Below are 72,089 nucleotides of genomic sequence, written 5' to 3'. Positions count from 1 at the left end.
CATGAAAGAGAGTGCATCTGAGGCCCTATTGGCTGATAGAATTGAAGGATGAAAAAGGAGTTGGAAGATTCTTCAGATTGGAGGACCAATTAAGTATCTCTAGCAATGAGACTCTTTTGGAATTGCAGGAAATGCTAGATCTCTCAGAAGCTGATGAACTTGAATTCCACAGACAACTCCAGAATCAGATAGAAGAAAACAACAGAAAGTTTGGGAAGAAATCCATACAATCAAGAAAATAAATTTATCTGCTCAGACTAGAGTTGCACCTTGATAACAATTGTGAGCAATTTCTTTGTGTACTTTGCATTGTTCAATTTTTAGCACTTTGTAGCACTTATCAGTTTTATCTACTATTTTTCAATCTGTAATTTTAGGATGTTTTGTTATCATTAAGTTTCTCTTAATTTATGGCTACAATTCCAAAAGACATAAATTGGGGGAGATTGTTAGGAATATGTTGTGTACTTGATGTAGGGTCATCATTTGAGTCATCAATAGGTGGGTCCTCCGGCCCTGGAGTAGGGTCACGCTCTGGGGGCCATAACATCATTAACAGGGTCAACCTCCTCCATAGGCTCCACTGGTCCCTGACACAATAGGCAACGTGTTACTAACTTAGAGTCGGAATTCCCTTGAGGGTAAAACTGTCAAGACTACCCATGTAGCCCAACGGTGAACTCAACTTGAGCTCTAATTGATTATTTATTATTCTTATATCTACGTATTTTATACTCTATCTTTTCCAAGATTTGATAACCTAAGGCTCTGATACTATTTATGTGGCGCCCCAAAATCCGGGGTCAAGGATCTAGGAGGCCACGCCATCTTGAATGCTATATACCACTTATCTCATATCACAATATATAAATACTCACACCTTTACGACCCCACACTTATCACACACACACACTTATAGGTTATTGTCTTGGAAACGAACCATTCGGTACTATATTAAATCAATCCAAAAAGTGATAATTATTACAACCCAAAAGTAATTAAGTCTTACCACAGAAATAACCTTTAAGTAAGGTTAGTTCGTTGGCCAAATATTCATTTCTTATTTATTATCTTACATAAGTCACACTTGTAAATAAACCAGTCCAAATACAACTGAAAACCAATCCAGCTTATTCAATCTACCTGAGGTACAACACCAAACATCCTACAGAATAACTTGTCGTTTCCTACCCGTTTCATGGCTGTGAGTTTTATGATAGGCATCTTGATTCACTGTTGTGTTGTGTTAATTTAAGAAAACAAGTGTGAGCTATAATGCCCAGTATAATAATGTATAGTATGAAATGACTGTATGATAAATTCAAGTATAATACCATATATGATGAATATGTTTTATTCAAAAATAGTTTTCTTTGGTGATACACACCTTGTTAGGAATATGTTGTATAATTGATGATAAGCTAAACAAAACGCCTTAGTAGATTTAAATTAGTGAATTTTGTAGCACCCGACGGATGATCAATTATAGTCACGACGGATGATTTAATATAGTCCCAACGGATGACTAATTGATATCCACCGGGTGAGTAGCTTATGTAACAGTAAGTAATGTAGCACGTTTCTGCAAAAAACTTTGTGTAAATTCTGTAGTAGCATATGAGTCCTGTTGACTACTAGTAGCTATGCAGATTAGGTTGATTAACTGTAAATATTAGATGTCTTGTAATTCTGCATAAATGAAATGGAGCCAAGTGTCAAATAGCTATCCGACGGATGATCAACAAAGCTACTCGATGGATGATCAACAAGGCTACTCGGCGGATAATAAGCATGCACCTGACGGATGATCAATTCAAATATCTGTTGACAGTGACAACACAGTCACATGCGTTGGGTGTTTGCAAAAGGAATGTGGCAGCCAGTTTAGCAGGGTTTTGAGAACAAAGTAGCATTACCATTTCTATGATATTATGAAGATATTCAAAGATACTGAAATAGAGTAGTGAAGCATCATGGAGTTAGACTTGATAGGTTTTGTTTTATTATCCTATCGTATTACCATATAAACTTGGTGATATATAAACTAAGTGTAGCTAGAAGAACAAATAACTAAGCAAACACATTTTAGAAGAGAAATAGAAAAAGCTGCAACTGTTAAGAATTTCTCTGTAGTTTGTTTGTTCACTTGTACAAGCAGTTGTGAGCTATTCAAGCTTCACAGGGTTCTCTTTATATATATATATCTCTGGCGGATACATTCAAATCCACCAAAAAGTTTTAAAGACTTCTATTTTTATTACTTGTGTTTTGATTTATATAATTCTTTCATTCCGCACTTTGTAAATCAAACACTTATATATTATTAAGTTAGAACAGTTTTAAAAATCTCAAAAAGAAGCCAGAATTACATTCAACCCCCCCTTCTGTAATTCTTGTTGTATTGTTAGGGAATAACACACCTTCTTTTAAAAATAATTCTTTAGTGGATTTATTATCCGGCGAATACCTTAATGGTAAACCCAGCACCTAGGCTTGGGTTACGGTATTGCATCACAATTCCAATTGAAAATTTTTGGGCATGCACTGGAGCCACCGCATACGATGATCAGTCGTACTACGGAAATAGTAACCTTTTCTACTAGTAGAAGGACGACACCTTCGTATCCCGGTTATCACCCTTGCCGCATTCGGGCTTCGTGTCCCATTTTGGGTATACACATACTTCACAAGTTCCTGAGTACACAAAGTACCTTCGCCTGCGGTATCTTTGGTAGTCTCCCTAGCACACATAGTACTAGAGTCTACCCTCCAAGTCCTTAAAAGAATCCTATCATATCTCGAGAACTCGAACCACATCAAAGTTCCCTAAGCATTTTTCTTGCTGATAGAAACATCTTATCTTATCAGTGTATATATATATATACTTCCAAGAATTTTCGGAGGAAGTACTAAGGATGTGAGTTGACCATTGTCAACAGATAATTAAATAAGACGGAGTTTCTTTTGAAACTATTTTTAAAATATTTAAAATAAGTCAAGATAATATTCTTCGACGATTTGAAATTATTCGAATGATTTTCTGAAATTCAGAAAGTATTTTAAATCGGGCTTTATGATTTTTAAATCATATTAAATCATTTAATAAATAATTAATAATTAAATAATAATTATTAAATAATTAAACCTCGAATAATTATATTTTAAAAGAATATTTGAAATAATATTCCTCAACTAATTTATGTTTAAGTAATTAAAGTAATCTTTAATAATATATCGAGTTCGAAATAAATAATCGTTGGAGAATAATGGCAAGCATGTCATTTATGCAAAAGATAATGAAACAATCCTTTCACAACACAACAGTATATGGAGTTGGGTTCGTAAACTTGCATGGGTACTTTGAGGTGGAGGATGCTCTAGGGTCCGCTCGAAAATCTATAACCATAAACATAAACCGTTTCATTCGATTTCGTTCTTATTTACGGCGACTCATATACACATGCTACTTATTATTCATCCTCTTAACTCACTATACCCTTATTATCCCTTTAAGTAATTATTCATGTCACGGTCGCTTCCTTTTCGAAGTACCTTATGTCCGTTTACATTTTCATCGTCGGCTCCACTTATAATTTCTAACGGTTTTCTAATCGCGCGGTCTTGGTTCCGATATTTTTATAAAATAGAAAAATCCTTAATTTCACTTGAAATTTTTACAGAAGTTAAGGAACTCTATTTATTACTCTCTATAAAAATTTCATGATTTATTCGATCATTTCTATTCCCAAAGTTCATAATTCGTAGCAATTTTTGTCGCATAAATCACTTTACTAAAACGATCATAACTTTTGATCCGTAAATCGGAATCAAGCGATTCAAGTGCCTAAACGATGATTATAACATTCTATATCATAATTCAAGTTTACTTTTCAAGAAACTACAGTTTACACATTCGGGACTTTCTGCAAAAACTTAATGTTGTGTTTTGTTCGTTTTAGCGATATTACGATTACGATCCGAGTTTTGTTTATGCCTTAAATCTCTATACTATCACCACACTAACTCCTCTCAAGAACATCATGTTCTTGAGACAACAATAATCAACCTTAGAACTAATTAACCAAACATCAAGACTACAACAAATCAACCACCAAAACTAAGTTTACAACTATGCTTCAAAAGATTCTTGAACTTAAACCTTAAATAAAGATGGGTCAAATATTTATACCTTTATTGAAAGCTTGATATGTGTTCTTGATGATGGTGAAGTCTTGGGAATGCTTGGTAGGGTTTTTGCTACCTAGATCAACCATTAAAATCAAGAAACCAAAGAAAAGTTATTATTCATACTATTCATTATCATCTTTCTTGAATTTATTTCACCCATCAAACCTCAATAAAATGAGCTCAAAAATTTATCTTACCTTAGTTTAGGATGTATGAATCTTGGGAATTAATGGGGGATTTTTTCCATGTCTAGAACTTGGGGTTTTGAATTTGATTTTCTTCTCCTTTTTGCTAGGGCCGAATGGAATGGTTTGGGAGGAAGAGAGAGATTTCTTTGATGCTTCTTGTTGCTTCTCTTGAAAGATTGTGTTTGTGTGTATATCGCATCCTAAATATGCATATCTAATACATATTTTTGCTAGCTTGCACAAATTCAAAGCTAGGTTACTAGCTAAGTACTCCCTTGCACTATTCATGGTTACTATTTGTTAGCTTAGGTGATCATCCCTACCTAACTTAGGTTACGATTTGGTAACCTAGCCATGATTACTTCTTTGATTTAGTTCGATACGTTTATTTATTCGTTTACGCGTTTGTTCAGTCGCTTAATCATTTTTGTAATAATTTCTCGTAAGCGGTCCTCGGTGTAAATCCTTTTGTATACATTCTTTATGTTTTGAAATATCGTTCTTGGATAAAAATTCGTAGAATTTTAAATTCGTAATTATCTTGTGATTCCCATAATCCTTGATGGTTCGTAAATATGGTCATTTTTCAAAATTTGTTTTCTTCGAAAACTAATAGCGTTTACATACACTCATTTGGTACGTTTAATCATGTTATCAACTCCGAAACTCAATTTCTCATGCACAACATAGTGTGGGCTAAAAATTTTTTCCCGTCTGTCAGGGTTGCTATTTAATAAGCATTTTACAAAGTCTAAAAAATTCGAGTTATTACATTTTAAGGAAAGAGAAGTTATACGCAAAGTTTTCTAAATGCGAATTTTGGCTAAAGAAAGTTCATTTTCTTGGACATGTAGTCAATAGTGAAGGTATCAAAGTAGATCCCACAAAGATAGAAGCTGTGGTGAACTGGGATAGGCCAAAGACTCCCACGGAAGTAAGCAGTTTTTCTCGGATTAGCGTGATATTATAGAAGATTTGTATAAGATTTATCTAAGATTGTTGTTCCACTGACTAAGTTGACAAGGAAGAATGAGAAGTTTGTTTGGACGGATAAATGTGAGTAAAGTTTTGAAGAACTAAAGAAAAGGTTAGTAACAACACCGGTATTGGTTCTACCTAACGAGAAGGGTGAGTATGTAATCTACAGCGATGCTTCGTATAAAGGGCTAGGTTGTGTTTTAATGCAACACGGAAAGGTAATAGCATATGCGTCAAGGCAGTTAAACGACATGAGCATAAGTATCCTACGCATGATTTGGAATTGGCAGCAATTGTAATTGCTCTTAAGATTTGGATATACTGTTTTTACGGAGAAAAGTGTGAGATTTATACGGATCACAAGAGCTTAAAGTATATCTTTACGCGGAAAGAATTGAACATGATGTAAAGGAGATGGTTGGAGTTAATTAAAGACTATGACTGTACGATAAGTTATCATCCCGGAAAGGCGAACATTGTAGCAGATGCGCTAATCCGGAAGGAAAATCGAATATGTTAATTTCATCCGAAGAATTGATCAAAGAATTTGAGAAGTTGGAAATAGAGGTGCAAGTTCCAGAACTTGTAAATGAAGCAATGTGTGCGATGACATTTCAACCAGAAATTTTGGAAAATATTCGATATTGTCAAGAACAAGTGATTAACCACGAGAAAGATAAGTTGACAGGAGAAGAGATGAGAGCTAAAAAGGATGAAAAAGGAATATACCGCATTGGATCACGTATTTGGATCCCTAATGGTGTGGAATTAAAGCACGAGATTCTTCAGAAAGCGCATAACTTGAGGTTTTCAATTCACCCTAGAAGTACGAAAATGTACAAGGACTTAAAAGAGAGTTGTTGACCAAACATGAAAAGAAAAATCGTAGAATGGATAAGTAAATGCTCTATGTGTCAAAGGGTAAAAGCAGAACATCAGCGACCGAGTGGATTGCTTCAACCACTAGACATACCTGAATGGAAATGGGAGCATATCAAGATGGATTCCATGGTAGGATTTCCAAAGACCAAGTCTAATCATGATACGATTTGGGTAATCGTCGATCGACTGACGAAGTCAGTGCATTTCTTACCTATTAACGAAAGATTCTCATTGGAAAAGCTGGTGAAAATGTACTTGGATGAAATCGTAATGCGTCATGGAGTATCAGTGTCTATTGTATCCGCTAGAGATCCGAGATTTAACTCGATAGTTTGGTGACAATTTCCTGATCATTTGGGAACGAAGTTGAAAATGAGCACTGCGTATCACCCGCAGATAGACGGACAAAGTGAAAGGACTATTCAAACGATCGAGGATATGTTGAGAACCTGTACGTTGTATTTTAAAGGAAATTGGGACGATCATTTGCCATTGATTGAATTTTCCTAAAATAATAGTTATCACGCAAGTATTGGCATGCCGCCTTACGAGGCATTATATGGAAGGACATGTAGATCTCCTACGTATTGGGATGAGGTTGGTGAGCACAAAATAATTGGTCTAGAACTAGTGCAACAAATGCAAGAGAAAGTGGAAACAATTCGTAAGAGGTTGGTAGCTGCTCAAGATCGACAAATAAAGTATGTAGACCAAAATTGAAAGGAGGTGCTATTCGAAATCGGAGACAAAGTGTTGTTAAAGATATCTCCATGGAAAGGTCTATCCAGATTCGAAAAGAAAGGAAAGCTAAGTCCAATATATATTGGGCCATTCGAAGTATTAAAGCAAGTTAGAAAAGTGGCATACGAGTTAGCGTTACTTCCGCAAATGCAAAATCTTCATAACATGTTTCACGTCTCTCTTCTCAAGAGGTATAATGCGGATGCTAGCCATGTGATTGAACTGGAACCAGTGGAAATTCAACAAGATCTATCAAGTGTGGAACAACCAGTATGAATCCTAGATCGAAAAGAGAAAGCGCTGAGAAATAAAGTTGTGCCTTTAGTTAGACTTTTGTGGAGAAATCCTAAGATAGAGGAATTAACTTGGGAATTAGAAAGTGAAATGTGGGAAAAGTATCCCCATATATTTGTTTAGACTAGATTCTGAGGACAAAATCCTTTTAGGGGGTAGATTGTAGTGACTAGAAATTTTGAGATGTAATTAAATGAATAAAGTATAGTTTTGTGCTATAATTATGGTTTATGTGGAATTATGTTAATCAATTGAAGGATAAATGATTTTGTGGTTGATTGTCATTGTTGTATAATAGTAACTGGGAACGTAAAGCAACTCGTTCCAGTTTGATGAGTTAGCTAAGGGATTAAGCTGTGTTGTCGAGCCGTCAAGTTGAACGGAAAACGTATTAAAAGGGGATTAAAGTGTTTAAGAGTGCGAATGTGAATTATATTTGATGATCTTCCGTATCTACCTGATATTTGATGTATGCGTGTTCAAATTTGCGCTCGGTGGTATTTCAAATGATTTTATAAGGATTTTATTGATCTTTAATCATTTTTATAAAATTATACAAATGTGATCAAGGTGCGAGATTTGCTTTATTATTTTTTAAAATAGGCCAAGGGACTTTTTAAAAATAACAGCTAGGTTTATTTTGATGATTTGAGATTTTAAAATGATTTTATGAAGTTTACTTCTATTATTTGGATTTATTTGTAACATCCATCTGCAATAATCTATTTGTGCAATATTTTGTTTAAAATAAAGTTTAATTATTTGTGATTAAGTGTAATATCCGGGAAAATTATATGAATATTTTATGTTGAATGAATAAATATTGTGCGTTTATATAAGTTAAAATGATTATTTCCATAATATCATGTGTTATAACTGTTATTTGTGTTCCCGTATGAACCAGTAAATTTTTTGATTGGTTAATATGTGTTAATACGATAATTATATGAATCGATCTATAATTTGGACTCGTATATAATTATGTCTATATCAAGGTATCTGTTTTATCTCGTTTATGTGCATTTGATTGTATATTACGTGTTTTGAAATTTTCTGTTCATTTAAGTATCGTGTTTGTTTTCAAAAATGAACGGACCGGGACGTTAAAGTCCACAAAATTCGTATTTTTATTTTTATAAAATTATTCATATTTCAAATACCCAATATCTTTGCATTTTCGAATTATTCGCAATTTTTGGGAAATTTTGACATTAAATTTTTATTTTATCGTTTTTCAAATTATTCCACATAATTATTATTTTTGGATCTAATTATTATAATTAGGGGATAAAAACACCCTCAATTTATTTTGGGATATAATTTATGTGAACATATAAATACCATCCAATCATTTATTTTATTCATTCTTTTTTAGAAAATTTCAGAAATTCATGAACAATATTGGGGGTGAAATCTTGTTCTTCAACTTCAATCACGGTTTTTGATCGATCTAGCAAACCAAATCAGATGTTCTAGTATTCAAAATCATCCTTTCGATGAGAGCTTTCTATTGGTACCAATTTCATAACCCGATGTGTAGTATTCTGTAAATTCGATTTTTCTAGTTTATTGTCTAAATTCGTTTTTGATTTTAGAAGTATTGTTTGATGATTTGGTTGATTTATAATTGTTCCTAGGACTGCAAGGAGTAGTTTAGTATTTTATTTCATTAGTTTTGATTACGATTTAGGTAAGTTCAATTTCTTAATTTTTCTTGATTTTTCTATTCGATTTCTGATATTATGGTGATGTTCTTTATAATTTTGAAGATTAGAAGAGGTTGTAATTGATATAAGCTTTAATTTAAGACCGGAATCACTGAGTTTGGTTCAGGATTGTTGAATTCGTGATTTTTCTGTTAAGGTCGCCGGATAAAGCTTGGTTCTTGCTGGAATCGGAGCTCTGTTCGTTGTTTGTGAGTGTTGATATCGGGAATAACCTGATGTGATGATTTGGAACGAAAACGGGTCAAAACCCCTCTGGAATTGTGTTGTTTTGGTGTTGAATTAGGAGTAGCCGGAAGTTTGAACACCGGCTGGGATTCGACCGGATTCTGGGAAATTCCCAGAAAACGGCGGGTGTCCGGCGGCTGTTCTTCATGACCCGCCACCCGACCCGTTGGGTTATTTTAAAACCCAGATTCGATCCTTATAAACCCTAACTCCGTTTCTCTAAACTGTTTCCCAAATTTTCAGATTAAAAATAAATCAAAATTCAATTTTATTTTCTAAAAACTATTTCTTTTAATTTTAAAAATCATTTATTTTATTTTCAAAAATTATTTGCTTATTATTTTAATTACGAAAAAATTATTTTATTAATTATTTTAAATTTCTAAAAATTATTTATTGTATTATTATTTTCAAAACTCAAATTGATTTAATTATTCATAATTTATTTTAGTTACTTATTTATGGGTTTAATTAATTGATTATTTCATTTAATTAATTAATTTTATTCATAAATAGTTAATTTGTAATAACCCCAAAAATTTTGGACTTTTTTTGTAACCCTTATGAATAGTGATTTTCCTGATTATGCTGAATAAGAAAACTTTTCATGCCTCACTTTGTAGAGGTTCTTTTATTATTATTCTGAGATCTTATTAGTACTCTATATGGTATATAAGTGTATGTAAATATCGTCAGAATCCAAATTCGAACACTTTTATTTTTCCCGAAAATCCACCAGATACCGAAAGAATTGAGTATAAGGTAACATGATAAAAAGGATTTAAATTCAAGAATTATAAGAGGGGATCATAAAAAGGAATTTAATGTATTGGGAAAGGTTAAGGGAACCCAAGTAATAAGATCTCGGGTATGATTCCTCAAACGATAAACGAGAACGAAAGTTAAGCGAACCGTATAACAGATCAGCGATCACTAGCCAAGTGATTAGGAGTTAATCAAAGGGGTTAGTGGATGATGATGTCATCACACCAACAAGAGAAGGACAAGTGTAACAAGATGACATAGAAGGATGACATAAGCATGATGAAAAAGGGAAGGAATTGTTGGTTGATTTTAAGCCATTCATTTTTTACCATGGTAAAAGCTTAATTAACAAAACAGAAAGGGAAAACAACCAAGCAAACATCATCTTCTCCCCCCTCATTCTTTGCTCTCGGCTTTTCCATGAAATGCAAAGGAGAATTTTCAAAACTCAAGCTACACACCTTCAAAAATTAAGAGGTTTGTTTTCTTAGCTTCCATAATTCATGACTTAGTTATGTTATGAGTTTGAAGCCAAGATTCCAAGGTTTACTAAGCTAATCAATTTATCAAAGTTCTTGGTGAATAGTGTTTTCAAGAAACTAACTTTGTGTTTTCTTATATTTTCTTCAAGATCCAAGCTTAGTAGAGATAGTTAGGGGTTACTTAAGGCTTCCTAAGTGATTCTCCACTCTCCAAGGAAGGTATAACTTCTCAAACCCTTAATATTAAGTTTTGTTGGTTTGGATTTCATAATGTTTAGATGATGGGTTAAGTGTAATGGGTGTGTACTCATGTTTAGAGCTTGTTATGAGTAGTATGGTTCATGAGAAGCATGGTTATTGAAAATTTAGAGATTGGTTGGTTTTGTAATGTTTTTGGAATGGTAAATCTTGATTATTAGTTAATGGACTTAAGTAAGCTCTTAGTTCATGATTGAGAAGTAGTATAAATTGGAAATCTTGAGTTGTTGGGGCTGTTGAAGTAAAGAATGGATGAAGTTTGGTTGTAGTGGTGATTGTGGGTTGAATTGTGAATTGATTGGAATGGTTTAAATTTGGTAATCACGTAAACATAGTCGTCGTGATGCCCGATTTACCCTAGACTGGTTTTGTTCTTAACATTAGGACCCGTGAACTCACTGTTAGGTTTTGACCATTGCCATGATTAGATAGTTCATGTTACGAGCTTCGTTTTGATATGTGGTTCGCTTGAATCCGATGTACGGTTTAGGAGAAACGACCGTTTTAAGTAACGGCGTTTCGTAAACGAACCATTACCCCTCGCCTTACTTTGAAACCTTGGTTAAGGCCCTTAAATGACTAATTGGAGTATGAAATAATTGTTTAAAGTGGATTAGGCAGTTAGTAGGGTACTCGCGAAAGAATCGCCTTAAAATTCTTAATGGTTAAATTATTAAAAATGGTGGAGCCGAGGGTACTCGAATGACTTATGTGATTCGTTAAGCGTAAGAAGTGACCATAAGCGAACGTTAGGGTTCAAATGGTTAAAGTCTAGTTTCTTAAGCGACCGGGGTTTAATTCCAACTTATGTTGTTGTTCATAGGTTATCAGACCCACTCTAAGCTTAAGTGTATCCGGGAGCACTCAGGCAAGTTTTTTACCCATTATACTGTTGTCGTGATGTATATATATATGCATTATCTTGTGATAAGTGCATTATTGTTATTAGCAAACCTTGCGATATATTGGAGCATGTTGATATGATATATATGTATGCCTGTTTCGTAATCTTGATATCTAATTCTTGATTCAATTGCTTATAAATTGCATAATACCTATGCTAGAGATAAGTAGTAATTGCGTATACCCTTAGTATAGGGGACCCGAAGGTGAACATTTTTCTAAACCGGGAGTCGGTGCTCCCGAGTATAATATATGTATATTTTTACATATATATATAAATAGTTTTCAAAACTATTAATCGAATAAAGTTTATTCGATAACTTTATTTATTTAATGAATATTATTTTGAATACTCATTCGAGGACTTATGACTCCGCTTATTTATATTTAAGATCCTCCTTTCGAAGGGGATTTAAATACTCGCTCAAAACCTATGGGATCCGGCTCTGTAGTGTATTTTATATTCGCAACAAGGTTGCTGTTTTGATAAAAGAGTTTTTGATTACTTACCCAACACTCGGGAAGTAAAATTCTTAGAACAAGTTAATCCATTAACAGGCACCGCCTGGGAAATATCGGTGAGTTTTCCTTTCCAACTAGATACGACTTCTTGGTGGAGCCGTATCAACAAGTTTCTACTTGGGGAAAGGGGGGACGAGCTTTACATTTCAGAGTCATAGATTTCATCTGAACTAGGAGTGGCGTAAGTGGTCGAGTGGCGCCGGCCCAGCCTTATTATATTGGCCCAAATGGCCTGGAAGTTCCGCTAAGACGGTCCATTCCTTAGGAGTCCAGTGTTTGGTTGACAGGTAAATCCGACAGGTTCTCGTCTACATGTAGAAAATGGTGGGGTTGCACTACTACGACTGATCATCGTGAGTGGTCTTCCTGGCACGGCAAAATCCCGTAATGAGTTCATCATCCAATTGGATATTTCTGCAACACTACCCAGAGCACTTCGATAGAAAGGCTAGGGCTGGGCGATTGTTAAGTGTTGGCAGGGTTGAGTTTTCAAAATGATGTTTTCATCAAATGAAGTATTCGTAACTTCATTTCATTTTGATGATATTTCAAAGATAGATTCTATACAAGTTTTGTCGTGTAGCTTCATCTATGGGATGAGCTAATTATAACTTGAATGGTGGTAGTTCAAGTAGTATTCGGAAAAGATATAAGTATATTGGAGTATCTTGTAACTTCATCTTTTCAACTTATATCTAGTTAAGGATTATCTTATGAATAACAAAGGTTTTCAGAAAAACGTTGAGACAAGGTTAGATATATGAGATCACCTTGCAATGATATTTTTATACAATTATAAATTGGAACTCTGTGTATATTATACATGTCAGAGGATTTCAAGGATTGTGAAAAGTATATAGGTATATATATACTGAATATTTTGTGACTTGGTCGCGTTAAGATATCAACTTAGTTCATTTCTTCTTGACCAAGACTTTCATGAGTACTATGAGAATGCTCATATATTGTTAATTATTATACATATTATTTCGGTGGGCTTGTTGCTCACCCTTGCTTTCTTCTTTCATCACACAACATCAGATAGACAAGATGAACAGGACCAAGCTCCCAATTCGCGAGCGGATAGGAAACATTCCGCAGTTTCCTATAGGCGTTGATGTCGCTGTAGCTGAGGTAGGAACTACCAATAGGCTAGGCTTTCAACTTTTGATGTACCAGACTGATGTATATTTATGAATTGTAATAATGGCAAAGAAATGTAAATTTATTCAGAAACCCTTTTGAGGTGTAATGGCTTATAATTGTGGAATAAAATGACTTGTGTTATTTTTGGATGTTCATCTCTGAGACTATAACTTGTGGTGTGTGTGTTTATTGTGGGGTCACAGTACGCAGTAGTTGGTTGTTTATTAAGATTGGGTGTTATTAAGGGAAATGGAACTCGTGACAACCTGGATCCCCGACCCCGGATTTGGGGGTGTTACAGAAATGGTATCAGAGCTAAGCGTTATAAACCTCAGAGATGATGTGACGTGAAAATAATAAGTTCACTAAGATAATAAGAACTCTTGCCAAGTTCATAGTCGGACTACCTAACATAGTACTGACAGTTAAAACCCTTATGGGACCCCTTATAAATATCGTGATAGAAGCGTAGTTCGTTATCGTATATGGTAGCAGGACTCCGAACTCTGAGGTTGAGGAGCAACAGCGCGATGATGTTTTACTACATATTGGGGATCAGATTGTGGATCTGATAGAGCGTCCTAACGAGGGATCGGATGATGTTCATATTGAAGATGTAGCGGTTGAGGATGTTATCCTAGAAGGGATTGTTGCTGAGGAGGATCCCGTGGGGGATCCTGACAAGAATGAATAAAGGACCACTGAGGAATTGATAACCATGGTTAGGAAAACTACCAGAGGTAGGATTGGTCGGTCACTACCGGAGGTTCGTTCAAGTTCGTAAAGGTAGTAGCCCCTTTAACGCGGCTTACTCGTAAGACTGAGAAGTTCGAATGGATAGAGAAATACGAGAACAGCTTTTAAGAACTGAAGCAAAGATTGGTGACGGCCCCTATGATGGCGTTTCCGGATGGAAAAGGAGATTTCGTGATGTGTAGTGACGCTTCACATAAGGAATTAGGGTGCTTCTTATACAACACAGCAAGGTAATCGCGTACGCGTCAAGACAATTAAGGGAATATAAAATTCGATATCCCCACCCATGAGCTTGGGCTCGTGGCAATAGTTTTGCCCTAAAGATTGGAGGCACTACTTGTATGAAGAAAAGTGCGAGATTTACATAAACCATAAGTTCTCTAGTACATTTTCACGCAGAAAGAGCTCAACATGCGCCAGAGGAGGTGGTTATAGCTAATCAAGGATTACGATTATGAGATTCTTTATCATCCAGGGAAAGCCAAAATGGTGGCTAATGCCCTTAGTATAAAAGAGAGACTCAAGATGAAAATGTCTTTGGGAGAGTTGATAAGAGATTTTGATAAAATAGAAATAGAAGTGAAGGTAACCGGAGCCGGTACCGAAAAGCTGTTTGAGATTACAATACAGCCCGAATTATTGGAGAAGATCATATTGTGCCAAGAAAAAAGTGATGAATAGAGGTAGAGAACCAATGACCGGAGAAGAGATTAATACCTAGAAAGATGATGAGGGAATAATGAGGTATCCCTACAGAATTTGGGTTCCAAATGTTCAAGAGCTTAAGGACTGGATCTTAGATGATAGTCATAGTTCGAGGAATAAGATTTAGGGCAAACCCTGAATGTGATAGTCATAGAGGACGCCATCAAGGTAGAAGGAACCCATAACATAATGAAGTGGAAAATGAGGATTTAAAACATGTTGGATGACCCCGATTATGGGGAGGATGAGAAAACATTTCATACTGAGAAAACAGAAGTCGAGCAAGATAGGGAGAACCAGGATGGCACTCCTATGGGGAAATTTATGGACCTGCCTAAACAAAACTTATACTTTTATTCCCAACCACCACCTTGAGGAAACAATGCGGTAGATAATTCTTTCATGACCTTTAAGTCGCTAAGCTCTCAGAGTTCCAAGGAACAGGTTGACCCAGTCGAGGCAAGAGCCTGGCTAAAGGAAATATAGGAATCATTTGAGATTCTAAATGATTGACGAATTACAAAAGACTGTTTTTGTCACTTACCCTCCTAAGAGAGAGGCCACCCGTTGGTGAAAGGCCAAAAAAGGCACGGAACCAGAGGTTATAATAAATTGATTAAAGTTCAGACAATTATTTTCGGGAAAGTACTTCCCAAGGTTATGGAGGTAGTGTAAAAGCTTTAGAGCCAGAACAAAAGCGGACGAGTATGATGAATTATGCACCTAAGTTGTAAAAGTTGTCAAGATTCGTTTTGAGGACACGAATCCAGAATGACGGGATGTTTGAAATCAATGCTTATGTTGTGTTGGTTCATGTAATTGTTGTAATATAAATGAAAATAAAATACTGAAAAAGGAAGGAGTATAAAGGAATATAAAGGCAATAGAGTTTGAGGAATGATAAGGGAGTTGGGTATGAGGAAACCCTAAAGACTCGTAACAATAGAAATAGAAAAATATGTAATCGTCAGGATGAGGGTGATTCACCATGAGTTAAAATTGATGGTTGAAGGCATAAGAGATACATATATTTTATCCCCTGTAAGTTGGGAGGATTCGAGGAAACCTTGAGATAGTTCGAAGGATAAATAATGAGACGCGGATAGACTAAAGAGATAAGGAAGTAAGAAATTAGGAAAATTGGATAAAGGAAGTGACCTTCAAGAATGTGAAGTGTAAGACCGGTGGCTTGATACCCAGAAAGGGAGACGCCATGTATGAAAGATATCCCAACATTGAGATGGCTGTTGAGATAAACAACAAAAGTAAATGAGAAATTATTAAGAAGAAGTTCACGTTGAACACGACCAATATCTTCCGAAACATCCATGTTGTCATTATTGAATCAGGCAAGAAAAACGGATAACTGTTCTTATCTTTTGGAGGCCATATTGATTGACCTCATTTTGAATACAGATGTTATTGTGAAATTAGGCATATACTATCGAGGTGGGAATGATTGAATAAGATACCCTTATCAGGGATATATGACTTGATTTATCCATGGAAGGATGCATTTACTTTTTTTAAAGGTGGAATTAAGGATAGAACATCAGTAACTTAAAATGAATCCTAGGGGAATGCATAAAGGTTGGCATTTCACCCGTAATAGGGATAGTATGAGTTTTGACAGTATGAATTGAAAAGGATTAAGGTAACAACAACCTTTATGGATCAGTGGAGAAATTTTTCAGAAGTATATAGACAATGATTCTGGTATTAGTAAATGGTATCTTGATATGCCCTGTGCCTAGGGTGTACCTGATGAAGGATTTAAGGATAACCTTAGAGGTTTTACAAGGAGAAAAAGGTAATATTCAAAGTTCTCAAAAATATAAATATTGATGAAGGAAATATGACGTAATTATAATAATGCCATGTGGGGCACGTGTTAAACCACGAGAAAGTATGGATCGAACCAGTAATGGTCGAAATTGTTCAAGGAAATTAGGACCTAATATAAAAGATGTCCTAAGTATGATCGAGAGTCAGTCGTGACAATGATTAACCTCTAAAGACTAAGGCAATAACTTATGGAAAAATGGTGATATTTTTTTTACTCATCAGATTTTAAGGAAACAATCTTCACATAAGAAGTGATTAAAATAAGGTAGAAAATTTATTTGGAGGTGGTTAAAATGACATTGATTGTAAGGAAATTTTACTATCAGGAAAGGCCAAAGAGGTGGCCGACACTTTAAAGGTAAGAGAATAATTATAGGCACTCGTGCCAGAGGAATGCAGTGATGATGGTTGAAGCCGTGAAGGTTGTATTATGGTGTGAAAGATTGACATTCCTTCTGATGACTGTGCGGTACTCAACCATAATAGTAGTTTGGTAAAGATTTAATTCATGTAATCGCCGTGAGCGGGCTTTCTATCTTAGAAGGTCCTATCTTGAAATAAGCCAGGAGCATGTTACGAAAGGACTAAATGAACCTTTGAGCTTCATGTCTCCCAGTAAAGAAATATGGTTAATAATGGTATTAGCCTGCTATTGTTGCTTTGATTGAAACTCTTCTGCAATTTTATCTGCTTCATGTCATGTATGTACGTCAGGATCAGTAATGTTCTTCACGAATCATGAATGGTGATTATGTTACCTCCTTCGAAGGATTCAATATGATATGAATGGACTCCGTATGGATAGCTATTCAAACTTCATGGAAAACGAATGACTACAGTAGGTCAACGGTGGGCCATAGTAATGCGGGAATGATTCTGCGAGTAATGAGCCGATTACTTACAACAGTGAGAGTTGTATTGGAATGGATGTTGAGAGTGAGTACCACTAATCGGGTCGTGGTGGTGTATATTTATCATTGATAGGCTAATTAAGTCGATTATTTACCTATGATATATTTATTCCTTCTTATCGATAAAGAGTAGTATTACTATACGAAGAAGGTTACAGAATAACAATGGATTCTAGTAACTATGATGTCTAGAATGAAATCCGAGATTCGATTTTTGCTGTCAAGGGAGTTTCAACGGTGATTGTTTATAAGATCGAGCAAGAGCATGGGTCCATAGAATGATGGACGGAATAGTAAATATTCAGACAGGTGAAATACGATGCTATAATACTTGATGTTGATATATATATATATACGTATATGTTTGGTTCTCCTATGACAAACCTCTATAGTTCAGAGGTAGATTCCAAGCCAGATATTTTGTGGCAGTATTTTTTTACATATATACCATTCTCTTTAATTCGTTCTTTTCTCTTCTTTTCATTACATGTAATCTGAGAAGAACAACCCTTCCAGAAGGGGAGGTATTTTCGAATGACTATCTATCTGTGTGATAGAAGCTTAGTAGGATACCACATGTTATTTAATTGCTTGTCAAGTACTAAAGGCTGGCCACCTTCTGTACTAACTATGCGATATAACAAGTGTTCATGATCATAGTGATCTCTCAATAAATTCTTTTACTTCTATATGAAGGACCAAGCTTTCGAAGATGGAGGCAGCTAGAGATGAAGTGGTACCAAGTATGGTGGTATTCCGATTCTAACGCATTCGTGATACTAAGGTTGACGCGATTATTAAAAGGTTATAGAACGCTAACGAGCAAAAGTGTAATCAGTATAAAATTTGGTACGGAAGATAGTAACGATTACGAATTGGAAAAGAGTGGGTATTGAGAAGAAAAAGTTGTAGATCTAGATGAGATAATGAGAGTCTATACAATAGACTTGAAAGAAATTTGGAATGATCAATTAACGCGGATTGAGTTTTCTTACGATAATCGATCGTATGTCAGTATCGAGGTATCGCCTTATGAGATCCTTGAGGGAAGACAATGTCGATCTCCCTTATGTTAGGATGAAGTTGTAGAGCGCAAGATGCTCGGACCCGCAGTAGTCCAAAGGACCAAGGATATAATAGATCTAATCAGAGGACGGCTGATAGTAGCCCAAGATGAACATAAGAAGTATGTTGAAGTGACACGAAAGGACAAAGAATAGGAAGTAGGGTACCTAGTGCTGTTATAGGTATTCCCTTGGAAAGGATGGATGTGGTTCGGAAAGAAAGTAAAGCTAAGCCCACAAATTGTTGGACCCTTGGATATATTAAGTCGTATTCGGAAGTTGACATAAGAGCTAGCCTTACCCCGAACCTTAGCAAGTTCATAACGTGTTCCATGTATCAATGTTAAGGAAGTGTAATCCGGATGCCAGATAAATAGCGGCATATGAGCGTATAGACATGCAACCAGACGTAACCTATATGCAGCAACCAGGAAGGGTTATAGATCAAAAATGGACAAGTGCTTAGAAGAAGGGTTATCATGCTAGTCAGGGTTTGTGGCAGAACCACAATGTGGGAAAATTGACTTGAGAGTTAGAAAGTGCAATGCTAAGAAAGTATCCCTATTCATTTTCTATCTGATTCCGGGACGAAATCCTTTTAAGGAGGGGAGACTGTAATAACCCCAAAAATTTTGGACTTTTTTGTAACCCTTATGAATAGTGATTTTGCTGATTATGCTGAATAAGAAAACTTTTCATGCCTCATTTTGTAGATGTCCTTTTATTGTTATTATGAGATCTTATTAGTACTCTATATGGTATATAAGTGTATGTAAAGATCGTCAGAATCCAAATTCGAACACTTTGATTTTTCCCGAAAATCCACCAGATACCGAAAGAATTGAGTATAAGGTAACAGGATAAAAAGGATTTAAATTGAAGGATTATAAGAGGGGATCATAAAAAGGAATATAATGTATTGGGAAAGGTTAAGGGAACCCAAGTAATAAGATCCCGGGTATGATCCCTCAAATGATAAACGAGAACGAAAGTTAAGCGAACCGTATAACATATCAGCGATCATTAGCCAAGTGATTAGGAGTTCATCAAAGGGGTTAGTGGATGATGATGTCATCACACCAACAAGAGAAGGACAAGTGTAACAAGATGACATAGAAGGATGACATAAGCATGACCAAAAAGGGAAGGAATTGTTGGTTGATTTTAAGCCATTCATTTTTTTACCATGGTAAAAGGTTAATTAACAAAACAAAAAGGGAAAGCAACCAAGCAAACATCATCTTCTCCCCCCTCATTCTTTGCTCTCGGATTTTCCATAAAAAGCAAAGGAAAATTTTAAAAACTCAAGCTACACAGCTTCAAAAATTAAGAGGTTTATTTCCTTAGCTTCCATAATTCATGACTTAGTTATGTCATGAGTTTGAAGCCAAGATTCCAAGGTTTACTAAGCTAATCAATTCATCAAAGTTCTTGGTGAATAGTGTTTTCAAGAAACTAACTTTGTGTTTTCTTATATTTTCTTCAAGATCCAAGTTTAGTAGAGATAGTTAGGGGTTACTTAAGGCTTCCTAAGTGATTCTCCACTCTCCAAGGAAGGTATAACTTCTCAAACCCTTAATCTTAAGTTTTGTTGGTTTGGATTTCATAATGTTTAGATGATGGGTTAAGTGTAATGGGTGTGTACTCATGTTTAGAGCTTGTTATGAGTAGTATGGTTCATGAGAAGCATGGTTTTTGAAAATTTAGAGATTGGTTGGTTTTGTAATGTTTTTGGAATGGTAAATCTTGATTATTAGTTAATGAACTTAAGTAAGCTCTTAGTTCATGATTGAGAAGTAGTATAAATTAGAAATATTGAGTTGTTGGGGATTTTGAAATAAAGAATGGATGAAGTTTGGTTGTAGTGGTGATTGTGGGTTGAATTGTGAATTGATTGGAATGGTTTAAATTTGGTAATCGCGTAAACATGACCGTCGTAATGCCCGATTTACCCTAGACTGCTTTTGTCCTTAACATTAGGACCGGTGAACTCACTGGTAGGTTTTGACCATTGCCATGATTATATAGTTCATGTTACGAGCTTCGTTTTGATATGTGGTTTGCTTGAATCCGATGTACGGTTTAGGAGAAACGACCATTTTAAGTAACGGCGTTTCACAAACGAACCATTACCCCTCACCTTACTTTGAAACCTTGGTTAAGGCCCTTAAATGACTAATTGGAGTATGAAACAACTGTGTAAAGTGGATTAGGTAGTTATTAGGGTACTCGTGAAAGAATCACCTTAAAATTCTTAATGGTTAAATTATTAAAAATGGTGGAGCCGAGGGTACTCGAACAACTTATGTGATTCGTTAAGCGTAATAAGTGACCAAAAGTGAATGTTAGGGTTCAATTGGTTAAAGTCTAGTTTCTTAAGAGACCGGTGTTTAATTATAACTTATGTTGATGTTCATAGGTTATCGGACCCACTCTAAGCTTAAGTCTATCCGGGAGCACTCAGGCAAGTTTTCTACTCGTTATACTGTTGTCGTGATGTATATATGTATATGCATTATCTTGTGATAAGTGCATTATTGTTATTAGCAAACCTTGCGATATATTGGAGCATGTTGATATGATATATATGCATGCCTGTTTCGTAATCTTGATATCTAATTGTTGATTCAATTGCTTATAAATTGCATAATACCTATGCTAGAGATAAGCAGTAATTGCGTATACCCTTAGTATAAGGGACCCGAAGGTGAACATTTTTCTAAACCGGGAGTCGGTGTTCCCGAGTATAATATATGTATATTTTTATATATATATAAATAGTTTTCAAAACTATTAATCGAATAAGGTTTATTCGATAACTTTATTTATTTAATGAATATTATTTTGAATATTCATTCGAGGACTTATAACTCCGCTTATTTATTTAATGAATATTATCTTGAATATTCATTCGAGGACTTATGACTCCGCTTATTTTATTTAATGAATATTATTTTGAATATTCATTCGAGGACTTATGACTCCGCTTATTTATTAAATAATATTCTTTATTTTGATTAAAGAATAAGGTTTTGATATTTCAAACTTATTTTCGATTATTCAAATAAAGATCGTACTTTCGTATATAAGTATATCTTTGGTTATTTATTATTCAATTCAAGTATGAGTTTTAAAACTTCTACTTCAATTATTTTTATAAAGATTATCCTTTATGGGAATATTATTTAGATAATAATATTCAGATATTTTCTAATATATCGGGACTGATTTATTTCATTAAATCAGCATTACTCCAAACATTCTTAAAAATGTTTTCGAGTCTTCAAAATGATTTTAAAAGTTAGGGCGGATCCCAAAACTCATTTTTATATTTAAGATCCTCCTTTCGAAGGGGATTTAAATACTCGCTCAAAACCTGAGGGATCCGGCTCTGTGGTGTATTTTATATTCGCAACAAGGTTGCTGTTTTGATAAAAGAGTTTTTGATTACTTACCCAACACTCGGGAAGTAAAATTCTTAGAACAAGTTAATCCATTAACAGGAACCACCAGGGAAATATCGGTGAGTTTTCCTTTCCAACTAGATACGACTTCTTGGTGGAGCCGTATCAACAAGTTTCTACTTGGGGAAAGGGGGACGAGATTTACGTTTCAGAGTCATGGATTTCATCTAAACTAGGAGTGGCGTAAGTGGTCGAGTGATCCATTCCTTAGGAGTCCAGTGTTCGGTTGACAAGTAAATCCGACAGGTTCTCCTCTACATGTAGAAAATGGTGGGGTTGCACTACTACGACTGATCATCATGAGTGATCATCCTGGCACGGCAAACTCCCGTAATGAGTTCATCATCCAATTGGATATTTCTGCAACACTACCCAGAGCACTTCGATAGAAAAGCTACGGATGGGCGATTGTTAAGTGTTGGCAGGGTTGAGTTTTCAAAATGATGTTTTCATCAAATGAGGTATGTCGTAACTTCATTTCATTTTGATGATATTTCAAAGATAGATTCTATACAAGTTTTGTCGTGTAGCTTCATCTATGGGATGAGCTAATTATAACTTGAATGATGGTAGTTCAAGTAGTATTCAAAAAAGATATAAGTATATTGGAGTATCTTGTAACTTCATCTTTTCAACTTATATCTAGTTAATGATTATCTTATGAATAACAAAGGTTTTCATAAAAACATTGAGACAAGGTTAGATATATGAGATCACCTTGCAACGATATTTTTATACAATTATAAACCGGAACTCTGTGTATATTATACATGTCAGAGGATTTCAAGGATTGTGAAAAGTATATAGGTATATATATACTGAATATTTTGCGACTTTGTCGCGTTAAGATATCAACTTGGTTCATTTCTTCTTGACGAAGACTTTTATGAGTACTATGAGAATGCTCATATATTGTTAATTATTATACATATTATTTCGGTGGGCTTGTTGCTCACCCTTGCTTTCTTCTTTCATCACACAACATCAGATAGACAAGATGAACAGGACCAAGCTCCCAATTCGCGAGCGGATAGGAAACGTTCCGCAGTTTCCTATAGGCGTTGATGTCGCTGTAGCTGAGGTAGGAACTACCAATAGGCTAGGCTTTCAACTTTTGATGTACCAGACTTATGTATATTTATGAATTGTAATAATGGCAAAGAAATGTAAATTTATTTAGAAACCCTTTTGAGGTGTAATGGCTTATAATTGTGGAATAAAATGACTTGTGTTATTTTTGGATGTTCATCTCTGAGACTATAACTTGTGGTGTGTGTGTTTATTGTGGGGTCACAGTACGCAGTAGTTGGTTGTTTATTAAGATTGGGTGTTATTAAGGGAAATGGAACTTGTGACAACCCGGATCCCCGACCCCGGATTTGGGGGTGTTACATAATTGATATAAGCCTCCCACAAGTTCACCAAGAACCAATCCCTTCTTCTAGTATTGGTCCTGCATATAACATTCATCAACAGTAAAATGAATAAAAGTCTGTAATTCAGAAGAAAACTGACTAATTGAAAGAAGGTTGAAATTGAATAAAGGAATTTGAAGAACATGTGTGAGGGAAATGGATAAAGGGTGAAGATAAACAGAGCCAATGTGAGTTACATTAGCAATATTTCCATTAGGAAAATTTACGGTTAAAGGAGTTAGCAAAATGCTAACATCAAGCGTATCACTAATTTTACAACACATGTGGTTAGTAGCGCCTGAGTCTATTATCCAGAAATCATAGGAAAGCTGAGAAGATAAGGAAAAAATGGTACCTGCAATGTGTGTGGCCAAGCTATACTGTGGTTGTGATGTATTAATAGATGTACCAGAAGAAACATGAGAAGATGCAGAGCTCTTATTGATACATTGCATCAAAGTATTGAGTTGAGTCTGCAATGCTTCCATTCTGATGCTTATTTGTGTATTATCAGAAATGTCTTGAGAGCTAACAGCAACGTGAGCTTGAGGTTTTTAAAACTAGATCTTCTTCGCCTTGGTTGAATTGTGCTAAAACGGCCTTCTTACGTCTTCTTTTCTGGTATGTTTCCTTATAAAAAATGAGCTTATTTATGTATATATAGCAACCCCATACAGAGTAGAAGTCTTCAGGATCAAAATCGGAATATAAACAAAATTATTTTTTCTCGACCTGGTGCGGCCGCGCTGAGCTGCTGGACGCGCTGACCTCCTGATTAAAATTCTGACTTCTTCTTTTTTCCATGCTGATTTGAGCTGGTCTTCCACGAGCTTTTATTCCAACACCTTCCTAACACCAAACTAGCACCAAAACAATGCTAATTCACTTGATAAACTGGAAAATACCTGAAAAACACTAGAAAACACATTAAAACACCAACAACTTGAGTACAAATACACCAATTCAAAGCTTTACAGAGCGTAATAATGTGTCATAAATGCCACTCAACATACCCCAAACTTGAATCGATGCTTGTCCTCAAGCATAAACAGACTCAAAAAAATAAAAATGCATGAATGCAACTAAATGAATGCAACGATCCCCATTGAATAACTAAACCAATCAATAAGCAACATCTCAACAAATGCAGTTACTCTCATAAAGATCAATAAAACCATACAAATCAATCTACAAAGCAGAGATGTGCGTGTGTGCAACTGCTTACAGATATACTATCGCAACTAGATCAATAATCATGACTCACTACTCATCAAAGCAATCACAAGTTTATAAATAAAATAAAAACTAGACTCAAAATAACTTATAACACTTCAATTCTTATATCGGAGTTTTACATGGATTGATGCTTTTATTCACAACAAAATAACAAAAATATGCTTATTTGACCGTGCAATGAGTGAGGTCCACAAAAGACTTATACAATAGTACCCATGTAGCGAGCATTAAGTTAGGGGATCCCAGACTATAAAAGCCTTAGGTCACTAGGCACAAAGTCTCCTAAGAACTTAATAACTCGAGTACTAAAGATCCCACTCGTGATCAATTATACATAACACTTAAATATTTTTCTTTTCTTGTTTTTTCCTTTTTTTTTCAAATTTCTGAACGAGTGCATTTCGCTCCATCTCGCTCAACCCTAGACTACTCATATAAATATGAGCCGGCTACTATGCATTTGACACCTAGCCACAACAACTAGCAATGAAATCCAATTTTCTCCAATTTTTAAATATCCATGTTAATTTATTATTAAGAGAATATCCTAAATTCTAAATATAAACAAGCGACTAAACCTCGATGCATAGGGTATAGAACCCGTAGTACCTCCTCTCAAGAACCTCAAAATACCATGGTAAATAACCATCCCCAACTCCACATAGTCGCCCTGAAGAATACCCCACAATAGATGAGCACGCTCCACAGTAATCTCATGCACATGAGAAGATGACATAATGTTAGCATAGATAAAAGAGATCCATGCACATGCAAACCTGTTCATGCATGATGCACGAAATGTGGAATAATCAGTCGTTCCCCTCTTGAACTTTCAGTGAGTCTTAGGCACACACAAAGTAGCAACAATCAGATCCAAGTTGAAGTCCTCTGGAGTCTTATCATTCCAAGTATCCTGAACGGGCTTCCTCGCGGGCTGCTCAATCACCCTCCGTATCACATCAACACTATACTCCACAGTCATCCCTTTAACCATAGTGAAGCCATTCTTCACCGCCTTCACATTAACATAGAACTCTCCAACAACACTCATGGGCACAGCAGCGGGAGCCTCGCAAAAAGGACCCCAGCCCATCTTCAGAATCATCTCCAACAACTTACCATCTTTCCCTGATGGCAGAAAACTTCGCTCCTTTTCTATAGGCTTCGAGAGAAGCCTCGTATACTCTGCTTCAGCCTTGGGAGTAGAAAACCTTGGCCTTACACCACCCGCACTCGAAGAATCGGTGGTGCTGCTGCTTACTTGAGTTATTTGTCTCTTGGGTGCCATTGGGATCGAATAAAAGAGAATACAAGATAAGTTTTTGAGAGAGAATTATGTTTGAGATTTTTGAAGTGATGGAGAAGTTTGTGTATAAGTGTGTGTATATATAGGTGGTGAGAAGAGAATTAGATATGGAATAAATGTGGGAATTGATTATGGGAATCTTAGGAATAATGGGGTTGATTTGGAGAGGGAAATTTGGGATGTAAAAGAGTAAAATTCGGGTAAAAATTGATTTTATAGTAAAACTCCCGATTTTCTCTTCACAAACTGCTAATATTTTTTTCTGAACGGCCATGCCCTAGACCAGCGCGGGCACGCTCACCTTCTGCCAAATCGGCGCGGCCACGGACTAGATCAGCGCGGGTGCGCTCTAGATCAGCGCGGGCGCGCTCTAGATCAGCGCGGGCGCGCTCTAGATCAGCGCGGGCGCTCTCAGCTTCTTAAGTTAGCCCTGAATTTTTTTCTTTTTCTAATTTTTTTGTGTTTTTCTCCCTTCTTCTTGCTTCCTCTACCTACTAATGTACAACAAACTTGGGTTGCCTCCCAAGAAGTGCTTATTTTATGTCGTTAGCTCGACGTAGAATCTTGAGATCAAACTGACAATAAAACGGCACTAACCACCTCACGGTTTGCCGTATCACCATAGTAATGTTTCAACCTTTGACCATTTACCTTGAATGCTTGGCTCAGATCATGCTCAAAAATTTCCACCGCTCCATGTGGAAACACAGTTTTGATTATGAAGGGCCCTGACCACCTTGACTTCAACTTTTCAGGAAAAAGACGGAGACGAGAGTCAAAAAAGAACTTGTTGTACCTGCATAAATGATTTGAGCACTAGACCCCTATCGTGTCACCTCTTGAATTTTTCCTTATATATTTTGTTATTTTCATTAGATTGAAGTCGAAACTCGTCGAGTTCATTCAATTGAAGCATCATCTTCTTTCCAGCTGCATCCAGGTCAAGATTCAACTTCTTCAAAGCCCAATACGCCTTATGCTCGAGCTCCACAGGCAAATGACACCCCTTACTATACACCAACTAAAACGGTGACATTCCTAATGGAGTCTTGTATGCTGTTCTATACGCCCCTACAGCTTCATCAAGCTACAAAGACCAATCTTTCCTCGACGGACACACAACTTTCTCTAAAATGTGCTTGATCTCTCTGTTAGATACCTCAGCTTGACCATTTGTGTGAGGATGATAAGCCGTAGCAATGTGATGATTCATATTATACATTTGCATCATAGCAGTGAACTTAAAATTGCAAAAATGCGACCCCTCATCACTGATTATGACTCTTGGAGTTCCAAACCTTGTGAATATCAGCTTGTGAAGAAAATTAAGCACCACCTTTGTATCGTTCATTGGCAACGCCTTAACTTCAACCTATTTCGACACATAATTTGGCGCCCCAAAATCTGGTGTCAGGGATCTCGGAGGCCATGCCATCTAAATCACAATAAACCACATACCTCGCATCACAATATATAAATACTTACACTTTACGACCCCACACGTATCACACACACACAGTTATAGGTTATTGTCTTAGAAACGAACCATTTATTACTAGAGTAAATCAAACCACAAAGTAATAATTATTACAACCCAAAAGTAATTATGTCTTACCGATGAATAACCTTTAATTAAAGCTAGTCCGTCGGCCAAATATTTGTTTCTTATTCATTACCTTACATAAGTCATACTTACAAAAAAGCCGGACTAAAAACAACTGAAAACCAATCCAGCTTATTCGGTCTACCTGTGGTACAACACCAAACAACCTACTGAACAGCTGGTCGTTTTCTACCTGTTTCCTGCCTGTGTGTCTCATGGTAGGCATCTTGATTCACTATTGTGTTTTGTCAATTTAAGAAAACAAGTGTGAGCTATAATGCCCAGCATAATAATGTATAGTATGAACTGACTATATGATAGACTCACGTAAAACATGATATACGATAATTATGTTTTATTCCAAAAATAGTTTTCCTTGGTAATACGCACCTTCTTATGAAAACAATTCTTTAGTGGATTTTATTATCCTGCGAATACCTTAATGGTAGACCGAGCACCTAGGCTTGGGTTATGGTATTGCATCACAATTCCAATTAAAAGAATAGGACATTCACTGGAGCCACCGCATACGTTGATCAGTCGTACTATGATAATGGTAACCTTTTCTACTAGTAGAAGGACGAGATCTTCATATCCCGGTTATCACCCTTGCCGCATACGGGCTACGTGTCCTCATTTCGGGTCTACACACACTTCGTAGGTCCTTAGGTACATATAATACCGTCTCCTATGGTACCGGTAGTCTATCCAATACACGAAGTACTTGGATCCTACCCCTCCCTTGTCTTTAAAGAATTCCTATCATATGCTTGGAATCATCGAACTATATCGGAGTTCCCCAAGCGTTTTGCTTGTTGATAGGCGCAGCTTTACCTCATATATATATGTACTTCCGAAAGTTTTCGGAGGAAGTACTAAGGATGTGAGTTGACCGTTGTCAACAAATAAGTAAATAAGGGGGAGTTCCTTTTGAAACTATATTCAAAATAGTTAAAATAAGTTGAGATAATATTCTCCGATGATCTGAAATTATTCGAATGATTTTCCGAAAATCAGAAGTATTTTAGATCAGGTTTTATGATTTTTAAATCATTAATAAATCTTTTAATAAATAATAAATAATTAAATATTAATCGATAAATAATTAAATCTCGAATGAGTTTACTTTAAATGAATATTTAAAATAATATTCATCAACTAATTTATGTTTACGTAATATAATAATCTTTAATATTTAATCGAGTTTGAAATAAATATTCACTGGAGAATACTTCCTCCATATTAAATGAATAGTTAATAAATATTTCTTAATCGAACAATAAAGTATAGTTGAGGGAATATGTTCTTTGGAAATCATTTTTAATAAAAGTTCGAGGTGTTTAATATTTCGTAAGTGGACGTTGAGTCCTTTAAAACGTACTACTATGGACTTTGAATTGTCCTATAATATCACCGGAATGATTCCCGAGTTTTTATCTTAAATCCCGACCGACACTCGGTCTTATAATTATACATCACACTTAAAGTGGAATTAAACATTTTACGATATATATGTATCGTACAACATCGTTACATTATGCGAAAAATTTAATTATTACGTATCATGGCAAGCATGGTATTTATGCAATGATAATAAAACAATCCTTTCACAACACAACAGTAAATGGAGTTGGGACCATATACTTGCATGGGTATCTCGAGGGGAAGGATGCTCTAGGTTCCGCTCGGAAACCTATAATCATAAACAAAATTCGTTTTGTTAGGGCCCGTTCTAATTTACGGTGACTCGCACTCATGCGCTACTTATTATGCACCCTCTCAACTTATATTACCCTTATTATTACTTTAAGTCCTTGTTCTTGTTATGGTCGCTTCCTTTTTCAAAGTATCTTATGTCCATTTCATTTTTCATCTTCGGCTCCGCTTATGGAATTTACGGTATTCTAATCGCGCAGTCTCGGCTCCGAATATTTTTATAAAATTGAAAAATCATTATTTTCACTTGAAATTTTTATGGAAGTTAGGAAACTTAATTTAATACTCTCTGTAAAAATTTCATGATTTAGGAACATTTTTAAGTCTATCCTTTTTATTTTCAAAGTTCGTAATTCGTAAAAGTTTTTGTCGCGTAAATCACTTTTAGTAAAATGGCCATAACTTTTGATCTATAAATTGGAATCAAGCGATTCAAGTGTCTAAACGGTCCTTATAACATTTTATATCCTAATCCAGGGTTATTTTTCAAGAAACTACAGTTTACATTTTCGGGACTTTCTGCAAAAACTTAAAGTTATGTTTTGTTCGTTTTAGCGAGATTACGATTACGATTGGAGTTTCGTTTATGCCTTAAATCTTTATACTACCACCAACATTAAACATATCATCATCACCATACTAAATCCTCTCAATAACATCATGTTCTTGAGGCAACAATAATCAACCTTAAATCTACTTTGCTAAACATCAAGATTACAACAATACTTCCACCAAAACTAGGTTTACAACTATGTTCTAAAAGAATCTTGAACTTAAATCTTAAATAAGGTTGGGTCAAAGATTCATACCTTTCTTGAGAGCTTTAGATGTGTTCTTGATGATGGTGAAGTCTTGGGAGTGTTTAGTATGATTTTTGGAACCTAAAACAACCATTAAAATCAAGAAACCAAAGAAGGGTTACTATTCACACTATTCACTATCATCTTTGTTGAATTTATTTCATCCATTAAACCTTGATAAAAAGAGCTCAAAGATTTTTCTTACCTTAGTTTAGGTGGTATGAAGCTTGAGAATTAATGGGAGGATTTATCCATGGCTAGAGCTTGAAGATTTAAAATCAAATTTTTGGTTTATTTAGAAATGGCCGAATGAAGAAGGTTGGGAGATAGAGGGAGTGTTTTTGTGTTACTTCTTGGGAGCTTCTTGGAATAATGCTAGTGATATCTTGTATTGATTTTTATTCTCTAGTTTATATCCTAGGATTTGATTTATGTTGGCAAATCTTAGACAAAAACTAGCTAGCCTTTGTAGTTTACAAGCTAAGCTACTTAGCTCTTTAGCTTACTATTTGCTAGCCCTTGGTTGATCATCCTATACCTTAGCTCACTATTTGATAAAGTAACTATGGTTACTTTTCTACCATGCTTAGTTAGTTTGTTATGTTTATTTAATCGTTTACGCGCTCGCTCGGTCGCTTAAATATTTTCGTAATAATTTCTCGTAAACGGTTCATGACGTAAATCCTTTCGTATTTATTCCTTATATTTTGAATTATCATATTTGGATATAAATCCATAGTGTTTTAAATTCGTAATTATATTGTGATTCCCGTAATGCTCGATGATTCGTAAATATGGTTGTTTTCCAAAGTTCGTCTTCTTCGAAAACTAATAGCGTTTACATACACTCATTTGGTACGTATAATCATAATATCAACTCCGAAACTCATTTTCTCATGCACTACATAGTGTGGGCTAAAAAGTTTTCCCTGTATGTCAGGGTTACTATTCATTAAACATTTTTACAAGGTCTCAAAATTTGAGTTATTATAGTCTTCCCCTCTAACAAGGATTCCGTCCCGGAATCAATTCGAAAATAAGTGGGGATATCTATTCCTCATCGCGTCTTCAAGTTCCCAAGTTGACTCCTCGACATTTTGATTCCTCCACAAGATTCTAACCAGCTTCACAGTCTTGTTCCTTAGCACTTTTTCTTTTTGGTCCATTATCCTTACTGGTTGCTCAATGTAGGTCAGGTCTGGTTGTAAATCTACGTGCTCATATTCTATCACATGTCGCGCATCCGCATGGTACTTCCTTAACATGGACACGTGGAACACGTTGTGCACTTGTTGCAAATTAGGAGGCAAGGCGAGCTCGTAAGCTAGAGGTCCTATTCTCCTCAAAATTTCAAAGGGTCCTATGAATCTGGGACTCAGCTTCCCTTTCTTCCCAAATCTGATCACTCCTTTCCATGGAGATACCTTCAATAGCACTGAATCCCCTACTTCATATTCTTTATCCTTTCTAGTATGGTCAACGTACTTCTTCTGTCTGTCTATGAGCTGCTACCAGTCTCTTTCTAATGAGTTCCACCATTTCTCTGGTCTGCTGGACTAACTTGGGTCCTATTATCTTGTGTTCTCCAAGTTCATCCCAACATAGGGGAGAGTGACATCTCCTTCTGTAAAGAGCTTCATACGGAGGCATTCATATGCTAGCGTGATAGCTATTGTTGTAGGTGTCATTCCAATTCCCTTTAAAGTCGATGACACACACTCGTAGCATATCTTCTAGGGTCTGAATAGTCCTTTCGCTTTGTCCATCAGTCTGGGGGTGGTAAGCGGTACTCATGTTTAGTCTGGTGCCTACGCATTTCTGGAAGCTTCTCCAAATTTGGGAATTAAACCTTGGGTCTCTATCTGACACTATGGCAATAGGAACGCCGTGTCTCACTACGATTTCCTTAAATTAAATATCCACCAGCTTGTCTATGGTGTATCTTTCGTTGATTGGTAGGAAGTGTGCGGACTTGGTCAGTCTATCTATTATAACCCATATGGCATCGTGATTGGTCTTTGTCCTTGGTAGGCCTGTCACAAAATCCATGGCTATATGCTCCCATTTCCATTCCGGAATTTCCAGGGGCCGTAATAGTCCACTTGATCGCTGATGTTCAGCCTCCACTCTCTGGCATGTCAAGCACTTGCTGACCCACTCTACTACTTCTCTCTTCATGTTAGGCCACCAATAATATTTCTTAAGGTCACGGTACATCTTCATACTTCCTGGGTGGATTGAATATCTGGAGATGTGCCCTTCGTGCAGTAGCTCGTCCTTTAACTCTTGCACATTTGGAATCTAAATTCGGGACGCATACCTCATGATCCCTTTCTTGTCCTTCTCGCATCTCACTTCCTCACCGGTCAATGTTCCTCTTTCTTCACTCATCTTCTTTTCCTGATATAGTCGTATCTTTTCAGTCAGTTCCGGCACTAGCTTAATCTCAAATAATCATTTTGTTCCTTTACCGGTCATCATCACGTCAATTTCCATATTCTCAAATTCTTTAATTAATTCCTCAGATGTCATTATTATTTTGAGTCTTTCCTTCCTACTAAGGGCGTCAACCACCACATTGGCTTTACCCGGGTGATACAAAATTTCACAGTCGTAGTCCTTAATCAACTATAACCATCTCCTTTGTCTCATGTTCAGTTCTTTCTGAGTAAAAATATATTTGAGGCTCTTGTGGTCTGTGTAAATCTCGCATTTCTCACCGTGCAGGTAGTGTCTCCAAATTTTCAGGGAAAATACTATGGCTGCTAATTCTAGATCGTGCGTCAGGTATCTCCTCTCATACTCCTTCAATTGCCGAGAGGCATACGCTATAACCTTCCCGTGCTGCATAAGCACACATCCTAATCCTTTATGCGATGTGTCGTTGTATATCACAAACTCTCCCTTTCCATCGGGAAGAGCGAGCACTGGTGCTGACACCAGTCTCCTTTCAGTTCCTCAAAGCTTTCCTCATATTTCTCTGTTCATACAAACTTTTATGTCTTCCGGGTAAGTCTAGTCAGTGGGCCGGCTATCTTAGCAAAGTCTTGCACGAACCTCCGGTAATATCTTGCTAAACCCACAAAGCTCCTAACCTCTGTTAGGGTAGTTGGTCTTTACCAGTAGGATACCACCTCTATCTTGGCGGGGTCAACTAAAACTCCTTTGCTACTCACCACATGCCCTAAGAACTGAACTTCCCTTAACCAAAACTCGTATTTCGAGAACTTGGCATATAATTTCTCATTCCTCAAGATTTCTAAGACTATCCTCAAATGTTCTGCATGTTCTTGCTCTGTCTTTGAGTAGATTAGAATATCATCTATAAAAACTATCACACATATATCTAGGTACTTTTTGAACACTCTGTTCATCAAATCCATAAAGGCTGCGGGTGCATTGGTTAGCCCAAACGACATGACTAAGAACTCATAGTGTTCATACCTAGTGCGAAAAGCAGTCTTCAGTATATCCTCAGGTTTGATTTTCAACTGGTGATATCCTGTCCTCAAATCTATTTTGGAAAAATGCACAGCTCCCTTGAGTTGGTCGAATAGTTCATCAATCCTAGGGAGAGGGTACCTATTCTTAATAGTCAGTTTATTATATTCTCGATAGCCTATGCATAATCTCATACTGCCGTCCTTTTTCTTTACGAACAGTACTGGCACTCCCCATGGGGACACACTGGGTCTTATCATTCCATTATCTAATTACTCTTGCAGTTGAGAAGCTTGTTCCTTCATCTCAATTGGGGCTAGTCAATAAGGGGCCTTGGACACTGGTGCCGTTCCTAGTGCTAATTCTATAGCAAATTCTATTTCTCTATCGGGTGGCAACCCTGGTAAGTTCTCTGAAAATACATACCCGAGTTCATTTACTATGGGTATGTCCCGTATATTAGGAACTTCCTTCTTAGTATCCATCACATAAGCTAAATAGGCCTCGTTACCTTTCTTTAACAATATTTTTGCCTGTAGCATGGTCAGAAATTTCTGGGCCTGTCGTTGACCTCTAAACACTACTTCCTTTCCATTTTGCACTCTTATCTTTACCCTCTTCCGCTCATAATCTATTTGCGCTCCATTACTGGATAACCAATCAATTCCTACGATTACGTCAAATTCTCCTAACACAAATGGGATTAGGCCAACCTCTAAGACCTTCCCTTCTAATTTTAACTTGCATTTGAGGTGTACTTGATTCACAACAATTATTTCTTTGTTTATTATTTCCACTTGTAATACCTCATGTAAGGGTACGGCGTTAAGTTTTAACTTTTTAGCAAAATCTTGAGATAAAAATGACTTGGTTTCTCCAGAATCAAATAGGACATTTGCATGTTCAGAATTTAACAGAATGGTACCTGCTATCACATCCGTGTTTCGGACAGCATCCTGAACGGTCATATTGAAGGTCCTAGCAGCTGGGGGTCGGTTGGATGCAGCTCTACTCATCCCTGAGGCTGGGGGTTTCAATGTCGGGCAATCCTTCCTCATATGCCCTACCTTTCTATATTGGAAATATATCTTATTATATTTGGGACAGTTGTTGGCAAGGTGTCCGGGTTGGTCGCACTTGTAACATTTCAGAGGGGCTCTCGCCTGGGTGCACACTCCAAGGTGTCTTCTTCTACATGTTTGACATTCCGGTATTGGGGCGCGAGGCTGGCTATGAAATGTTGCCCTAGATTGTCCACCGCCCTGGCCAACACTCTCGCTAGGGGCCTTTCTTAATCCGAGGCTTCTCGCAGGTTGGGACACCACTCCCCTGATGAACCTGCTTGGAAGGCTCCTGTTCCCGGTTCCTACTCCTCCTCCGCCTTGGCTTCCTATCTTCCTCTTCCTATTTTCCTTTTCCTTTAAATTTTGCTCACTGCCAGCTTCAACAATTGAGGCTTTCTGCACTAAGGTGGCATAATATGTCAGCTCTAGTACCGCCACTCGGTTTTGGATCCACTATTTTAGACCAAGCTGAAACCTTCGCGCTTTCTTCTCTTCAGTTTTCACGAACTCAGGCACAAATCTTGATAGTTCAGTAAACTTGGCATCATACTCTGCTACAGTCATCTTATCATGTTTGAACTCTAGAAACTTAATCTCCCTCTGGGTCTCCATAAACCTAGGGAAATACTTGTCTAAGAAAAGTTGGGTAAATCTATCCCATGGAATCATAGCATCAGTCTCTAGGTTACATTTGGACTCCCACCAGTAATTAGCTTCTCCTTTCAGCATGTAAGAAGCGAAAATGGTCTGTTGTCGTTCCTCTATACCTAGTATCTCGAAGGACTTTTCCATCTCTTTGAGCCAGGCCCGTGCTTCAACGGGGTCGGCAGATCCTAGAAAATCTGGGGGTTTGAGGGATTTGAATGCCCTGAAGGCAGTGGCTGCAGTCTGTTGGGCAGCATGCGGCTGTGGCGGAATGGGCTATTGGTTCATGTTTGCTCTTAAAAGTTCCATAAACTCATTCATGGGGTTCCCTCCCTGATGGGTATCCTTGGCTTCTTCTTCTACATATTCTTCCTCATCATATTCATTATAATCTAGGTCTTCTTCACTTTCCTCATTCACTACAGGGTCAGGTTCATTCCGTTGTTGGTTAACAGATTCTGCGGGCTGTGCCCTGGTTCCTCTTCTCTGGGGTGGCATTGTTCTGATAATGGAAATTTGTCAATATAGTTGCAATTATTTTTATCATTGGATTAATTTATTCATATGTAAGCATGTTATTTATTATCTATCATATTTTTATCAAGTGCACTAATATGGAAATCAGTTTCTTAATAACTGCTAGATATATATACCATAGGGTCTCCCAATTATATCATGGGGATAAAATAACTAACCGAGCTCATACATGACCTGATTATAATACATCAGTACTTATCCTGAATACTGAAATGCAAATACATAAGCCGTGTACCCTGAAGGGCTAGGAACGCTATCTACTACTAGTTATCCTATCAAAATTGGTGATAAGTCACCCAGTCTTCTTCAAGGTCCATAAATAGTCACTAGTCCCTCAGTCACTGTCACTGCGCGTGAGGTCAAGCACTCTCCTCATCGCTTCTGCCAACATCAGCTCTGCGTCAACTACCGAGATGTATCCTCCAACCGTCGTCATCCTCATCTGAACCCGGGTACGGAGCTCGATCCCATCAATCTCTCTGCGGGCTATGGTTGGGGAAACAGCTCTGAAGTCCCCTGGGTATCCTAGTCTGATGGCTCTCTAAGCTGTCAGTGCCTGGCGTAACTCCACAATGCGGCCAAATGCCGCAGTGATCTCAGCGTTAAGCTGAGCCACTATCCAGTCGTGTACAGCTACATGTATGGTCGCCGGGGGTGGTAGAGGTGAGTCTGGGTCGCTAGAGGATATGTCATAAGCCTCTTAGGTCTGTGCATCCATCCCATCCCCCTCGTCATCATCACTATAGGGCAAAGGACTCTGCATCCCTGGGTGTGGTGTAGGAGAGCGAAAAGTTGGGAGAGGGTACATCTCTACATCCCTCCAGCCTAAGTCATCTCCCTGGGGCATCTCAACGTCATCAGCTATGGGGACAGGAAGGTTAGTCTCCTCGTCCGGGGCATCCACAGTAGGGTCATCATCTGAGTCATCAATGGGTGGGTCCTCCGGCTCGGGAGTAGGGTCACGCTTAGGGGCCATAATATCCTCAACAGGGTCAACCTCTCCCATAGGCTCTACTGGTACCTAACACAATAGGCAAGGTGTTACTAACTTAGAGTCGGAATTTCCTTGAGGGTAAAACTGTCAAGACTACCCGTGTAGCCTGACGATGAACTTGACTTGAGCTCTAATTGATTATTTATTATTCTTATGTATACGTATTTTATATCCTATCATTTCTAAGATTTGATAACCTAAGGCTCTAATACCATTTCTGTGGCGCCCCAAAATCCGGGGTCAGGGATCTCGGAGTCCACGCCATCTTAATCACTATAAACCACATACCTCGCATCACAATATATAAATACTCACACTTTATGACCCTACACGTATCACACACACACACTTACATGTTATTGCCTTGGAAATAAACCATTCATTACTAGAGTAAATCAAACCACGAAGTGATAATTATTACAACCTAAAAGTAATTAAGTCTTACCGAGGAATAACCTTTAAGTAAGGCTAGTCCGTCGGCCAAATATTTGTTTCTTATTCATTACCTTACATAAGTCATACTTATAAATAAGCCTGACTAAAACAACTGAAAACCAATCCAGCTTATTCGGTCTACCTGTGGTACATCACCAAACAACCTACGGAATAATTGACCGTTTCCTACCCATTTCCTAGCTGTGTGTCTCATGGTAGGCATCTTGATTCACTGTTGTGTTGTGTCAATTTAAGAAAACAAGTGTGAGCTATAATGCCCAGCATAATAATGTACAGTATGAAATGACTGTATGATAGACTCACGTAAAACATGATATATGATAATTATGTTTTATTCCAAAAATAGTTTTCCTTGGTGATACACACCTTCTTATGAAAACAATTCTTTTGTGGATTTTATTATCCTGCGAATACCTTAATGGTAGACCCAGCACCTAGGATTGGGTTACGGTATTGCATCAGAATTCTAATTGGAAGAATAGGATATTCACTAGAGCCACCGTATACGATGATTAGTCGTACTACGATAATAGTAACCTTTTCTACTAGTAGAAGGACGACACCTTCGTATCCCGGTTATTACCCTTGCCGCATACGGGCTATGTGTCCTCATTTCGGGTATACACACACTTCGCAGGTCCTTAGGTACAAATAGTACCGTCTCCTACGGCACCGGTAGTCTATCCAATACACAAAGTACTTGGATCCTACCCCTCCCTTGTCCTTAAAGAAATCCTATCATATACTTGGAATCATCGAACTATATCGAAGTTCCCCAAGCGTTTTGCTTGTTGATAGGCGCAACTTTACCTCATATATATATGTACTTCCGAAAGTTTTCGGAGGAAGTACTAAGGATGTGAGTTGACCGTTGTCAACAGATAAGTAAATAAGGGGGAGTTCCTTTTGATACTATATTCAAAATTTTTAAAATAAGTCGAGATAATATTCTCCGACGATATGAAATTATTCGAATGATTTTCCGAAAATCAGAAGTAGTTTAGATCAGGTTTTATGATTTTTAAATCATAAATAAATCTTTTAATAAATAATAAATAATTAAATATTAATCGATAAATAATTAAACCTCGAATGAGTTTACTTTAAAGAAATATTTAAAATAATATTCCGCAACTAATTTATGTTTACGTAATATACTAATCTTTAACATTTAATCGAGTTTGAAATAAATATTCACTGGAGAATACTTCCTCCATAATAAATGAATAGTTAATAAATATTTCTTAATCGAACAATAAAGTATAGTTGAGGGAATACGCTATTTGGAAATCGTTTTTAATAAAAGTTTGAGGTGTTTAATATTTTGTAAGTGGACGTTGAGTCCTTTAAAACGTACTACTATGGACTTTTAATTGTCCTATAATATCACCGAAATGATTCCAGGGTTTTTATCTTGAATCTCGACCGACTCTCGATCTTATAATTATACATCACGCTTAAAGCGGAATTAAACATTTTACGATATATACATATTGTACAATATCGTTACATTATGCGAAAAATTTAATTATTCCGTATCATGGTAAGCATGGTATTTATGCAATGATAATAAAACAATCATTTCATAACACAACAGTAAATGGAGTTGGGTCTGTATACTTGCCTGGGTATCTCGAGGTGAAGGATGCTCTAGGTTCCACTAGGAAATCTATAATTATAAACAAAATTCGTTTTGTTAGGTCCGGTTCTAATTTACGGCGACTCGCACTCATGCGCAACTTATTATGCACCCTCTCAACTTATATTACCCTTATTATTCTTTTAAGTCCTTGTTCTTTTTATGGTCTCTTCCTTTTTCAAAGTATCTTAAGTCTATTTCATTTTTCATCATCGGCTCCACTTATGGATTCTACGGTTTTCTAATCGCGCGGTTTCGGCTCCGATATTTTTATATAATTAAAAAATTATTATTTTCACTTGAAATTTTTATGAAAGTTATAAAACTCAATTTAATACTCTCTCTAAAAATTTCATGATTTAAGAAAATTTTTAAGTCGATCATTTTTATTTTCAAAGTTCGTAATTCGTAGCAGTTTTTGTCGCGTAAATCACTTTTAGTAAAACGGCCATAACTTTTGATCCGTAAATCGGAATCAAGCGATTCAAGCGCCTAAACGGTCCTTATAAAATTTTCTATTGTAATCAAGGGTTATTTTTCAATAAACTACAGTTTACATCTTCGGGTTTTTCTGCAGAAACTTAAAGTTACGTTTTGTTCGTTTTAGCGAGATTACGGTTACGATCGGAATTTCGTTTATGCCTTAAATCTTTATACTACCACCAACAATCAACATATCATCATCACCACACTAACTACTCTCAAGAAAATCATGTCCTTGAGGCAACAACAATCAACCTTAAATCTACTTTGCTAAACATCAAGATTACAACAATAGTTCCACCAAAATTAAGTTTACAACTATGTTCTGAAAAAATCTTGAACTTAAATCTTAAATAAGGTTGGGTCAAAGATTTATAACTTTTTTGAGAGCTTGAGATGTGTTCTTGATGATGGTGAATTCTTGGGAGTGCTTAGTATGGTTTTTGGAACCTAAAATAATGTAACACCCCCAGATCCGGGGTCGGGGATCCGGGTCGTCACGGTCTTTCTTTCCACAATATCACTTCACGTAATTAATAATAATAACCTTATGCTGTGACCCCACACTAACACACACCACAACCCGTTATAGTCTCAGAGATGAAATTTAAATAAGTACAAGTCTTTGAATCCACAATTTAAAAGTTATTACAACCCAAAATGATTTCTTGATAAATTTACAGTTAATTGCCATTATCTGCCACAAGTTATAATTATACATAATTGATTCTCAAAAGTAGATGGTCTGATCTACAATAGATCTACCTCTGCAGCTATAGCAGCTACAACATCAACGGGAAGACGCGGGACGCTTCCCACGCGCTTGCGCTGGGTCTGCTGGAGTCTGGCCATCTTTCCTAACTGTTGTTGTGTGATGAAGAAATAAAGCAAGGGTGAGCAGCAAGCCCACCAAAATAATATGTATAATGATTTACAATATATGAGCCTACTCATAATACTCATGAAAGTCTTGGTCAAAAGAAATGAACCAAGTTTGATATCTTAATGCGATGAAGTCGCAAAATATTCAGTATATATACATATATACTTTTCAAAATATTGGAAGTCCTCTTCCATGCATAATATACACAAAGTCCCAGTGTATAACTGTATAAAAAAAATATCGTTGCAAGGTGATCTCATATATCTAACCTTGTTTCAACGTTTTTCTGAAAATCTTTGTCATTCATAAGACAATTATTAATTAGATATAAGTTTAAAAGATGAGGTTACCAAATACCCCAATATACTTATATCTTTCCCAATACTACTTGAACTACCACCGTTCAAGTTATAATCAGTTTCAAAAGTTCATCACATAGATGAGACTACAAGACAAGATTTGAATAGATTCAATCTTTGAAATATTATTGAATGAAAAAGTTATGAGATACTTTATTTAGTCCCGATATATATATATACACATATATATATCTCTAAAACATTTCCTGGAACCTCTGTTATGTAAAGTATGAACAGAGTTTGAAACATCCAATGAATTTTGGAAAGGAAAAGAATTTTGGCATAAACCAGATATCTTGCTGATCAGGCAAAGATACCAATAAGTAACCTTTTCTACTGTAGATGGATGAATTCCTCACCGGTCATCACCCTGGCCGCATTAGGACCTCGCGCTAGACCGTTACCCGGCCCCTCACGCGTTGATGGACTGCCACCCAGCCACTTACACAATAATAGACCGTACCCCGGCCTGTCGCTTATGCCGACTCAATTAGATGGGCTTACTTCCCGAACGTTGGGCAAGTAATCAATTCATTTACCAAAACTGCAACCTCGTTGCGAATATAAAATACACCACAGAGCCGGATTCCCCAGGTTTTGAGCGAGTATTTAAATCCCCTTAAAAGGAAGATCTTAAATATAAAAAAAAAAGAGTTTTGGGATCCACTCTGACTTTTAAAAATCATTTTGAAGACTCGAAAACACTTTAAAGAGTGTTTGGAGTAAAGCTGATTTAATGAAGTAAATCAGTCCCCAGAATATTTAGAAAATGACCGAATATTATTATTTAAATAATATTCCCATAAAGAATAGTCTTTATAAAAATAATTGAAGTAGAAGTATTAAAATTTTTACTTGAAACGAGTATTAAATAACCAAAGATATACTTATATGAAAGTATTATCTTTATTTGAATAATCGAAAATAAGTTTGATTATTAACACCTTATTCTTTAATAAAATAAAGAATATATTTCAGCAAATAATCGGAGTCATAGATCCTCAAATGAATATTCAAATAATATTCATTAAATAATATAGACGAGTCATAAGCCCTCGAATGAATATTCAAATAATACTCAGATAAATAAATAAAAGGAGTCATACGCCTTCGAATAATATTCGAAATAATATTCAATAATAAATAAAGTTTAAAGTTATCGAATAAACCTTATTTGATTAATAGTTTGGAAAACTATAACCATATATATATAAATATATATATATATCCATATCCATATATATGCAAAATCTACTCGGGATCCTCGACTCCCGGTTTTAGAAAATATTTTCACCTTTGGGTCCCTATACTAAGGGTATATGCAAGATACCGCTATCCTCTAGCATAGGTATTATCAACTGAACCAACAGATATATATTTCAAGAATATGAAACAGGCATGCATATATACCATATCACATGCTACAATATATCGCAAGAATTTGCTAAATAACCAACATGCATCTATCGCAAGATAATGCATATACAAGTGTATACATCACAACAACAGTATAACGGATAGAATACTTGCCTGAGCGACTTGGGGTGATAAAAGGCTCGGGACGAGTCTGGTAACCTATAAACAACAAGTAAGTTGGAATTAAACCAAAATCACTTGTAAATCTATACTTTAACTAACTTAGACTCTAACGCTTGTTTTGCGCTCACTGATTCGCTTAAGTCACTCGGGTACCCTCGGCTCCACCATTTTTAATAATTTAATCTTTATGAGTTTTAAAGCGATTCCTTCGCGAGTGTCTTACCAACTGCCTAACACACTTACCATAAATGTTTCATACATTAATTAACCCTTTTTGGTCTTTAACCTATGTTTCAAAGTAAGGCGAGGGGAAAAGTTTCGTTCGCGAAACGCCATTACTTGAAACGGTCGTTTCTCCTAAACCGTGCATCGGAATCGAACGAACTACATATCAAAACGAAGCTCGTAACATGAGCTATCTAAACATGGCAGTGGTCATAATCTAGCAGGGGGTTCTCGGGTCCTAATGCTATGCACAAAAACAGTCCAAAGAAAATCGGACGTTACGACGGCTATGTTTACGCGATTTCCAATATTTTAAACCATTCAAACCCATTCCAAATCAACCTCAAATCCAACCTCAAATCCATCATACAACAAACATCCATCCTTATCACATCATAACAACCCCAACCAATTCAATTTAATCATTCATACTTATGCCTAAGCTTAACTTTAATCATACTTAAGTTCTTTTAATCAAAACCACAACATTTACCATTCCATTTCACTACCATTCCAAATCCCATACTCTAAATCACAACAACAAGCTACAATATCATCCTACCAATTAAAATCATCTTATAATACATAGGGATCTAGGGTTTGGAGATGGTATACCTTCCTTGAAGTGGTGGGATGAGCTAGGAAGCCTTAAGAAGCTTTGAGAAGTCTTAGGAAAGCTTGGATCTTCAAGAAAAACAAGAAAACTTCAAGTTAAAAAACTTGAAAACACTATTCATAGTCTTCTTCTTTGATTAAATGAAGAAGATTGAGAAGGAATTGATGGCTTAAACTCATGGTATAGCCCTAACTAAGCATGAAGATGATTAGGGAATTTACTCACCAATTTAGGAAGCTTGGATCTTGAATTTTTGAAAATTCTTGCCTAATGAATAGTAAAAAACCGAGAGCTTCAAGAACAAAGCCTTGGTTGCTTTTTGATTTTTGATGAAAATGATTTTTGCTTGGCTTGGTTGCTTGATTTTTGTGCTTGCTTTAGTCAATTACCTTCTTGCCCTTGAATTTGTGTGGCTACAAAGCCACCACACCTCCTTCCTTCCCATGTCATGCATATGTCATCCTCATGATGTCATCCTCCCTTCCTTGTCCTCTTTCTATTGGTTGGATGACATCATTCCCACTAATCCCTTTGATTAACTTCCTAATCGTTTGCCTAATGACCGCTGATCTGTTATACGGTTCGCTTAACTTTCGTTCTCGTTTATCGTTTGAAGGATCATACCCGGGATCTTATTACTTAGGTTCCTTTAACCTTTCTCAATACATTATATTCCTTTTTATGATCCTCTATTATAATCCTTTAATTTAAATCCTTTTTATCCTGTTACCTTATACTCAATTCTCTCCGTATCTTGTGGATTTTCGGGAAAAACCAAAGTGTTCGGAATTGGATTCTGACGATCTTTACATACACTTATATACTACATAGAGTACTAATAATATCCCATAAGATCAATAACAGAACCCCTACATAGCGTGGCATGAAAAGTTTTCTCGTTCAGCAAAAACACTATTCATAAGGGTTTCAAAATTTCTCAAAAATTGGGGTTATTACAAATAAGCATTAAAATCAAGAAACCAAAAAAAAGTTACTATTCACACTATTCACTATCATCTTTGTTGAATTTAGTTCATCCATTAAACCTTGATAAAAAGAGCTCAAAGATTTGTCTTACCTTATTTTAGGTGGTATGAAGCTTGAGAATTAATGGGAGGATTTATCCATGGCTAGAGCTTGAAGATTTGAAATCGAATACTTGGTTTATTTAGAAAGGGTCGAATGAAGAAGGTTGGGAGAGAGGGAGTGTTTTGTGTTGCTTCTTGGGAGCTTCTTGGAATAATTCAAGTGATATCTTGTATTGATTTTTATTTTCTAGTTTATATCCTAGGATTTGATTTATGTTGGCAAATCTTAGACAAAAACTAGCTAGCCTTTGTAGTTTACAAGCTAAGCTACTTAACTTAGCTCTTTAGTTTACTATTTGCTAGCCCTTGGTTGATCATCCTATACCTTAGCTCACTATTTGATAAAGTAACCATGATTACTTTTCTACCATGGTTAGTTAGTGCGTTACGTTTGTTTAATCGTTTACGCGCTCGCTCGGTCGCTTAAATGTTTTCGTAATAATTTCTCGTAAACGGTTCGCGACGTAAATCCTTTCGTATTATTCCTTATGTTTTGAATTATCATATTTGGATATAAATCCATAAGGTTTTAAATTCATAATTATATTGTGATTCCCGTAATCCTCGATGATTCGTAAATATGGTCGTTTTTCAAAGTTCGACTTCTTCGAAAACTAATAGCGTTTACATACACTAATTTGGTACATATAATCATAATATCAACTCCGAAACTCATTTTATCATGCACTACATAGTGTGGGCTAAAAAGTTTTTCCCGTCTGTCAGGGTTACTATTCATTAAACGTTTTTACAAGGTCTCAAAAATTCGAGTTATTACATATAATCAACCGCCAACAAGATATACTGATTGTTACAAGATGAGACAAATGTCCCAATGAAGTCAATTCCCCAAACATCGAAGACTTTAACCTTGAGAAGCACATTAAGAGGCATCTCATCCCTCTTAGACATATTATCCACACGTTGACATCGATCACATTTCAAAATGAACTGATGAGCATCTTTAAACAAGGTTGGCCAGAATAAAGCTGCTTGAAGAATATGAGCTGTTGTCTTTTCTCCTCCATAGTGTGCTCCATAAGCCATTGAGTGGCAATCTCGCAAGATCCCCCCCCCATTTTGCTATAAGGAATACATATCCTGATGATTTGGTCAGCTCCTTGTTGAAAAAGAAATGGCTCATCCCACATATACCACTTCACTTCATGTAGAAACTTCTTCCTTTGAGCATACGATAAGTCGGGAGGCATGATATTACTCACAAGGTAGTTCATAATTTCTGAAAACCTTGGTTCTTCATCTTTCACTCCAAATTGTTGCTCATCGGGAAAAGACTCATTTATCAATGTCTTGTCCAGTGAAATAGCATTAGGGTTTTCTAAACGAGATAGATGATCAGTGACTTAATTTTCAGTCCCTGTTCTGTCCTTAATCTCTAATTCAAATTCTTGAAGCAAAAGAACCCATCTAATCAATGTAGGCTTCGAGTCCTTCTTTCAGATGAGATATCGAATTGCAGCGTGATCAGTGAAAACTGTCATTTTAGTCCCAAGTAGATAAGATCGAAATTTCTCAAAACCATAGACAATGGCCAAAAGTTTTTTCTCCGTAGCAGTATAATTCAGTTGAGCACCATTCAAGGTATTACTAGTGTAGTAGACCACATGAAATATGTTGTTCTTTTTCTTCCAAAGAACTGCTCCAACTTTATAGTCGCTTGTATCGCACATCATCTCAAAAGGTTCATTCCAGTCAGGTGTAGTTATGACAGGTGCCGTGATTAAACTCTTCTTCGATATCTCAAAAGCGGCAAGGCACTCGTCATCAAACTTGAAAGGGACATCTTTCTCTAGCAAACTGCACAATGACTTCGAAATCTTAGAGAAGTCCTTGATGAAACGCCTATAGAAACCCGCATAACCAAGGAAACTACGAATTCCCTTAACAGAAATAGGTGGAGGAAGATTTTCAATGACCCCCACCTTGGCTTTGTCCACCTTAATACCTTTACTCGTCAAATACAGAGAAGTCATCCATGAACACCACCACATTCTGGCCAATCATATCATAAAAGATGGTCATCATACATCTCTGAAATGTGGCTGGTGCACCACACATACCAAAAGAAACTCGTTTGAAGGCGAAAGTACCAAATGGACAAGTAAAGGTAGTCTTCTCCTGATCCTCTAGAGCGATACAAATCTTATTATAACCCGAATAGCCATCCAGAAGACAGTAGTACTCGTGACCAGCCAACCTGTCGAGCATCTGGACAATGAAAGGCAGAGGGAAGTGATCCTTCTTAGTGGCCTTGTTCAGCTTCCTATAGTCCATACAAACTCTCCATCATTTGATGGTTCGAGTAGGAATGAGCTTATTCTTCTCATTAGCAACAACTGTGATATTTCCTTTCCTCGGTACACACTGAACTGGACTCACCCAAGAACTGTCAGAAATGGGATAAATAATCCCTGCATCCAGCCACTTAAGAATTTCCTTCTTGACTACTTCCTTCATGATCGGATTAAGTCTTCTTTGCTGCTCAACCGTAGGCTTACCACCTTCTTTTAACAGAATTTTATGCATGCAATAAGAATGGCTGATTCCCTTAATATTTGTTATAGTCCAACCAATTGCCGATTTGAACTCTCTTAGAATCCTCAAGAGTTTTTCCTCAATACTTCCTGAAAGGTCAGATGCAATAATAACAGGCAAGGTAGATGCATCACCTAAAAAAGCATACCTCAAATGTTCAAGTGGTGGTTTAAGCTCAAGAGTAGGAGCTTCCTCAATAGATGGCTTGAGGTGTTTAGGAGCTTTGTTTAATTCCTCCATTCCAAAAGATTCAAAAGGTATATCAATCTTCCTCTTCCAGGGAGAAGCATTCGAATATTACAATTGTTCTTCACCTTCGTCATCTTCACTATCTGAATTCCCCAACAAGGCCTTCTCTAAGGCATCAGACCTTAGCAATTGATCAAGTTCTGAAGTCACCGTAGAATCGACCAACTCCACCTTTAAGCACTTCTCATTTTCTGTAGGAAATTTTATAGTATTGAACACATTAAAAGTTACATCCTGATCCAACACTCGTATTATAAGCTCACCCTTCTGCACATCTATCAAGGTGTGTTCAGTCACCAAGAAAGGTCTTCCCAAAATTATGAGAATCTTTTTGTCCTCCTCAAAATCAAGAATTACGAAACCAGCAGGGAAGATGAGTTTATCAATCTTGACCAAGACATCCTCCACAATACCTCGCGGATATGTAATAGAACGGTCGGCCAACTGCAAAGTCATATAGGTCGGTTTTGGATCAGGCAAGTCCAACTGCTTGAAGATTTATAAGAGCATCAAATTGATGCTAGCTCCCAAGTCACATAAGCATCTGTCAAAAGACCCTTTCCCAATAGTACACGGAACAGTGAAGCTTCCTGGATCTTTTAGCTTTGGAGGAAACTTCAGTTACAGCACAACACTGCATTCCTCCGTGAGAGCGACAGTCTCTAAATCATCAAGCTTCATATTCCGAGAGAGAATACCTTTCATAAACTTTGCGTAACTAGGCATATGCTCAAGAGCCTCAGCGAAAGGTATGTTGATATGAAATTTCTTGAACACCTCCAGAAACTTCTCAAATTGCTTATCCAGCTTTTTCTTCTATAGCCGCTTAGGAAAAGGCGGTGGAGCATATATATATTTCTCCCATGTATGACCCTCAGGAGGAGTGTGCTCAACAGTAGTCTTCCTTGGTTCCACATCTACTTCCTGATGCTCTACTTCTTCTTTAGCCTCAGCTTCTTCATTCGAAACTTGAGTTTGTTCGGGATTCGTAACCTTTCCAGACCTCAAAGTGATTGCCTTCACCTGTTCCTTAGCTTCCCTCTTTCCTGGTACTTCAGTGTCACTAGGTAGCGTACCAGGTTGACGATTTAGCAAGGCATTGGTAATTTGTCCAATTTGATTTTCCAAGGTCTTGATAGAAACATCTTGGATTTTGCACATAAGCTTCAACTCCTCTAATTCAGATTTTTCATGAGCTTGTTGCAGCTGGAGTTGCTGTCTTGGTGCATATTGCGGTTGCTGGAAACCAGGGGTTGTACTGCTTAGCTGGGTACTGCTGATAAGGCTGTTGAACCGCATTCTGAGCGTTGGTCCAGCTGAAATTAGGATGATTACGGTTGTTAGGATGATAGGTGGCTGGCACAGGTTGTTGCGATCGCTGAAAGTTGCTCACAAACTGAGCTGATTCACTAGAAATAGCACATTGATCAGTCTCACGGGCACCAGCACAAAGCCCACAGACACTAGTGATTTGATTTACTCCAGAATTAACCAAAATGTCCACATTCATCGTCAAAGCCTTAAGTTGGCCAGCTATAGCAGTTGCTGCATCCAACTATAGAATTTCTGCTATCTTTCCCTGAGTCAGTTTCTGGGAAGACTTCTGGTATTCATTAGCAGCTATCAGTTTAATCAATTCATAAGCTTCATTGTAGCTCTTAGCCCACAAGGCTCCTCCTGATGCTACATCGAGCATGGGTCTAGAAGTAGCACCCAATCCATTATAGAAACAGTTTATAATCATCCAATCAGACATTCCTCACATAGAGATTCTCCAGTTTGCAGAGCAAACTGAGTAAGAGCATTCCTGATTGTAGCAGTCTTCGCCATAGAGAAGAATTTAGTGAGAAACTTTTGAGCAAGATCTTCCCAAGTAGTGATAGACCCTGGTGGTAGAGAATGTAACCAGCACTTAGCTTTATCCCTCAGAGAGAATGGGAAGAGTCGCAGCTTAGTAGCGTCTTCAGTCACACCATTGAACTTGAAAGTGTTGCAGATCTGGATAAAATCCCTGATGTGCATGTTGGGGTCTTCTGTAGGAGAACCCCCAAACTGAACTGAGTTCTGTATCATCTGAATTGTGCTTGACTTGATCTCAAAAGTGTTAGTCGAGATGGCTGGTCTGATGATGCTTGACTGAATATCATTGATCTTAGGCTGAGAATAGTCCATCAAAGCCTTAAAAATTTCTGCTTGATCTCCCATCACTACTAAAATTGGTTCTTCGACTTTCTTTTCTTCTTCTACCTTCTCTTCGTCCTCAATAACTTCCCTTCAAACCATTACAGCTTCTTCCCCGGCTTTATCCAGAGTTCTCTTACGAGCCCGCGAACGTGTATGCATACACGCTTGCTAGAGTACCTGAAATAAAACAAGGAAAAAGATAAGTAACAATGTCTGAGTCATTGAACTTTAACAACCACTGATGACAAACACATAAACTAAAAAATTAACACCGAAGTCCCCGGAAGAGGCGCCAAAAACTTGTTACTCGCTAAACACGCGCTAAAATACATGCAAGTATACCCGTTCACAACTAGTATAAGATTTAGATCAAATTCGTTCCCACGGAGACTCTTTGGTTAATTTAAGAATATGCACCTATGCAACAATGGTATGGTTATTATCCAATGCTAAGACAATTAACAAATTGAGATTGTTTTAACTAAACTTAAGCTAACAATTAAACTAAGAGAATAAGAATGGTTTAATTAATATATATAACAAACATGAGATTCTAACTTCATTAAATAATTCATTCAATAGCCTTTTCGTTCTTAACCTTAGCATGTAATGGTGATGACACTAACCAGATAACACGAAACTGATAAACGCCAACTTTCGTTGTACGATACCATACTACCAGACATACACAAAAAAGATAGAAGCTGAATAGACACCAATTATATTGAGACCCTATATGTCTATAGAATTTGACAACATAACGGTTTAATGCACAAGTTATCTATCGTGATTATATAGGGCAAGTAAGATGGTTAAAATTACCTACGAATCATGCATAACAAATACATGAACCTATGCTAGCATGGCAAGTTCTAAATCCTTAAATTCACTTTCACTTCATTAAGAATTAACACACTATTTTATAAATCCGCGATGCTTATAAGACGAATAAGCACAACTAATACTAGGTTATCATACAATCACCACACACTAAGGTATCGAAACAAATTAACTAAAGAAATCCATAAATAAATCCGCTAGAACCTCACGATAACGATTAGCCCATGATTGGACTCATCATCAACATGGGTTCCGATTAAAGCATGGTATAATAAACGTAGTCTTTATAAATGAATAATAAACAAAGTATGAAACAAGAGTATAGGTTCAAGAATAAGAAATCTAGCATCCAACGTTACAACTTAAACAAAGAATCACAAGTTAAAACTAGATCTTCTTCGCCTTGGTTGAATTGTGCTAAAACGGTCTTCTTAAGCCTTCTCCTTGTACTCTAGTATGTCTCCTTATAAAAAACGAGCTTATTTATGTATATATAGCAGCCCCATGCAGAGTAAAAGTCTTCTGGATCAAAATCGGAATAGAAACAGAATTATTTTTTCTCGATCTGGCGCGGCCGTGCGCTTCAACAGCGCGGGCGCGCTGAGCTTCTGGACTTTGGGCGCGGGCGCGCGCTATCGCAACGTGGGTGCGATGACCTCCTGATTAAAATTATGACTTTTTCTTTTTTTCTTTCTGATTTGAGCTGGTCTTCTACGAGCTTTTATTCCAACACCTTCCTAACACCAAATTAGCACCAAAACAATACTAATTCACCTGATAAACTAGAAAATGCCTAAAAATGGAAAAAACACTATAAAACACATTAAAACACCAACAACTTGAGTACAAATATACCAATTCAAAGCTTTACAGAGCGTAATAAAGTGTCATAAATGCCATTCTACAGTATCAAGCTGTTTTAGATTCTGTTTCTTTTGATGTTGAGACATTTACTCATCGTGTTCCATCATATGAAATTCTAGCTGGACAGGGCATTGAGGATGCTGAAGACTCTAAACTTGGTGCACACTACAACTTATATGCTAAGGGAAAAGGATGCAATTAATTCACTTCCTTCTACAACTGGTGATGATTTTGACTATCCTTCTGGTGCCTCTGGTTGTTCTATTGGTGATGACTCTCTTGAAGAGGATGCTGAAGATGTAGGCAGGAACATAGGTGGAGAAGCAGAAAATCCATATTGGGTGTTTACAAATGACTGCAACTATTATCACTTCAAATCCACATTGTTCAAACTTATTCATCAAACTCAAGCTGCCATTCAAGCCACCAACAATGCCAGCACCAAAAGTCTTCTACAAGCCCATCTAGAGTCCCTACAGTTACACAAAATTCAAGGTCTCCAACATAATCAAACTGTAGATGTACTGAAGCATGATATTGCTCAAGTCAAGGAGAATATCTATAAGAGACTGGATGCCAAACTTCCTGATTCAACAATGAAAAGCTTAAACCAAAATCTTAGGAAGGAACTTGACTTGCGTTGGAAAGTTGAGGAATTGGGTTCAAGGCTGTCAAAAGTGGAGAACTCAGTTGCTCAAATTCTTTCTAATCAACAAACTCAAACTCAACTGCTACAACAACTGGTGGTTGCTCAAACTTCCAACCCTACCTTCCTTGATGATACCAAAAAGGGGAGAAGAATATGCATGTACAAGTTAGTAAGGTAATTGTTCCAGCCATTACCTTCTCAAAGCCACAAATGTTAGATAGTATTGATCTAATCAACATAGCAGCAGATGAACTCAAGTTGAGAGAACAAAGGCAGAATATTGATGAGAGAATTGAAAAGGTATTTGCTCCAATTGAAAATCAAGAAAAATCTGTGAAACACTTCACCCAATTGAGACAAATTCCAATAACTGAAATGAGGTTGGGGAATATGGAAATGGGTCAAACCTCATCTAGAAAAATCAAAAGGCCATTGGGATTTTGAAGCCCAGGAATCACTCATCAAAACATTCAAGCAAAAATCCATTGGATATAGTCTATGCAACTCCTCAACCTGATGAAAAGAAGCTGCCTGGTCACTTCATTGCAGATCTCAAAGATACAAGAGACTCAGGCTTGAAGAAAAGAATAGCAAAGATCTACAGGCATGAAAAACTAATTTGTGTTATGGCCAGACATCCTCAATTTGGAAAAGCCAAGAAAGAAGAAAAATTGAGGCTCAAGTATCAGAAAAGGCAGGCTGCCTTAGAAGCTAAAAAACAAGCTGAAAAGCTTTCCAGCAAGTCAGAAAGTGGGAAGCCTGCTACCTTAACTGAAAATGAGAAGCTGGAGAAACCAAAGCAGAAATAAGGAAAGGGATATAGGAAGGAAAGAGCCAAAACGAAGCTGGTATTTGAAGAAGAAAAGGAAGATCCAAAGCCATTTCAGTCTACTACTACAAATCAACCAACTATGCCCACAATGGAGCAAGTTGAAATCAAGGTCCATCCTGGTGTGAACTTTCATGGTGAGCCAAGCATTCCCGAGGATGAACCAATAGACTGGGAAAGCCTACCTATTCCTGAGCTGAACATCCCAATACACCCCACTTCTAAAAGAAGAAAGAACATACCAAGAAAGTAAGTCAAGTCTATCCTATTTCAATCCAAAACCTTATCTAAACCCATCATCTCTTTATTTGTGATATAAAGGAGTTTTCAGACATTAATCTTTACTTGGATGAGCTAGATGAAGTGAGAGCAATTGATGGTGTTCAGGTACAAGGGTAGAAAGGAATTTACTTAGCCTCTTCATAGGATTCTCAATGAAACCTACTCTATCTTAGTAAAAGTATTCTCTGCAATCAAGAAAATTTTTGGATTCACCATGGTGGCCAAAAAGAAGATACTCAACAAAATTGAACAAATAAGATAAAGCTGGAGAGAACCAAGTGCACTACCAAGACTCTTAACTATTACTTAAACTGGAAATAGAGTGCACTTGAAGCCATATTGGTTGATGGAGTTCAAGGATGAAAGGAAAACCAGAATATTTTTCAAATTGGAAGACCAGTTAAAGATATCAAGCAATGGAACTCTTAAGGAAATGCATGAGATGCTGAATCAATCCAGTAAAGATGAATTCAAGTTCTACAGACAACTCCAACACCGGATAGAAGAAAACAATAAAAAAATAGGAAAGAAGACTAGACACTCAAGGAGAAAAGATTAATTTGCTCAGACTAGAGGAGCACCTTGAACAAAGCTTGTGCAATTTTTTGTGAACTTTCTTTTATCAACTTTCAATAAAATTTGCAGCACTTATCATTTTATCTGCTATTTAATGATCCTTTTGTATAAGGTGTTTTGTTATCATCAAATCCTCCTAAATTTATGCCTACAATTCTAGTAGACATAAATTGGGGGAGATTGTTAGGAATATGTTGTAGGCTTAATGATATTTTACCAAAACACCTTACCTGATTTAATTAAGTGTAATTGTAGCTTTCAACATATAATCTTACTTTGTCATTCGTTGAAAGAGTAGCTTATGTTTAAATAATTTTTTGTATCACATTCCTGTGTACTTTAATATCTTAGAGAATTAGAAGTTGTAGGATATTCTAACTCATGTTGGCTGCTAGAATGATATGCAAAATAGGTTGGCCAATTTTAAATATTAGATGCCTTGTAATTTTGCATAAATGAAATTGAGTCAACTGCTATGGAAATACTTTCAACGGATGTTTCTACAAGGCTTCGACGGATGACCCAAATCTCAATCAACAGATGATCAAATAGAGTCTTGACGGATAATTAACAGAGTCTCGATGGATAACAAATTCAAATAGAAGTTGATAGTGACTTGACAGTCACATGGGTTGATTGTATTCCAATAGAATGTGGCAGCCTATTAGCAGGATTTTTAGAACAAAGAAGCATTTCCATTTCCATGCTTAGTTGAAGAAATACATAGATGCTGGATAGAGAAATGAAGAAACATGTGATTAGACTTAGACATTTTTGTTTTATAATTTTGTCTTTCTCACATATAACTTGGTGATATATAAACCAAGAGTAGCAAGTAGAAAAACATCGATTGAAAGAACTGAGAAATAGTTAAGGCATAATCTATTAAGAATTTCTTAGTTCTTACTTTGTAAATTTACTTGTAAGCAGCTGTGTGCATTCTTACATCACAGAGTTACCAATCAATATATATCTCTGGTAGAAAGATCAATCCACCAGAAAGTTTTTAAATCTTTGTGTTTAATAACTTTCTGTTTCAAATACATTCATATTTCATTCCACATGCTTGCATATTCAAACACTGATATAATTTGATAAAGTAGTTTCTTTAATTTCAAAAATAAATCTAGAATTACGTTCAACCCCCCCCTTCTGCAATTATATTGTTAGATTGTTTGGGAATAACAAGTTGTAAGTGATGTACTTTCACTGTGTGTGTCAACCAAATGAATTCTTTCACCCTCTTGAGGTGCACACTCTTGACAGGATGCATTGGGGAGAATGCTAGTTTCAATAGTGACACCTTGTTGAGAAGGTGCCATTAAAGTCTATTTTTGCCCTCTTGTTACAACTGTATCTTTTTGAGAAGATGCAGAGGTGGCTATTGGAGTGGTCAACTCAACCTTCATTTGCTTCTTTGGCTTTCTGACCAAGGGTAACTCAGTATGTGTTTGGTCCTCACCACTCTCAGTAACAAGTCTCAGTAACAAGTACCATAAGTGTTTTCTTTCTCTTCTTTTTACGAACTCCAACCATTTGAGAGGATAAAGTAGTTGGCTTCCTAGCATCTAATGATTGTGAATGAAAGGTCTCAGTTATGAAAGGCTCCTGTGTGATATCCTGTTTGTGTACTTCTATTGGTGCAGAGGCCATAGATGTACAGGATATGGCACTTGATCTCATATCAGGCATAGGGTAAGGGTAGGTTCTAAATCTCTCCAACATGAAGTCAGTGACATTTAGAGCTACCTTTACCTGATTATTTGTAGTTAGTGAACCAAATAGAACTTTCGACACCTATTTACAATTGTCTATTTGATTTCTATATATACTATCAAGCATATAAATTCTGCTACTTTATTGTTTAAAGATGACATTATAAATCTAGGGAAGAAAATTTTTTTACCTCTACTTACCAAATGCATTGTCATTCTTGTGCTCAGTTCTTTCATAATCAAGTGTCCAACATTGAGCTATCTGTTGTAAGCCATGGAATGCACCACCTTCTACACCATACTGGAGATGTTATCATAGCCAGTCTTCTGGCATGTGAATGCTCTTATCTTAGAGTCAAACACAAAAAACCATTCTTTCCTTAGGTTCTTCTTGTTCAGCCTGGCCATGTCAAATTTCTCACTGTAGTTGATGAAGTCCATTAACTCATCTAATTCATGTGTTGTTGGAACCTCCACAATGTTGTTTATAGGAATACCCAAAGCTTCGTTGCCATTATTTACATCGAATTCCACAGCTACACCCTGAATTATGCAATTTACCACCAAAGATACAACTTTATTTTTATGGACATTGGTGTTGATAACCGCAGAGTTCCATAATTTATTTAACACGTCCAGGTATAGCACATGATTAGCAGTCAAGGCCCCGGAGAGATATGAATCAACAATGAATCTCTCAAAATACTTGAAGTTGTCAGGGGCTTAGTTTGCATCAACAAATGCCAAGTAGTTGGTTCCCTCTTTTGGGATAAAAGCTCTAACATTGCTGACATCCATTGAAAAAGTTTGAGTTTGAGTGGGTAAGTGTTTAGAGAAAGAAAGAGCTTGAAACGAGTGAGAACGGTGAAAATTTGTAAAATTTAGGTCAATTGAGATCTCGAAAGCTTAAAAAGGGGTTATGTCGAGATGTCTAGGTATTCATAGGCTAGAGATGTGACTTATCGAGAAGTAAGGAATAAACGGTTGATATTTGCTTATCAAGAAGTCACGTGAATTAGAAAACTAATGTCGAGATTTCAGTATCCTGACTCTTATCGAGAACTAGATAGTGACTTATCGAGATATTGTAAAAATACCCATTTTGTCCTAATTGGACCGAATTATTCCAATTTATATTGAATAACTTAATATAAAAAAAATAATATAAAATTAGAATTGATTTTATATCAAAAGTATTTTAATGAAATAATTTATTAAATTAAATTATTCCAGTTCTGAGTCATTGATAAGTCTAAAATTTGTACTTGTAACTTGTAATAACCCCAATTTTTGAAATTTTTGAAACCCTGATGAATAATAACTTGTGTTGATTTTGCTGATTGAGTAAAATTATCAGACCATCCTATATAGAATTTGTGACGGCCTCAACCCCGGGGTCAGAAGTTGACGTCACTAACCACAATATCAACAAACATAATATAAACATCACAACATGAACACAACCCCTTTACCAAGATCTTTTCCAGGTTTAAGTATGATTTAGGCTACACAACTATTACAACCCAACTTATCATAAACAATCCTGACAACTAACCTAATATAGCAACTCAACAGACCACATCTGGTCTGACACAACTACCTCAGAGGATCGTGGCACGGGAGGAACTGGAACTCTGCCCTGATTATGACGAAAAGGGGTCTCCTTAACATCTACAGTGAATATATATAAAACATTCTGTAAGGGTGAGCAATCAATTGCTCAGCAATACCACTATATGAATGACAAGTAGAACAATTTACGATAAAACAATTATAGGAATAGAATTTCATAACTTGTTACAAAATAAGTTAAACATGCATAAACTGGATATTCAAAACTAGCATGCTCTGTAAAACCATAACATCAGTCGTGTGCTGTGCGTAAATAATAAAGTCAGATTTTAGCATGCTATTTCCATTTTTAAATCATCCGTTCCATTATAGGAACCATCACACCATCTGTCCCGTTACGGGGACCACAAAACTATTTTTTCCGTTACTGGAACCATAAACCATAATAAGATATATATTGGACGTTATCTAGGGATGGTTGATTAGGCTTCCACACAAGTTATCTAGGATAGTTGGCCGGGCTATCAAACAAATTGTCAAGGAAAGTTGATCGGGATTTCACACAAATTAACCGGATCCGCAGAGACTAGCTAGGTCTCTGATTAACTATGCTGGACTAATCGGTGAAGATAGGGTGCGCAACCGAGTTAGCCTCTTATGCAATGTTATCTAATATCTGATTTGTTTTATCCAGTTTCCAAAATCACTTTTACCTATCTCTTGTTAAAACAATTCTATCACAACACATTATTCAAAACCTCTTTTTCATTTCAATCACATTTTAGAGATAGGTACTTTCAGAAGTTACTTCTCCCCAAAACATATTTTAAACAACATTTTTCAAATATAGGGGATACGTAACTTAAAACATTTATGTTCCTGTACGAGAATAAAACACCAGTTTATTGATATGCACTGAACCATAAAATAATGGTCAGGGCTACTTGCCTTGCAGAGCTTTACAACTATCTCTTATTGACCTTGAACTGATTTGGACGCTCGGCTTTATCGTCTAACTATTAGACTATTCTGGATCTGACTTCAACACTCAGGCCCTTGAATTGAAACCTTGCTGAGCTGGTCGAATGATCACTAGGCTACCTTTAGTTCGACGACAACTCTCGGTTTTTCGACTATAACCTACAAAGTCGAAATACCCTATGTTAGACGACTAACCATACTTGACATATCCTCGTTATCAATTCTACTCGAGCGATAACACATCCCGACTAGTAATTATATGTACTATTATAATACATATAATAGTTATTGTTCACGCATTTACAACCCGGTTTGATAATATTTTCTGAAAATACCTATACTAGTCATTTTTGTCACAATGGGGTTTTTAAATATTTAGTAAAATGTTTTACACGATCCGCAAATAGGTTTCGTAAAATACTCATTTATAATTATACAAACATACACGTTCGACTGGTATTTCCGACAATTACAAGATACGTTCTGAAATTTTTGAATTTATTTTTTCGAGTTCATCATAGTTGAAGCACCTTATCTTTGATCTTTCAACAGATCCTTTTTTGTAACCATTTTTGCTATAAGATGTGTACTTCCCTTTTCCTTTCCAACTGCTGCTTTTGTTGAATGATTGTCCTTTACCCTTGAAGAATCTTGGCTTCTTTACTCTAAAGTTAGAGAACTTTTTTGCTAGATAGGCCATTGAGTGATCAAGCTCATCAAGTTCATCTAGGGTGTAGAACTTATCTTCTTCCAATTCCATAATGACTTGTTCCTGTGAATCATTGTTTCTTTGCTCACTTGTTGAGGCAACTAGAATATGAGATCTTGGCTCATCATTAGAGGTTTGGATTTCATTGACAATTAAAGCACTTGAACCATCCACAACATGTCCTTGATCATATCTCAATGATTTCCTTTGAATCATTTCTAGTTCATATATTTTGAGAATTCCATATAGAACTTCCATTGTTATTCTGCTCAAGTCTCTCCCTTCTCTGATTGCTGAGATTTTCTGTTCCAAATGATCAGGGAGTGTAAGCAAAAACTTCAAGTTTACTATTTCAGCTTCATAATATTTGTCATGGAGCTGCAAGACATTTATCAGCTTATTGAACCTTTCAAACACATCAGTGATACTTTCTTTTGGCTTAGCCATGAAACCCTCATACTAAGTATCCTTCTTTGATTAAATCTAACTTCTTCAGTTCCCTCACTGAGTATTTCAATCTTTTCCCAGATCTTCTTAGTTGTGTCACAGTTGACAATGTTATTGTATATTACATTGTCAAGTGACTCAATTAAAATGAGCTGCAAGCCACTATCTAGGGAAAATTTTTCTTTCTCAGGCTCAGAGTACTCTACAGGGTCTTTTGGAGCATAATGAGCTGTAATAACCATATCACCATTTGTAGATTCCTCAACTCTAACCATAGGAATGAAGGGCCCATTTTTGAGAATCTGAATGTATAGTGAATTGACCATCTTGATAAAGAGCAATATTTTCTTTTTCCACAGAGTGTAGTTAGCTTTGTCAAAAGTAGGAATTTTGATGCTACTGATTTTCAGTGTATTCATTCTTCCAAGATCTTGAATCTATTTACTTTCAGGTTTTGCTCTGATACTACTTGTTAGGTAATGAATTACACATAGAGGGGGGGGTGAATGTGTTTTTGTGTTTTAATGCTTTTCTTGAACTATTTTGGTTGTGAACAAAGTAAATCAAATCTTGTAGTGAAATGTGTTCATGCAAAAATTAAACATGCAATAATAGAGAACAAAGGTTTTTCAAAACTTACTTAATTTTATGTTAAAATTAAGAATGTTTTGCTACAAAATTTCTAGGCTCTTTGTTGATAAAGAGCTTAAATTCTTTCTTGAGAGAATACAAGAGTTCCTGATCTCAATTTGTTACATCTAACAAAGGACTAGTGTTAACTTTATAATTTAGTTAACTGCTGGTTTACACAGTGTATAATAAGACATGCTCTTAACTTTAGTAAAATGTCACTTATCATTTCCATTTTAGGAAAAGTATATCTTCCATTTTTGGCTTAGCATATCTTTGCATACTGTGTTAACTTTGATTTTCCTTTATCAGTTAATCTTCACCCTTGATCTTGCACACTCTTCAAGCTGCTTTTTGTAGACTTGTCAATCTAATTGGTTGGATTGTTTGTTGATTGTTAATCTTTGATATTGAACTGATCTGCAAATTGTACTTTGAGATTTTACCTCGAGATCTCCAGTTTGGTCTATGGAGAACTTGACATCTCGATAAGTATATTGGCTTATCGAGATCTCTAATACTCCATAGTAAATTTGACTTGTAGAGATCTATGAGTTCTCTATAAGAGAATTTTGCTTGTCGAGATCTCTAGTCTTCATATCTTCACTTTGACTTATCGATTTCTCCGAGTTCTCTAGTGGCTTATTGACTTGTCAATAACTCAGAGTTCTCTAGTCAAATCTGACTTGTCAATAACTCAGAGTTCTTTAGTGAGTTTTAACTTATCGATATCTCTGAGTTCTCTAGTGGAATTTGACTTATCGATAACTCAGAATTCTCTAATGAATGTTGACTTGTCGATAACTCTGAGTTCTCTAGTGAAGAAATGACTTGTCAATATATCCAACCTTCATGTCTTCAACTTGGCTTTTTGATATCTCTCTAAGTTCTCTAGTGGCATTCTAGACTTCTCGATAAGACATTTGGAGTTCTCGAATGACTTCTCTATAATACTAAATCTGTGACTTGTAGAGATCTTGACTTAGAGCATTTTTCCCAAAACAGATTTATTCAACTCCAAGCTTCTTCATAATTCTTCTCAGGCATGATCTTTTTGATCTTCTTGATCTTCTTCCAGATAGAATTCTTAGGCTTGATACTGTTTAAAGAAAAAGACTCCAGTCTGCTCCTTGACATTTTTACATACTTTAATTGTTACAAGTACAAAATGCAAACTAAGATTACAATACAACTTATCTAGGGTTGTCAATTTGACTTAGTCTTGTTAAATTACAGGCATGTCTTGCACAACAAACAATACTGACATTAATCGTATATATAGTATGACTCATCAATCATAATTCTAGCACATAAACCAGCAAAATAATTTCAAACAAAATAATAATTATTTACATTTAGACTATGTTCGTTGATTACTATACATCATGCACACATAAGCATTCCCATATTATAAATACCATTTTATTATGAAGTATCAAAAAATGTATATTAACATAATCTATTGCATCCTGCAAGTGTACCACTACAAACACACACCAAACACCTGTGCTCATATGCATAAATAAACTATTTATCAACAGGGTAACAACATAAATCTATTGTCAATAATTACAGCATAAATAATTTCAATTTACATAATTTAGAGCATGCATGTGCTTACACGGGCTATAGAACTAACTATAATATAGTTTGGACATGTATTGTTTGTGCCATGAAATTTCTACGCCAATAAAAAAAGCTGATAGTGAAATTTGATGTCTCAATACTAAATATATTATGTTCACATAAATTAATCAATTTAAGTTAGACATGATAATTTGATTGTTCATCTGCTTGTGTGTTATATATTTTCGTACTTCGTGTATATAAATTTCAAACCAAGCACGACCTCTTAAAATTTTGTTTTATTTTGTGTTCATGTAATGTCGTGTCGTGTATTCTTCATGTTGCATTTCATATAACCCTATATAATAATAATAATAATAATAATAATAATAATAATAATTTCAGTTATATTATTACGTGCTGATTCTTAGGTCAAAAAGTCGTAACGAGTGGGTTTAGTCAAATCATGTTAAATTTAAATTAAAGGAACTTAATCCTACTAAATACGTACTCACCTAACTTAACTAAATAGAAACAAATTTTTATTATGAATGTAAGGAATATGTTTGTTATTAAATAATTAGGAATCTACCATTAAAAAATATATTGCATACTTATATAACTCTCCTAAATATGTACTCGGATGTATTTTTCTCTAAATTAAAAATAATTTTCATTTTACTTGTAAAAATCATATAACAATATTTGTATAGCTGAAACCAAAATACGGCGAAGCCGTACAAAGATGAAATCAAGTACCCTATAAAAAAATATCTTAGAGTTCTACGAAAATGGAATTGTAATCATAGAACAAATTTATTATTTTACAGGGATGAAATCGAAATACAGTGTCTATAATATCTATATCATTTTATTAAAATGGAATTCCACCAACAAATTAAAAAATTCTAAATTAAAATATTTCAACTAAACATGATCTATTTACTTGGTCGTGGTGTATATTTTTCAGAAACTATTTGGTTGGGCCAATTTATGAACCTATTTATTTTAAAACATAATTAAAAATAGGATTCAAATATATATAAATAATAAAAAAGTATGGTTCCTAAAATTCAAAAAAATAATAGAATGCAGGAAACCCAAGAAAGCAAATAAAGACAAAGCTTATCTTGAATTGGAAGCAAAGTATGAAGCTCTTCTGAAGAAACAACAAAGCAAAGCTTATTTTGCAGATGGAAAAAGTTAGGATGATTCTGATAATGATTAAGATGAGGAAGTTGGAAATAATGCATTAATGGCCTTGGAGCAAGGAGAATCATCATCATCAAAATCATAGGTACCAACTTTTACCATAATTGATTTAAATGTGAGTCAATATAAGGAAACTGTAGAGAAGATGAGCACAGAAATGTTTCACATTCACACAAGTATGGTTGCTGCTAATGAAGAAGTTAGCAGACTGACAAAGATAAATGGCCTACCCGTCGAAACATAATCTACGTCAAATCACAACCAAGAACCAATCAGTCGTTCCATTACAATATCTACTAATTAACTAATTCTCTATAGAATAAAAATATGCAACTAATTTTATTTATTATAAAATTTTAGGACTCAAAAATATTCATCACCGTCCACCATCGGCTCGCCGAGGCTCATCGCTGACGGCGATAAAATTTGCGATTTATTTCGGGTTTCCAACGCGAATCCTATCGATTAAATTTTTCGAAGTAATTCGAAATTTAAGAATTAAAATTCGAGAAATCATAAAGGCAATCATCAAATTAAATTAAAATCACCACACCAGCCTTCGAATCACTGGCAACTAGTCGAACCAACCCACACACGTGCGCATGTGGCCCAGAAATGAAACTAACACGGCCAAAAAACACAAACAACAGGCGGCAATTAAAGGAACTCAGCGGCAACAACACAAGCATCGCAGTACTTACCACAAAATAGAAACGGGGGAAAAGGAAGGGGAAGTAACAGGGAGCATGAGAGAGAAGGGAAAGAGTGATGGGAGAGAGTGGAGAGACAGAGATTGAGAGAGGAGCGAGAGAGAGATATTAGAGAGGAAATGAGAGAGAGGAGAGGTCTGTGAGTGTTGTGTGTTTTGTTTTTGTTTCAACACAGTAGCAATTGGACCAATCAGCACATGCCACACTTCTGTTTATTTCACCAGCACTTGACACGTATCCATTCTTAGGACTGGAAGCTTAATTTGTATCGTCCTTAACTTTTTAATAAGACAACTTGCGAAGGAATATTAATCGAAATGATCCCAAAATAGTCTTAAAATTTTCTAAATATTCCGAAACTAATAAAATAAAATTTTCATAATTTTTAAACTATTTTTGAAATGCAACTCATTCCCGCATTTAACGTTTTAACGAATAAACGTGTGGGTGAATTTAATCTCAAAAATTTCCAAAATAATTTTAAAATTCTAGAAATATTCCAAACTAAATAAAATATGAGTTTCATAATTTTTGAAACCTTCTGGAATTTAATACTGAATTTTCACTTTAATACAATTAGAAAATTATTTAGTAATAAATAATTAATAAAATATTGATTTCTAATTTTATAAAATCCCAAAAATAATTATTGTAATTATAAAATCATAAAAATAATTTTAAAGGCAATTCAAATATTTATAAAAATAAATCTTCCATAAAACTACTTTTAAAACTGAAAACAAAACAATACGGCTCAGTAATTAATTACAAAAATAATTCTTGTACACCAATGATCACACCTAAATAATAATAAAACAGTGCACAGCTAACAGAACCAATACACATATTTTATTTAATTAATTATTCAAAAATTACATATTTAAATAATACAAACATATACTAGTCGTTATAGAAGTTCTGTTATGGAATATCTGAGATCGTATTAGTATTCCATAATGTAATTGAGTGTATGGAAAGGTCGTCAGAATTCGAATTCGATTTCGAACACTTTGATTTTTCTCGAAAATCCACCAGATACCGAAAGAATAAAGTATAAGGTATCTTGATTAAAAGAAATTCAATTCAAGGATTATAACAGAGGATCATTAAAGTAATATATGATATTAAGACTGTAACAGTCGAGAAATTACGACTGTTTTATATTATATTCAATGAATATTATGTGATTATGATGTTATAAATTATGATTGATCATAAATGTTATATGTTATGTGCTATATGTGTTCAGTGTGTTTCAGGATATTTTTCGAGTATTTTATTATGTGTTAAATGAATTTATATTAAAAGTTATACTATTCAGGTTTCTTTTTAATAACTGATATTTCGTATATAATAATTGGCTTTATTTTGCATCATACGACGTATACCATATTGATTTTTCGAACATCCAATTAATTAAGAGAATATTTTGTTTCGTGAAAAATGATCTTTCCAGGACCCTACCGGGACGTCAAGCCTACAAAAAATCGTATTTTAATTTTTATAAAATTGTGGGACTTTCAAATATTCAATATTTTTGCATATTTGGATTATTCGTAATTTTCTGGAAATTTTGACATAACTTTTGTATTTATTGAATAAAAAATTATTCCCTGTTAATTATTAATTTTGGGCTAATTATTTTTATTAAATAATATAATTAGGCCCTAAATAATTTTGGGTGTATTATTTTTATAACTATAAATACCATTTATTTAATATTTAATTAGTAATTTATTGTATAAAAAAATCAGAAAAATAAATTAAATAATTTGAAAATTCTTTGAAAATTGTTCTTGGTGTTCTTGGGGATCAATCGATCGCTTGAAGGAGATATGGATCTTAGAAATCAAAGTATGAGTAACCGTTGTGAAGCCCTTGATCTGTTTATCCATTTCAATCATCAAAATCACCAAAAGGTAGATTTTCATTCGAATTTTTAGGGTTTATGTTCGAATTTGGGGTTTTTGATTCTGGGGTTATATGTTTGTTTGGATGATTAGAATAACTTCCTGACGTTAAGTCGATTCATATAGTTAATTGTATCAAATTATTTCCTATAAATGTTAAGTCGAGTTATTGATTTTTTTTTGTTTTTATTTTTTAATTTTTTGAATTATATGTTTTTTGATTATTGATTTAGATGATATGAACTAATTATAGGAATCACCAGCTTCATTTTCACATATTAATTGCTAATTTTGGTTGGGGTTTGAATCTTGGCCGGAAAAGATTCGATGCTCATCGACGTTGGGTTGATTTAGCCGGAATCGACGAATTAGTCGTCGATAAACACTGCTTTTGTTTAAACCCTGTTCTTAGAATGATTTTCATAGTGTATGGACGAAGAATCGTTGAAAACAACTGTGTTTTGAACTCTGATTGAACCTGGCCGAAAAACCGGTTGTTCGCCGATTTCTGGGGAAAAGTCCGGCGGGTCGACATGTTCTTCGTTGACCCGGTTTCTGGCTCGGATTTTACCCGACTTTGATTCGATTTTTCCCAAATTCTATTTTGAAAAAATGTTATGCATATTTCTTTTTATTAAAAATCCAAAAATCATTTCTTAAATTCTAAAAGTGATTTTTTTAATTAAAATCAATTTAGTTAATTGTTTTAAACACATCGGGTCAAATGTTTTGACGAACGAAATCATATGTTATATGAAATATGTGATATGTGCCTTATGTGTTTATGTGTTATGTGAATTGTGAGTCCACGTGTCTATTAAGCTTTATATGATTAAAGATGATCCTTATCTGTTATTATCGGGTGGGTAGACAATAAGGATAAATATAGAATAGACAATTATATATTATCTAGACAATTGAAATGGTATCTTTTATGATAGATACACATAGTTCGAGGCGTTCAAAGCCATACGAAGAGATTTAAAAGTAAAGCTTGTCTATATGGAACACATGAGACGAGTAAATACAGAGATATGATAAACATAGAATGGTGATTGACAAGAAGGGTCAGATAGCCTGTCGATGACAACACAGATATACCAAAACTGAGTTATATGGCAGATAGTTAAAGATCAGAGGGTTATGAATTGAGGAAAGTATTCTCAAACTTTCTTATGATATATTGCAAGTATTTCTACCCTATTCTAAATTAAGAATAGTTAAATGTTTTACATTTCGCTGCTATTAGTCTTAATTATGCAAATACCCTTAATTATTGTTCCTTTATTATTGATTGATCACTTGAGCAAATACCTATTATTCTGGGTTATTTGCGAACCCTGAATCGGGATGTTTTGAAATCAAAGTAATTTGACATCAAAATATTCCACGGACTGGATGGTCATGTTAAGGGCCAGAGGTAGCTGGACCCTTTGTTATGAGGCCAGAATGGGCCTGGGGCCAGAGATGGCTGGATCCTTAAATTATGGTGGCCATGGTGCCTGGGTACCTTGTTATAGTGTGGGTCTATGCGGTTGGGCATAGGTCCGTACTATACCTGACTGATCAACAGGTTATAGTACTGTATTGATTTTAATGTCCAATATAATTTATTGTTGATCGCCATTAACGGCATTCCTTCCTGAAAAGTTTTATGATTATAAAACCGGACAAAGACCTGATCCAAGAGATGAATCAGTGAATTTCTAGTTGCTTTATGACTGAGGGCTAATAAAGGACAATGTTTTATTCGCTCAACTACTTCAAATAAATAAAGGTGTTTATAAAATTAGTTAAAAATTGTGTCCGGGAATTTCTTTTGATATTGATACTTGGGAACTAATGGTTATACTTGTTGTGCATTTTTGGCTCACTCTTGCTTTGTGAAGTTAGAGATGTCAAAGTGAATAAGACAAGGAATTTAGTAAAGTGGTAATAAAATTTTATGTAGTTATTATAAATTACATATGGTTAAATTCTTGTTTCATACCATAACCTATAAACGATCTGGAATTAAGGGGTTATCTGTATATTTATTTTAATACATAGGTTTATATTATTTAAAGTTGTTTGGTGATACCCAATCCTGACCCCATATTTGGGGATGTTACAAGTTGGCATCAGAGCTACATGTTATTGGTCCCTGAAATAAGAATAGGTGGAAGTAAGATAGGATTGACAGATCATATAAGATAGGTAAGACCCTAAGTATACTCATTTTGAGTTTGAGTTGAGTGTGAGTTAAGATTAGTAGATCCGATATGGATTAGTAAGATAAGATGTTGTTAAGATAGGTATGAGGCGAATATGTTGGCACTATTAGTATATTGAGTACCGAGATCCTATAGTTACGAGGAATCGACGGCTCGATAGATATCGGGTAAACTACCCTGATTTTTATGTGGTTTAAAATGAATGTGGGATTGATTCTTTCAAAAATTGGTAGAGGAAAGACAAATGAATTTTAGCATGATTTGGTGTAGGGTTGTGTAGTGGAACATAGCTATCAACCTTTAGCCAAGCAAGTCAAACGGAGAGTTAGATATACCAGGTTTGGAGGCACTTTTAATGGTTAATCCTATATATCCTTATGAGATTCTTCTTGCTATGGTCAGTCACTTTTCGGGCGCCGCGCAAGGAACGACACTTACCTTACTAGGTATACGTAAAGTCAATAAGAGATACGACCTTATCTATGGACAAAATGTTGAATTGCGTCAATTGGTTGTAACCACGACATTAAGGACGACGATGAAATATCAAAGATAATACCAAATATCGACATTGGAGTTAGAGTTACGAATAAGATAGTATGCAACGATAAATGAAGTTTTCATCGACTAATGAATGAGAAATGAACCCAAGGAGGGGTAGAAGATATACCGAAGTGAATGGACCTATGTGGTCATTTCTTTAATTAGATACCTTATTGATATCGTATGAGAACAAAAACCAACTTATATAGTAATGACAACCATGTGTGTGATTTTCAAAGTTTTAAACAGGTTTTTGAAAAAGATTTTTTAACAAAATTTCTAAAAGATCTTGAAACAAAATGGTTTTTAAAATTTTGTAGTCGAATTACTATTTGAGTTTCTTGTTTGTTATAAGCAGTAGATTACCTGGAAGAATAGTTAATCTAGACTCAGTATTATTAGTTCAGAGGGCCAAGTAGATCACCTAATACGGAGAAGTTTAAAATTTTTCGGAAGAAGAGTGCAAACCTTGTTTAATAGTATTAACAATAGAGTCAACTTGCGGGAATTTTATTTACCAAATTCTTAAAACTGTTAAAGTTTAAAAAGATTCATTGACCCAAAAGAAGCTAGAGGATGATTGAAGAGAACGGAAAAATCTTCCAGACGATTGAAGAAGAAGAACATTCCTATTGATGGAGTCAAGGTGTTGCATGATTGATGGTTATTCTACACGGCATAGACGAAATTAGAAACTATGACCATAAATCCCATAAGGACGCGATTATGGTTGAATTATTAAAGTATCGAATGTGGAAGTACGACGCTAAAAATACAAGACTTATAGTAGAAAATTGGCATAGTAGGCGAATTTACGAAAGTATTTCCCGAGGTCTTTCCGAAGTTATTATATGAATTGGAATTGGAATTGGTTACTTGATTGATCCTTGAAGATATACATAAGTGAAACATCGATGACGACCAACAATGTCATTCTTTTCTCTAATACGACAACGCATATTCTTCTTGAATCTTTAGTACAATTATATTTGTCTCAGTTATATCCCAATCATTACTTAGACTTCTTCCCAACTATAAATTTATTGATTTATGAGTCTTCCAATTATTTTGTTGCATTGTTCTTCTTTACAAGATTCCCAATCAAATTCATATACACAAATTATCTTCTTCTGTAAGGTTTACTCTTTGAGTGTTTTAAAAGAAGTGAAATAATCCCGTATAACATATGGAATTACATTATGAGTATGGATATGATTGCAAACCCATAAATGGTGGACATTTACGCGCATAAAAGAATCATTAGTCAGATAATGTGGTTGCAACGCAGACATCAAATCATAATTGAGTATCTGACACACATGGTTGTTGTTGCGGGGGTTTTATCAGAATGTTATATTGTGTTAACGTAACACACCTTGAGTTAAAAGATTTTGGCGTGAAATGGATTAGTTAGCGAACCGTATTAGGTATATTATCCATAGAAACAAGAAAGTAAAGTTATGTATATCAGAACAAGCAAACGAATGACTGGAGAGTAACAGAAGACTAAAGAATACTTAATAACGACTCAGACGAGCGATTAATACGTAAGAAGGAAAAGCATACTTCAATCACGGGGAGATACTTGTCAGGAAGTTTCGAGATCGAAGAAATTTTAATTATGAATAACTTTCGAGCGTGTTCTTTAAGAAATTGTTAGGCTTTCCAACTCAAGTAAGTGAGTTATGGTGAATCTGACACTCATAACTAAGCCAGAACGAAGGTTTCATATGGAAAGGCATAAGTGGAGATGAAGAAATGGTGATCTAACTGCGAAATCTTTTAATGGAGTAATGTCTTAAAATTAATTGAATTTTCATAAGGTTATAATAATGTTTGTTGAGACCATGTGTTAATTATCATAAGTTAAACAAGTTAACTAATGAGAATAAATAAAAATTATCAAGAATAGATGAGTTGCTCCATCAGTTGAAATATGCATTATAATCTCATAAAAGTAATTATATATAAGTGTCGACAGTAGGAAATGAGATTAAAAGATATCCTTAAAGCGGATTTTTGAACAGGAACAAGTAATATGAATTGTTAATTAGAGAGTTTGGATTGATAGATGAACTAGAAAAATACTGGAATACATGAATTAAGTTTTTGGGAAATAATAGAATAATTTTATATTCATTAGTGATATTCTGCGATATTCTGAAAGAATTAAGGAAATGTATGGTTATATTAATTAATTATTTATTTATGACCTTTGTTTGATTAAAATATGTGTGCCATGTCCATCAGTAGTATATGTAGTTACTGGTATGAAATGTTTTAAAGTATGGTAAAATGATGAGGTTGGTGGATGGTGGTGGATTGATATGGTTGTTGGTTGTTTGGTTGATTGTTGGTATCGACCTGAGTCCGACTAGTAGTCCATAATATAGAGGAGATGTTGCCCAAATTTTCAGAAAAACCCTACTTTTAAAGATAGAAAGTATACCTCCGTGTATTATTGATATTCCTGTTGATACTCCAAATGATTGAGATCTCGATTCTTGAAAGAGGTTGTTATAGCCAACCCGACTTTATATAATTGGCCTTTGATTTCATTTAGCTAGTCATCACTTGGTTCAATTGATCAATTAAAAGAGTTAATTGATTAATTTTATCAACTAATGGTCAGGTAGATGGAAATCGATTCTAATTAGATTAAGTCAAATTCTGATGTGGTTTTAAGATCCGAAATCAAAGTAATTAGAAGTTGGAAGAAGTAATGACACAAGTAGAATTCAGAAGTTTAGTGGAATTAGCACGATGATACTGCAAGTTTGTATGAGGCTTTATCTAGATGAATATGCCCTTTTTCAGTAGACAAGAGAAATAAAAAGTTATTTGTATATACAAGTGAAAAGAATGTTTTCAAGAACTAAAGGTCCAAGAAAGTAAAGAGAAGGAAGAAGGAATAAAGAAGGGATTGGTAACTACACCAATATGGATGTTATTAGAAGATCAAAGAGATTTTATCATTTGGAATAATGTTTCATTAAGGACTTGAATGTAGACCAATATAAGATGACAAAGTAATGAGAAATACTTCGAAATACCAGAAAACTCGCGAATACAGGTATCCGATATATGGTAGAAGTTGGAAAGGATAACATATGTGAACTAAAGATGAGGATGTATTGCTTATTTAGGGAATAAGGTATATAACTTACACAGACCCCAATAAATTAAAATATATCTTCATTTTGAAAAAGTCAGATATGAGATGGAGGATAGTTGTTACTAGTTAGAAATGATAGTTGCGCGAGCAGCAGTGTTATTCCCTAACAATACAACAAGAATTACAGAAGGGGGGTTGAATATAATTCTGGATTCTTTTTGAGATTTTTAAAACTGTTCTCACTTAATAATATATAAATGTTTGATTTGCAAAGTGCGAACTGAAAGAATTATATAAATCAAAACACACGTAATAAAAACAAAAGTCTTTAAAACTTTCTAGTGGATTTGAATGTGTCCACCGGATATATATATATATATATATATATATATATATATCAAGTGAACCCTGTGAAGCGTGAATAGCTCACAGCTGTTTGTACAAGTGAATAAACAAACTACAGAGAAATTCTTAACAGTTACAGCTTTTTTATTTCTCTTCTAAAATGTGTTTGCTTAGTTATTTGTTCTACTAGCTACACTTGGTTTATATATCACCAAGTTTACATGGTAATAAGACAGGATAATAAAACAAAACCTATCGAGTGTAACTCCATGCTGCTTCACTACTCTATTCCAGCATCTTTGAATATTTTCATAATAGCATGGAAATGGTAATGCTTCTTTGTTCTTAAAACCCTGCTAAACAGGCTACTGCATTCCTTTTGCAAACACCCAACACATGTGACTGTGTTATCACTGTCAACAGATATTTGAATTGATCATCCGTCGGGTACATGCTTGTTATCCGTCGGGTAACCTTGTTGATCATCCGTCGGGTAGCTTTGTTGATCATCCGTCGGGTAGCTATTTGACACTTGACTCCATTTCATTTATGAAGAATTATAAGTCATCTAATATTTATAATTAATCAACATAATCTGCATATCTACTAGTAGTCAACATGACTCATATGCTACTATATAATCTACACAAAGTTGTTTACAGAAATGTGCTACATTACTTATTGTTACATAAGCTACTCACCCGGTGGATATCAATTAGTCATCCGTCGGGAATATATTGAATCATCCGTCGGGACTATAATTGATTATCTGTCGGGTTCTACGAAATTAACTAAGTTAAATCTACTAAGGTGTTTTGTTTAGCTTATCATCAAGTACACAACATATTCCTAACAATCTCCCCCAATTTATGTCTACTGGAATTGTAGCCATAAATTAAGAGAAACTTAATGATAACAAAACATCCTAAAATTACAGATTGAAAAATAGTAGATAAAACTGATAAGTGCTACAAAGTGCTGAAAATTGAACAATGCAAAGTACACAAATAAATTGCTCACAATTTTTGTCAAGTTAATCCTCTAATCTGAGCAGATAAATGTATTTTCTTGATTTTCTGGATTTCTTCCCAAGCTTTCTGTTATTTTCTTCTATTTGATTCTGGAGTTGTTTGTGGAGTTCAAGTTCATCAGCTTCTGAGAGATTTAGCATTTCCTGCAATTCAAAAAGAGTCTCATTTCTAGAGATACTCAATTGGTCCTCAAATCTAAAGAATCTTCTAACTCCTTTTTCATCCTTGAATTCCATCATCCAATAGGGCCTCAAATGTACTCTCTTTCCTGT

Source organism: Apium graveolens, chromosome 8 (genome assembly GCF_009905375.1).
Source record: "Apium graveolens cultivar Ventura chromosome 8, ASM990537v1, whole genome shotgun sequence".
In the NCBI taxonomy this organism is placed as follows: domain Eukaryota; kingdom Viridiplantae; phylum Streptophyta; class Magnoliopsida; order Apiales; family Apiaceae; genus Apium; species Apium graveolens.
Note: the sequence above shows the minus strand (reverse complement) of the source record.